The following is a 72,089-nucleotide window of genomic DNA, read 5'->3' on the forward strand; positions in this document are numbered from 1 at the left end:
CATTCGTTTCAGCAACATACGAGAGATCTAGTTACTTCTAGTTCCCCAGCTCTTGGTAGTGTCAGTTTTTTCTTAAGATGTTGGAGTAGGGGGGTGCCTGGGTGGCTCAGTCAGTTAAGCGTCTGCCTTCTGCTCAGGTCATGATCCCAGAGTTCTGGGACTGAGCCCCGCCTCAGGCTCTCCACTCAGCAGGGAGTCTGCTTCTCCCTCCCACTCTCCCTCTGTGTTCTCTCTCTCTCAAATAAATAAATAAAATCTTTAAAAAAAAAGATGTTGGAGTGGGTGTAATAGTATCTCATTTTTGAAATTTATATTTTCCTAATAACTAGTGACGTTGAGCATCTTTGGTATAGTGTCTGTTCAAATCTTCGGCCCACTTAAAAAACTGGATTATTTGTTTTTAACAAAACAAAAAATTATTGAGTTTTTAGAATTCCAAGTGCAAATCCTTTATCAGATGTGTGGTTTGCAAATATTTTCTCTCGGTCTGTAGCATGTCTTTTTGTTCTCTTACCAGGATCTTTAGAAAAGCAGAAGTTCATAATTTTGATGAAATTCAATTTCTTAATTTTTTCTTTTATGACTCATGCTTTTGTTTCAGATCTAAGAAATCTTTGTCCAACACAGGTTGTTTCTGAGTTGTTTTTTTTAAGATTTTATTATTTAAACTGTCTAGAATTTATTTTTGTGAGTAGTGTGAGATATCGCTCTAACTTTTTTTCCAAACATAGCTAGTTGTCCCACTATTTATTGACTTTCTCCAGTGATTTGAAATACCTTTATCACACACAAAATTCCCTTAAACACATGAGCCTGTTTCTGAACCATCTCTTTTGTTTCACTGATGTGTTTGTACCTACACCAATATCAATATTAATATCATATCAATATTAAAATTACTACTATGGGGGTGCCTGGGTGGCTCAGTCAGTTAAGCATTCGACTCTTGATTTTGGCTCAGGACATGATCTCAGGGTCGTGAGACTGAGTCCCGCATTGGGCTCTGTGCTGTGTGTGGAGCCTGCTTAAGATTCTCGGTCTCTCCTGCTCCCTCTGCCCCTCCCCACTCTCTCTCCGTCTCTAAAAAAATAAAACAAATAAAATTTCTGCTATGGCTTTATCATACATTTAGATGTGAGAGGGCAAGTTTTTCCTTGTTGTATTTAAAATATTTCTTGGCTAATCTAGCTCATTTTTCCTTCCACAAGAATTTCTAGAATCAGTCAATAAATTCCACAGAAGATCTTGTTGAGATTTTAGTTGAGATTACATTGAACTTTCAACTTAATTTGGAAAGAGTTGATGTCTTTACATTATTGAGTTTTCCCAACCAGGAACATGGTGTATCTCTCCATTTATGTAGGTCTTCATTAATGGTATGTGTCTTTTTATTTAGGCTTCTTTTATGTTTCATACTATTTTGTAATCCTTTGTTTACTTCTCTCTCTTCATGTCTGTAGTATAGTGCCTGGCATATATTAGACTGCTCAATAAATGACGAACAAGTTACATTACAGTAATTGTTTAAGAATTTGATTAAAAACTGTGGACTTTGAGGGGCACCTGGCTGGCTCAGTTGGTACAGCATGCAACTCTTGATCTTGGGGTAGTGAGTTCGAGTGCCACGTTGGGGGTAGAGATTACTTTTAAAAAAAAAGGAAAGAAAAAACTTAAAAAACCAAACAAACTGTGGACATCCCCCCACCCCCGCCAAATGCACAGAAATACACAGAATTTTACATAAAGTTCAAAGGGATATGTGGACACTCTTCCTGACGACTATCCATAAACTTCATGTTAAGTACCCCTAATCAGAAGTGATAAATCCTATAAGAATGGTTGTATAAGGGTGCCTGGGTGGCTCAGTCGGTTAAGTAGCTGCCTTCGGCTCAGGTCATGATCCCAGGGTCCTGGGATCGAGTCCTGCATCGGGTTCCCTGCTCCTTGGGGAGCCTGCTTCTCCCTCTGCCTCTCTCTCTCTCTGTCTGTCTCTCATGAATAAATAAATAAAATCTTAAAGGGGCGCCTGGGTGGCTCAGGTCATGATCCAGGGTCCTAGGATCGAGCCCCGCATCGGGCTCCCTGCTCAGCGGGAAGCCTGCTTCTCCCTCTCCCACTCCCCCTGCTTGTGTTCCCTCTCCCGATGTCTCTCTCTGTCAAATAAATAAATAAAATCTTTAAAAATAAATAAATAAAACAAGATCTTAAAAAAAAAAAAGGAATGGTTGTATAAATTGCCGTGGAACTTGAGGGAAGGATTTCATTAAATCTACCACAGGGTATCAAGGAAAGCCTCATTGAAAGATAATTTGTGGGGGCGCCTGGGTGACTCAGATGGTTAAGCATCTGCCTTCAGCTCATTTCCCAGGGTCGCCGGGATCAAGCCCTGCATGGGGCTCCCTGCTCAGAGGGGAGCCTGCTTCTCCCTCTCCCTCTGCTGTTCCCCCTGGTTGTGCTCTCTCACTCTCTCTGTCAAATAAATAAATAAAATCTTTAAAAAAAGAAAGATAATTTTTGGTCTGACACATAATGATTGAATAGGGGTTTCCTAGACTATCAAGGGTGGGGGAAGAGCATTTTAGGCTGAAGGGTCCAGTTAACCTGAAAGCCAGTTTATCCTGCAAAGTCCCTTTGATCATTTGCCTGTGTATTCACTCTTTCTTGAACCCCTTTGGGCTTCCTGCTACCCTTCTGTGCCTTCCTTTACACCCATTCATCCACCCACTGTTGTCTCTCGTGCCAGTTCTTTGCACTGTTTCCTGGAAAACTAATTCCATTGTAAACAAACTCTACTGTACCCTAGATTTCCTCCCCAAATTATCCCTCTACGTTTTTTTTTTAACTGAAGCCTTACTTTCCCCAAACGTAGGCCTCCCTTATTGCTATGGCTCTTGAGTGAGAGCTTCACATCATTTATTTAACCGACATTACTTACTAATGAAGGTTTAGGTTTCCAGTTTTTTTGCTATTACAAACAATGCCACAGTGAACATCCTTACATGTATGTTTGTGTATGTGTTAATGTATTTGTAGGACAGATTTATGGAATTGGACCTGCTGAATCAGATGGCATGAACCAATTGATAAGTACTGCCAAATTTTTATCCAGAAAGTTTGTTCTTACGTGCATTCTTACCAACCATAAATGAGAGTGCCCATAGTCTTATACCTCACCAATATTGCAGTTACTAATTTTTTTTGTAGTTCTTAGTCATTTTTATTTGTTTTACAGAAGACGTCATCATCATTTTTACCCTCAGATGAAAAGTTTCTCCTTTGAGGCTCATGCCTTCTGGCAGTATTACCTTTTATTTCTTCTTGATGTAGTCACTTATTAACTTCTTCTTTATTTCCTTATATTCTTTGAGGACTTGGGCATCTGGCTTGTTTTCTCCTTTCTGCCCAAACTCCTGCCCTTCACCTGCTAGCCAATCACAGTGCTCTGTGGTTGGATTGGCCAAGCAACGCTCTAGCTTCTCAGTTCCCTGAGCAGCTAGTGCTCTTCTCCTCCATGCTACTCTGGCAGCAAAATTGTTCCACCGGATACTGGATTTGGTCATTTCCCAGAATTACTCTACTGAAAATATAAAATTCTATTCTTTCACTCTCTGTCCTCAACTTTGGATTGTTCGAGTTTTCTCACTACCTTAGTCCTTTTGTAATCGCCCTTCAGATCCATAACCCCTCCATTTTTTCCCAAAACATGTGCTCTAATTATTTTAAAAGTAATATGTATTATAAAAGATTTGCTTCATAACATAAACCCACAACCTAGAGAGTATAAGGCTCTCGTAATCCTATCACTCTGAGATAACCACTGCCAAGAATTTAGTGTAAGTCTTCCAAAATTTTGCCTATGTATATATTTTTATATAATTTTTATAATACTAGGCACAAACTACATTTTATACACATTTGCAACTTCCTCTTTTCCATAATATTACTTTGGACATTTTTATCATTTTACTACATATAGCATCAATGCATTACTTTTTAAAATTTAATTTAATTTTTAAAATTGAGATGTAATTGACATGTAACATTATATTAGTTTCAGGTATACAGTATAATGATCCCATATTTGTGTATATTGCAAAATGATCACCACACTAGTTAACATCTGTCATCATACATAGTCACAGATTTTTTCTTGTGATGAGAATTTTTAAGATTTACTCTCAGCAGCTTTCAAATATGCAATACAGTATTATTATTAACTATAGTACCATGCTGTACATTATATCCCAATGATTTATTTGTTTTATAACTAGGTGTTTGTACCTTTTGACCCCCTTCACCCATTTTACCCACCCCCTATTCCCTACCTCTGGCAACCACCAATCTGTTCTATCAATGAACTTGGTTATTTTGCTTGTTTAAGATTCCACATGCAAGTGAGATCGTACAGTTTTTGTCTTTCTCTGTCTGACTTATTTCTTTTAGCATAATACCCTCAAAGTCCATCCATGTTGTCACAGATGGCAAAATTTCATTCATGTTATGGCTCAATACTATTCCATTGTATATATATCCAATGACTTCTTTATCCATTTTTCCATCAGTGGACACTTAAGTTGTTTCCATATCTTGGCTATTGTAAATAATGCTGCAATGAACATGGGCATGCATATATCTTTTCAAGTTAGTGTTTTCATTTTCCTCAGATAAAGACTCAGAAGTGGAATTGCTGGATCATGTGGTAGTTCTAGTTTTAATTTTTTGAGAACCTCCATATTATTTGCCATAGTGGCTGCACCAATTTACATTCCCATCAGTAGTGCACAAGGGCTGCCTTTTCTCCACATCCTCGCCAACACTTTATCTCTTGTCTTTTCCCCCCTCCCCCTCCCCTCTCTTGTCTTTTTGATACTAGCCATTCTAACAGACATGAGGTGGTATCTCATTGTAATTTTGATTTGCATTTCCCTCATGATTAGTGATGCTGAGCATCTTTTCATGTACCTACTGGCCGTCTGTCTGTATGAATTCTTTGGAAAAAATGTTTATTCAGAATCATCTGCCTATTTTTTTAATTAGATTTTTTTTACTATTGAGTTTTATGAGTTCTTTATATATTTTGAATATTAACCCCTATCAGATATATAATTTGCAAATATTTTTTCCCATTCAGTAGGTCACCTTTTCATTTTGTTGATGGCTTCCTTTGCTGTGCAGAAGCTTTTTAGTTTGTATGTTTATTTTAGCTTTTTGTTGCCTTTTCTTTTGGTGTCAAATCCAAAAAATTTTCCCCAAGACCGAGGTCATGGGACTTACTGCCTTTGTCTTTTTCTAGGAATTTTATGGTTTCAGGTCTTACACTCAAGTCTTTAATCCATTTTGAGTTGATTTTTGTGTATGGTGTAAGAAATTCGTCCAGTTTCATTCTTTTGCATGTGGCTGCCCAGTTTTCCCAGCACCATTTCTTAAACAGACTGTCCATTCCCCATTACATGTTCTTGGCTCCTACGTCATAAATTAATTGACCATATGTGTGTGAGTTCATTTCTGGGCTCTCCAATCTGTTCCATTGATCTGTGTGTTTGTTTTTATGCCAATGCCATACTGTTTTGATTGCCATAGCTTTATGACATAGTTTGAAATCAGGGAGTGTGATGCCTCTAGCTTTCCTCTCCTTTCTCAAGATTGTTTTGGCTATTTGGGTTCTTAAGCCATTCATTTAAAAATACTTTTATTTATCTATTTTGACAAATAAAAATTGTATATATTTAAGGTGTACGATGTGATGTTTTGACATGTGTATACATTATGAAATGATTACCACAATTAAGTTAATTAACAGACCTTCCATATTTACCTTTTTGTGTGTGGTGAGAACACTTGAGATCTACTCTCAGCAAATTTCAAGTATATAATACATTATTAACTACATTTGCCATGCTGTACATTAGGTTTCCAGAATTTATTCATCTTGTAACTGAAAGTTTATATCCTTTGATCAATATCTTCTCTTTTCCCTCATCTTCCAGCCTCTGGTAACCACCACTTTTTCTGATTCTATGCCAACTAATTCACTTTAACAGCTGCGTAGTGTTCCATTGTATACATGGCCCATCGTTTATTTAGCCAAACCTACCAATAGGCATTTGGTTTGTTCTAATGTTTATCACAAATACTACTATGTTCTTTGTAATCACATCTGTGTGCCTCTGTGAATATTTCTGTAGGATACATTTTTAGAAATGTATTGCTGTGATAGATGGTATGCATGTTTAGAATTTTAATAATACAGTCAGATAGCCTCCTAGATTCTATTAATTTATACTCTTACCAATAAGGTATGAAACTATGTTTTCCCCATATACTTGCCAATTTTGGGTATTATTAATCTTTTTTCATCCTTAGCAATGTGATAAGTGAGACATTTCTTATTCCTTATTTCATGCTGTTTTATAATCCTTTTTGTTTATATTCAGGAGTATGTTCTGGACACTTTTCTCTATCGATGAACATAGATTATACTGTCATTTTAAAGGGCTGGGTAGCATTCCAGTGTATGGATGGAACATTGTTTTTCTCTTAGTAGACATTTAGGTTGTTTTCAGTTTTTTGCTATTATAAGCACTTGTGATGAACACTCTTACCCATACATCTTTTTTGCATCGTCTGGTTCTCTCCTTAAAGTAAAATGTATTACTTGTTAATGGATTTATTAGGCAACGTATACTTCAAACTATAGCTTGTAAGGAGCACTATTTATGCAATGCTTCTTTTGCTCAGCGTAACGTTTTTGAGATTTATCCATGTTATTGTGCATATCAGGGTTTCTCCTTTTCATTACTGAATAGTATTCCACTGCATGAATATACCACAGTTTATCCTTTCTGTTATTGAACATTTGGATTGTTTATGTTTTTTGGCTATTATGACTAAAGCTGCAATGAGCATTCTAGTACAAGTCTTTTTGTAAACATATGCTCTCATTTTTCTTTTTGGTAAATACCTAGAAGTGGAATTTCTAGATATTCAGGGTCGATGTATGTTTAAATTTATAAGAAACTGCCAAACAATTCTCTAAAGCATTTCTACCATTTTATATTCAAATCAGCAATGTATAAGAATTCCATTTGCTCTTCATCTTCTCCAACATTTGGTTATGGTCAATCTTTAAAATTTTAGCCATTCTGGTGTGTAGTAGTATCTCATTGTAGTTTTATTATGCATTTTCCTAATGACTAATGATGTCAAGTACTTTTTCATGTGTTTATTGACCATTCATACAGTTTTCTTTGTGAAATATCTATTCAAATCTTTCCCCCATCTTCAAATTGAATTGTCTGTCTTTTTTGTTATTAAATTGTCAGAGTGCTGGGCGCCTGGGTGGCTCAGTTGGTTAAATTGTCAGAGTGCTTTATATATTCTGGTTATAAGTCCTTTGTCAGATACATGTTTTGCAAATATTTTCTCCCAGTCTGTCATTTTGCCTGTTCATTTTCTTAATGGTGATTTTTGACAAATAGCTTTTTTAACTTGGTGAAATTAACTTATTTTTTCTTTTGTGGTTACTACTTTCTTTCTGTGTTCTTTTACAAATCTTGGTCTAGTCTCAAGTCTCAAAGATCCTCTCTTGGATTTTATTCTAGAAGCTTTATAGTTTTAAAACAGTTATCTTTTTTGTTCTGTTCCATGATCCATCTTCTCATATATTGAAGTAAGCTCTACACCCAGCATGGGGCTTGAACTCATGACCCTGAGATCAGGAGCTGAATGCTCTACCAACTGAGCCAGCCAGGCACCCTATCTTCAAATATATTTTTAAAAACTTCAGCTTTGGGGCACCTGTGTGGCTCAGTTGGTTAAACATCTGTCTTCAGCTCAGGTCATGATCCCAGGGTCCTGGGATCGAGCCCCGTGTCAGACTCTCTGCTCAGTGGGGAGTCTGCTTCTCCCTCTCCCTCTGGCTCATGCTCTCTCACTTGTGCTCTCTCGCTCTCAAATAAATACATAAACTCCTTAAAAAATTAAAAAAATAAAAATTTCAGCTTTATTGAGGTGTAATTGACATTCAATTAAATTTTTTTGGTATGGTGTGGGATCAGGATTGACGTTTATTTTTTTCCATATTGATATCCAGTTAGTCCAGCCCCATTTGTTGAAAGATTTTCCTCTCTCCAATTGAATATTGCTTTGTCAAAATTTAAATGACTTTATATGTATAGGACTCTATTCTGTTCCATTGACCTATTTATCTACCAAATACTGTAGCTTTGTAGGAAATCTTAAAGTTAGGAATATAATACCTCCAACTTTGTTGTTCTTGTTCAAGAGTGCTTTGCATATTTTAGGTCCTTCGCATTTCTGCATACATTTTAAAGTCAGCTTGTCACTTTTGATTTTAAAACCTGGTGGGATTATGATTACAATGGTATTAAATCTATAGATGAATTTGGGGAGGATTAACATCTTAACAATATTGAGTCTTCCAATCTATGAACATAGTATATCCATTTATTTAGGCCTTTAAAATTTTCTCTTAGCAATGTTTTGTAGCATTCAGTGTAGAAGTTCCTGGATCAGTTTTGATGGATATTATCATATGCCTTCTAGAAAGGTTGTATCAGTTTGCATTATCTCATCAGTAGTACATTTTTTCATACTCTCATCAGCACAGGGTCTTATCAGTGTTTTTAATTCTTTGCCAGTCTCCTAGCTTAAAATTTATGTTTCTGTTTTATTGGCATTTCTTTGACTAGGGGTGAAGTTAAACATTTTCACAAACTATATTTATGATCTGTATAAAATTGTTCATGAGTTGTCTTTTCTTTTGTCTATTTTTCCATTGGGGTGTTCATTTTTTTCATGTTGATTTCTAATGATTTATAAAAGCTCTTTGTATGTTAGAGAGAGGAGTGTATGTGTGTGTAATTAGAGAAGTAGATAGTATTGTCTTTACAGCATGAAGAAATTGAGGCTGAGGAAAGCTAACTAACTTGCCCAAGGTCATACAAATAATAAGTAACAGAGCAAGGATTTGAATCCTGGTCTGTGTGACACAAGATACCATGTTCTTTCTGTTTTAGAAAGACTATTTTTAGCCTCTGAATAACTTTTCCAAGTCTTGTAAAAATTCTCTAATATTATTGTCTCCTTTGCTAAACTTTGCTTTCAGAATTTGACTCTTGCTGAAAGTCTTGGTTAGAACTTTAGAGAATATTTAGCAGATTTCTCTCCCTTTTTTAAATTATTCAGAGGTTTTAAGAACATTACTTTGAAATAATTTCAAACTTAGAAATTGTAAGAATAGTACACGGGGTGCCTGGGTGGCTCAGTCGGTTATGTGAATGACTTTGGCTCAGGTCATGATTTCAGAGTCCTGGGATTGAGCTCCACGTCGTTGGGCTCCCCACTCAAGGAGTCTGCTTGTCCCTCTCCCTCTGCCCCTCCCCCTGTTCATGCACTCTCTCTCTCTCTCAAATAAATAAATTAAATCTTTAAAAAATTAAAAGAAGAAGTTGTAAGAATAGTACAAAATACTTCTATGTACGTTTTTATGCAGATTCATAAATTTTAACATGGCCATATTTGCTTTCTTATCCTCTCTGTCTCTTTATCTATCTTTCTATCTGGATCATTTAGAGTAATTTGCAGGCGTAAATTCCCTATACTCTTAAATATTTCAGCATGTCTTTCCTAACAGGGACATTCTCTTATAAAACACAGTATAATGGGACACCTGGGTGGCTCAGTCGGTTAAGCGTCTGCCTTCGGCTCAGGACATGATCCCAGGGTCCTGGGATGGAGCCCCGCATCGGGCTCTCTGCTCAGTGGAGAGTCTGCTTCTCCCTCTCCCTCTGCTGCTCCTCCTGCTTGTGCGGGTGCTCTCTCTCTCTCTCTCTAATAAATAAATAAAATCTTTTTTAAAAAACACAATATAATGATCAAAATCAGGAAAATTAACATTGATACAATACTATTACTTTCCATATTCAGATTTTACCTCTTGTCCCAGTAATGTCCTTTATAGCAATTTTTTCCCCTGGTATAGAATAAAATCCAGGCTATACATTGAATTCATTTGTCACATCACATTAGTCTCCTTTAATCTGGAATAGTGCCTCAGTCTTTTTTTTTTCCTTTCATGACGTTGGCATTTTTGAACAGAAGAGGCAGTTATTTTGTAGAATGTTCCTTAATTTGGGTTTGTCTGATGTTTGCTTATAGTTAGCCTCAGGTTATGCATTTTTGTTGGAATACCACAGGAGCGATATGTTCTCAGTGCATTACAACAGGAGGTACATGGTATCAGTTTGCCCCATAATCAGTAAGGTTAACTTTGACTATTTGGTTAAAGTGAGTCTGCCAGTTTTCTCCATTGCAAATTTACTATTTTCCCCGTTGTAATTAATACACAATTTGTGGTGGAATCCATTGAGACTGTATAAATGACTTGTTTCTCATCAAACTTTCACCTAGGAGTTTTTAACATTCATTGATATTACTCAGTTGTTTACTATGATATGTGAACAATGGTGACTTTTAAAATACACCTCTAGTTATACATTTATTAGTTATTAGTTGGCATTCTACTGTAAAGAAGAGCTTTCCCTTTACCCTATGTATTGATTGATTGATTGATTATCAGTATGAACACGTGGATTCTTATTTAGTGTATGGGTTATGTTTTACTGTCATTGTTCAGTTTGATGCTTAAATGTGGTCAGTGGGATCCCCTTAAGCTGGTTTGTGTCCACTGGCTTGTCCCCATCATTCTTTAGCGCTTCCTTACTTTCTGGGACAGCAAGAATATCTCAGGCTTATCCTGTATTTTCCTGCCCCAGCCCTGGAATTGGCTATTTCTTTAAGGAGCTCTGGCTCCCTTAAGTGAGGAATGATATTTAGAAACCAAGATCTGGGTGCTAGGTTGTTAATGGAGTGTCTTAATTTGGGGGCTTTTGTTGTTGTTGTTTTTGTTAGCACAGAGACCTAGGAATTATCCTAGGCTTTTGAATCGCTTTCCATAACCCTACCAAGTGATTATCTAGGTCTATGCTTAAATACTTCATTATTTGAGGAAATTGCTCCAGAGACTGTCTCTGCCATTGTCCGTCAGCTCTAATATTTGACAACCTTTTATATTTGAAAACAGTAGTCATTGGTTTCCTCTGCTAAGTCTTGCTTTCTCTGTGCTGAATATCTGCAATTCCTTTCCTGCCATTATTCTCCTGGTAGAGTTTTAAGGTCTACTCATCATTCTGGTTATTCTGTTCTGTTGTGTTCATACTTCAGTTCATTAATATCTCTCTTTAAAGATTGGCATCTAGTATGAAATGTACTATTTCAGGTACATGTTCGGATCAGTATAGAGGAGTGGGTCAATGACTCTCTTTGTTCTAGACCCTATACTACTACTCATGCAGGCCAAGATTAAGTTATTATTTTCTTTTTTGACAGCTATACCAATCACTCTGTTGACTTACGGTGAGCCTATAGTTAGTTGAAATCTATAAGACTTTAACTCTGTGGCTGTGTTCATCCACTTGGTACTTGCACAGTTGTGTTTTAGGACCTAGGACAAGTCTTGATCTCTTTCTTTTTGACTTGTTAAATTTAGCCTATTATTCCTTTGTCAAGCTTATTTTGAATCTTGAATGCCATCCGGTATACTAGCTATCTTTTCCAGTTTGTCATTTGCAAATTTGATTAGTATGCCATTAGTGTCTTCATACAAGTAACTATATAAAAATATCAAGAAGGGCACCTGGGTGGCTCAGTCGGTTGGTCATCTGCCTTTGGCTCAGGTCATGATCCCAGGACCCTGGGGTCGAGCCCCATGTCAGGCTCCCTGCTCAGTGAGGAGCCTGCTTCTCCCTCTGCCACTCCCCCTGCTTGTGCTCTCTCGCTCTTTCTCTCAAATAAATAAATAAAATCTTAAAAAAATAGTTATCCTCATATTATATTTAAAAAAGGCAGGGTAGAGCTCAAATCTTCTCAGCCTGACCTGAGACTTTCTCTCATGTTTAAGTCAATCCACCAAATAAGGGTTGCTGCTATTCATCTACCTTCAGCTGCTGTTGTATATAGGATCTGAACAAACAGACCTGTCACAATACAAAAAATAGATCCAATTGCTAGTTTTTTCATAGGGTTAGTGCTTCAAGATCATAGACAGGCCTGTTTATTGGACGCCTGGGTGGCTCCATTGGTTAAGCGTCTGCCTTCAGCTCAGGTCATGGTCCCAGGATCCTGGGATCAAGTCCCGCATCGGGCTCCCTGCTCACCGGGGGCTCTGCTTCTCCCTCTGCCTGCCGCTCCCCCTGCGGCAATAAGCAAAGGCTTGTTTATTGTAAGATGGGGGTCTTTCACAAAGTCCAAACTTATTCTTGAGTGGAAATTGGCCAGTCTTGCTCAGTATATGTCCTCCTTGGTGCCAGAGGCAAAGAAAAATGTTTCAGAGACCCTAGGCTATTCTACCTTAATCATAGAACCTTCATTGAATCTAAGGAACTTTAGGGGTCAACTAGTTCAAGCTTCAAATTTCTGCCTGACAAAACCTCCTATTAATGCACCCTTCTTTTTAAATCTGCTATATCAGTCAGGAAATACTTATACACCTTATTAAAAAGGAGGAAAGGTGCCTTATAGAAAAGTGCTCTCAGAATTGCAAATAAGGATTGGAAAAGGTCATTGTCTTAAAATGAAGTAAAATTAAATGTATTGGATAAAAGTAGCTATTGGAAAACATACACATACAGAATTAACCTACCCTAAGAAGGAGCTTCTAAGTTTTCTTTTAATGAGACTAGGTTATTTTTCTTTTCTTTTTTTTTAAGATTTTATTTATTTATTTGAGAGAGAGAGAGTGAGAGAGAGAGCACAAGAGGGGGTAGGGTCAGAGGGAGAAGCAGGCTTCCCGCGGAGCAGGGAGCCCGATGCGGAACTCGATCCCGGGACTCCGGGATCATGACCTGAGCCGAAGGCAGTCGCTTAACCAACTGAGCCACCCGGGTGCCCTAACTAGGTTATTTTTCAAGTTTTCATCAAAGACCAGAGAGTGTAGTCTCAGGAAGAAGAGAATGAAATGTAATAATGCAAAGAAATCCTAAGTTATTCAATGGCCTTATAACTTCTCCATCTGAGATAGTGTTGTGTGAATAGAAGGGTAAAGGGTTGTTATCTGCAAGGAGCCTGGAAAGGGAAAGAATGCTATATTGTTTCTTTAGCCTTTTCTGGGGGTTCTTTTTGTTGTTTATTTTTAATTACATAGGTAATATGTGAATACTTCTTCTTTTTAAAAATATTAAAAACATTACAAGTAAGAATAAGTTTCCTTTCACCAATTCTCTTGCCCCCATTCTGGTTAGGTAGGCTTTTTATAGAAATATCTTGAGTAGAGAGAGTTTGTCAGGTTTGTATAATTTGGTGGGCATATATCCTTTACAGATATAAACTCCTCTTGTTTTAAAAATGTGCTCACAGGCGAATGGGTGGCTCAGTCAGTGAAGGGTCTGACTGGATTTCAGCTCGGGTTGTGATCTCAGGGTTGTGAGATTGAGCCCCAGGTGGGCCCACACTGGGTGTGGAGCCTGCTTAGGATTCTCTCTCTCTCCTTCTGTCCCTCCCTCACCTCTACCTGAGTGCGCTCTCTCTCTTTCAAAAAAAAAAAAAAAAATGTGTTCACAAATGAATCTTTTACTTTTTAAAAAATTTTTATTTATTTATTTGAGAAAGAGAGGGAGCGCACAAGCAGGGGGGAGGGGCAGAAGAAGAGGGAGAAGAGGGCTCCCTGCTGAGCAAGGAGCCTGACACCAGGCTGGATCCCAGGACCCCGGAATGATGACCTGAACTGAAGGCAGACACTCAACTGACTGAACCACCCAGGTGCCCCAAATCAACCTTTTAATATATAGTCTGGCCCACTGAATATGCCTTCTCCCCTAGAGAGACTGCCCTGTACAGATGATCATGTCCTGATCTTTGAGATAAACTTGTTTCCCTTTGTAAATCAATACATTGGCATATAATCCAGCCAATTGTCAGAATGGCTGGTTTGACTGAGCACCATACCATTGACCATTGTGATGCTTGACCACAAAGACACTGCCTACCTAAGAGGTTGTTCTTCTGTAGTCAACAACTAAGCCTCCTGATCTTAAACAGCTCCTTGACTTCTGTACGTATAGTGAGGTATAGAAAGAAAATTTTTTTTTTAAAGATTTTATTTATTTATTTGACAGAGAGATAGAGAGAGAGCACAAGTAGGCAGAGAGGCAGGCAGAGGGAGAGGGAGAAGCAGACTCTCCACCGAGCAGGGAGCCCGACGTGGGGCTCGATCCCAGGACTCTGGGATCATGACCTGAGCCGAAGGCAGCCGCTTAACCGACTGAGCCACCCAGGTGCCCCTAGAAAGGAATTTTTTTAAAAAGCTTCATGAGGAGTTTACGGTTTTACTGAGAAGATTAGACATACGTGTGAAGCATTTCTTGAATCAACATAAGACAATATAGTAAAGGGTTGATTGGACAGCATGGATGAATGCTATGTAATTTTTTTAAAGATTTATTTTATTTTAGAGAGAGAGCATGTGTGAGTGGGGGAAGGAGCAGAGGAAGAGAATCTTTAAGCAGATTCCCCACTTAGTGTGGAGCCCGATGCGGGGCTCAATCCCACAACCCATGAAATCATGACCTGAGCCGAAACCAAGAGTCGGGTGCTAAACTGACTGAGCCACCCAGGTACCCCAAGTGCTATCTCTACAAATTCATATTCTCCTTCAGTCCCTGTTATCTCATCTTCTTCCCCTTCATATAGTCTGACCCGCTGTGGGCCCATGCTGGGTGTGGGCCCTCACTGCCTACTCTTGAATTCACTGATCTGGCTTCTTTTCTGCTGTTGGCCTGAGATTGCTAGGGGTGAAGATAAGGGGCTCCAGGGACATGCGTTATGCTTTGCTATTTTTTTTATTAGGGTCATCTTACCCATTCCCATGGCTTCAACTGTTTCCTATACATTCCCCTCACACAAATGTATGTCCAACCCAGACCTCTCTCCTGAGCTTCAGACTCTGTGTATGTATCTGCCTATGTGCATAGGAATCCTCTTGTGTTTTTTTTATCTTACTGGATGGCACCACTGTCAACTCAGTTGCCCAAGCCTAAAACCTTCATATCACCCTCCCTCTAGTTATTCTACCATCAAATCCTTTTGGGAACATTTGCTAAATATGCATTGAATCCATATACTTCTCTCTATTCCTACTGCCACTACCCTAATCCAGGCCACCATCACCTCTCACCTGAAGTATTGCACTGTCTCTTAATTCATCTATCTGTCCACTCTCTCCTACCCCCAAATCATTCTCCATACTATAGCCAGGAAACACTTTCTTTTTTTTTTTAAGATTTTATTTATTCACTTGACAGAGAGAGAGAGAGAGAGAGCACAAGCAGGGGGAGAGGCAGGCAGAGGGAGAGGGAGAAGCAGGCTCCTTGCTGAGCAGGGAGCCCGACGTGGGGCTCGATCCCAGGGCCCCGGGATCCGGACCTGAGCCAAAGGCAGACGCTCACCAACTGAGCCACCCAGGTGCCCCTGGCAAGCACTTTGTAAAACACACCCTTCAGTGACTTCCTAGTCCCATTGAGAGAAAGTCCAAATTTCTTTGCATAGCTTACAAGGCCCTACGTCTTGCTCCTGCCTCAGCTCCATTTATCCAAACTCTATCTCAGTGATTCTAAACTCTGTTTTCCATTCTTGGAGAATGCTGCACTCTTTTCCTCTTGAATCCAAACCTTCACAGATGCTATTCCAATGTCTGGTTGTTCCACTTTTAGTGATGGTGTGATTGAGTGGTGAGTGCAGATTGGTGACCTCTTAGTTCTTCCATTGTAAAGTTCCTTCCTTATTTGTCTTTCTCCTGTTGGTTTTAGCGTCCATTGATGATCATCATTTGAATCAGCTCTTTCATAAGGGGTTTCAAACTGGTGATTTTTCTAGTCCTGTAATCTCTTCTGTAGCCATTAGCTGGAATTCTTTTTATTTTTTTAAAGATTTTATTTATTTTTGCGAGAGAGGGGTGGGGAGAGAGAGAGTATGGATGAATGGGGGGGGTAGGGGCAGAGGAAGAAGCAGACTCCCCGCTGAGCAGGGAGCCTGACGAGGGACTCAATCCCAGGACCCTGGGATCATGACCCGAGCCAAAGGCAGACGCTCAACCCACTGAGCCACCCAGGTGCCCCGCTGGAATTCTTTTGTAAAGAATTGTCCTTATTCCCCTGAAACAAATAATACATTATATGTTAATTAAAAAAATAAAATAAAAGAATTTTCCTTATTGACTAGATCTATTTGGTACCCTAAAATACAGTCTGTACATGATTGGAAAGGTAAATGTTTAATTCTTTTGTGGTTGTATGTTTTAAGTTTATTTAAATTAGCAATTTAGAGTTTTGGACAATTTTATCAGAGAAACCATTTATAAGTGGTAGTTATAGTTCCAGAATAGCAGATGAAAACCTACTTAACCCACAACAAAAATGAAACACTACACATAAGCAATGAAACATAGAAAATATTTTTGTAGTATTAGCTATTAAAGTACAGTTGAATAAGTTTTTAAAGTTTAACTTAAGTGCTAGTACTTGAGAGAAAGGCAGTCTTAATTAGAGGAAGTAAAGGTAGATGGATACTTAATGGTGGTTTGAAGGGATGTGCTGAGTGCTTTCAAGAGCTTTTAGGATTTGATGATACTTGTTCTTATGTCTAATTCCACTAAGGATTTAAGCTATTTCCATGTTTGTGACTGGTGTAATACCAGCACTGTTCTTACACTTAGCAACCAGGGACCACAACCAGAGCAAATTTTCTGCTTGCAGATGGAGAGAGGCACATTTTCCAGTATGCCAAGTATTAAAGGGGAGTTAGGTGGATGTGAGTGAATGAAACCAAGCTGAGAGTGGTAAATGATAAGAGAAAGGACTTTAATGCTAGGACTGTAAGGTCTGAGGAAGGACCAGGGCCAGGACTAGGGTGAGACAAATGAGGGGCCTGTAGTGCCCATCCTACACTTGCTTGAACCTGAGAATGAGTGCCTCCTTAAGTGTTGTGCCCAGTGGCAGTGACTCTGAGGTCTGTCAGTGGGAAAGGGGGCAGCGAGAGCCATGGAAGGACTAGGTATTAAGGCTCTAGGAATCCTAGTAACAGGAGTCCTGGGTACAGGAGTTCAAACCTAAGTAAAGACTCTAAAGGTTGCAGATCGGAACCCAGACAGTATGTACTAGGAGAATAAGGTTCAAACACCAAAGTAGACTAAATATTGGAGGTCAAGGAAGGCCTCACAGAGGAGACCTGTGTTGGAATCAGAAAGCTCTTCTCAGGCCAGAAAGGTGTGGGAAGAAGTGTGCTAATAAAGACAGAGGAAACAGTAGATGCAGAGGCTGGAGGTGTGAAATAGTTTAGTGGCTGGAATTGAGGGAGCGGTAAGTGATGAGGTTGGGGGCCATGTTATGGAGGGCTTTTTAGACCCTGTTGTAGATTTGAACTTTGTGACTGTGAACCCTGGGGAACCACTGAAGGGTTTTTATGCTTGGAAGTGACATGGTCAGATTTGTGAATTTAAAAAATTATTAAGTATTTTCAAATGTACTCACAAGTAAAGCAAATAGTGAAAATGAGCCCTCCTATACCCATTAACCACATTCAATTATTATCAAGATTTAGCTGAACGAGTTTCAGCTATCTCTTTTTTTCTCTTTTTCTGTCCTTTCTTTCTTTTTAAAAATTTGTTGGGGGTTCCTGGGTGGCTCAGTCGGTTAGGCGTCTGCCTTAGGCTCAGGTCATGATCTCCGGGTCCTGGGATCCAGCTCTGCGTCAGGCTCTCCACTCAGCGGCAAGTCTGCTTCTCCCTCTCCCTCTGTGATCTCTCTTGCTCTCTCTCTCAAATAAATAAATAGAATCTTAAAAAGAGAGAGAGAGAGTCATCTATGAACCAAGAAGTAGGCTTTCACCAGACACTTAATTTGCCAGTGCCCTGATCTTAGAATTCCCTGCCCCTAGAACTGTGAGACATAAATTTCTGTTGTTTATAAGCCACCTAATGTATGGTAATTTGTTATAGCAGCCCGGACAGACTAAAATAAAGTCTAACTGACAATTCAAACTTGTATGTATTTAAAGGTGTGTAACTTGGTGATTTGATATATTTGTGAAATATTCTCCACAATCAAAGAGGAGAGGGGGAATGGGGAAAAAGTTGGTCAAGGGGTATAAAGTTTCAGTTATGCAAGATAGTTATTATTTCTTAAGTCTTTCTTAGTCTAAAGCAGTCTTCACCTCACTTTTTCTTTTTCAAGCCATGGGCTTATTGCAGAAAGTGGGTCAGTTGTCCTATAGAAAATCCCACATTGTGGATTTGTCTGTTTGCTTTCTTATACTGTCATTTACTTTGTTCCTCTGTACTCCATATTTGTCTATAATGGACGTTAGCTTTAGAAGCTTGATGATACACAGATTCAACTTTTTTTTTTTTTTTTTGGTCAAGAATACTTCACAGAAGTTGCTGTGTAATTCACTTTGAATCACATCTGGAGGCACATATCTATTAATGAACAGGTGATACCTAATTCCTTCATTATGATGTTTTCCATCAATCTTTTAGCTAATGGTCTAATCCATTGATGATTATTGACAAAATTAATTATTTTACTGGGAGGTTCAAAATGGTGATTTCCTAATTTTATCTTCTACATTAGTTAGTTTCTGAAAGTAAACTTTCTGTCATCAACTATGGCTATTGGATTACCTTTAAAGGGAAAGCAAGAGAAATGCTTAATTCTTGATCTTGGATTTGACTGGCAATTTTCAGAATAAAGAGTTGGTGCCCTAGTTATTTTCAGTGATATCTAATGAATTGTGTTTGTTCTCTATCATTGTGAACTCATGTTTTTTTAATGTATTCAATGGGTTTCAATTGATTGCATTCATTATTCTTGTTAATGCTCGAATCATCCTATATTTTACCAGAGCTTTGCCTCCTATATCCCTCTGACACTACTCATTAGGGTTCCATACTTGCTTGATTTCTGGCACAAAGCTTACATGTATATTTCTTGCCCCAAACCTGCCATTTCTCTAAGAAGCTCTAGTTTATTTATATTTTCTTTTTTAGCAACAGCTTTATTGAGGTATAATTTATATAGCATAAAATTCATGTATTTAAAGTGATTTTTAGTAAATTTATATAATTGTGCAACCATGACCACAATCCAATTTTAGAATATTTCCATCAGGCTACAAGATCTCTTATACCCTGTTCAGTCATTCTCCTTTCCCACTCCTAGCTCCAAGCAACCGCTAATCTGCTTTATGTCTCTATTGACTTGCATTTCTAGAGATTTCGTATGAGTGGAATCATACACTATATAGCCTTTTGCATCTGGATGCTTTCATTTAGCATTAGTGTTTTTTTTATTGAGATGTAATTCACATACCATAAAACCCACCACTTTAAAGTATATAACTCAGTATTTTTTAGTATATTCACAAGGTTATGCAACTGTGACCATTATCTAATTCCAGAACATATGTTTCACACCAAAAAGGAACTCCGTACTGGTGAGCAGTCACTTTCCACTTCTCCTTCCACTAGGCCCCCAGTGACCAATAATCTACTTTCTGTCTCTGTGGATTTGCCCACTCTGGATAGTTCATATAAATGGAATCATACAATATGTGGCTTTTTGCCCTGGCTTCTTTCACTTAGCATAGTGTTTTCAAGGTTCATCCATGTTGTAGCATCTATCAGTACTTACTTCATGCCTTTTTATGTCTGAATAGTATTCCATTGTATGAATGCACTGTCAATCTTAAAAGTAAAATAGCCAGTTATTGTACCAGCAAAAGGGGTTTAGTTGGGAGTAGCAGAGGAATTGCAATTCGGGACAAGCCAGCTCTAGCAAAAGCCACAGGCAAGTTGGGAGAACAAAGGACCTCGAGGACTGCTCTATTATAAAGAAAAGGGGGGTGCTGGGAGGGGCTCTTATAAACAAAAAGTCCACTGGAGTAAACTGGGAGTTTGAAGTGTAGTGGCTTTTCGTTGGCTGAGTTGTAATAGTCTCTCATTGCCTGGGCTGTTGCTGGGCAAGGAAAAGATCTTCCTCCATCCTGCTGGGATAGTAAAGTAAGTTTCTTACCCTTGGGTCTGCAAAGGGGTACAAGGAGTGGTGTGGCATGAGAGCTCCCCCTTCTGGCCTCCTGACAGTTTTTAATTTAATTTAATTTTATTTTATTTCATTTCGTTTCATTTCATTTTTAAAAATAAAATATGGAACGCTTCACGAATTTGCGGGTCATCCTTGAGCAGGGGCCTGTGCTAATCTTCTCTATATCGTTCCAAGTTCTAGTATATGTGCTGCTGAAGCAAGCACACATGACTGCATTTTAAATGAGGTTTCCTTATTCAGTTTCACAGTAACTTATCTCGTTTATCAGTTGATGGACATTTTAGAGTTGTTTCCACTTTTTGGGTCATATATGGTTACTATATGATTAACCTTTTGAGGAACTGTTACACGGTTTTCTAAAGCAGTCACACCATTTTACATTCCCACCACAGTTTTCTCCCCATCCTTGCCAACACTTGTTTATTGTCCTTTTTTTTTTTATCATAGCCATCCTAGTGGGTGCAGCCACTTTGGAAAACAGTCAGCAGGTCCTCAAAAGGTTAAGCTCAGGTTCTGATACCACCACTCACAGAGGCCATTGTGATTTTCTTCCTTCCTTTCTTTCTTTCTTTCTTTCTTTCTTTCTTTCTTTCTTTCTTTCTTTCTTTCCTTCTTTCTTTCCTTCTTTCTTTCCTTCTTTCTTTCTTTCTTTCTTTCTTTCTTTCTTTCTTTCTTTCTTTCTTTCTTTCTTTCTTTCCTTCTTTCTTCTTTCTTTCTTTTTTCTTTCTTTCTCTTTCCTTTCTTTAATGGCCTGCCTGGACTAATTCTGTAGAGTCTGTCTTCACAGAATGCACAGTGTGTAGCGCACTGATATTTCTCTTCAGTTTTTAAAAAATTCTTTTTATTTTTAAGCCTGGCTTCCTAGGTGTCCTACCTGGGGTCAGGATAGCTTAGTGGTCAGCCAGTGCTTTTTTAGAGGTTGTCCTGAAGCACCTTGGGCCGGTATTGTCTTCCATGGTTTGTTGATGGAATTGTGTGTGGGTCAGGCAGCAAATTCAAAGTTCAGGGAGTTTATACAGGTCTTACCTGATTTTTACTTTCTGCTAGGCTTTCTCATGTGTCCTCTGTGTCCATGCAAGTTTTCACCTTCAGCCAGGCAAATGTAGATGACTAGGACCCTCTCCAGTACCCTGAGCTTGAGTGCAGCCTTGCACATATGCATGGCCTTCTAGATCACCAGGGAAATGAGGGAGCTTATCAAGTCCCATTACGGCTGTCTTGTTTTCTGGATCTCTCTGGCTAAACTTTTGGCAGGCCTGCTGTTCTGTTGCTTCTTGCCCCAACCAATACTGTGACCTCAGGTAACTGTGATGTGTTTTTCCCTGATCTAAGGAGTTTGCTTTTGTTTTCAATACCCCTGGGCATAGGACTTTTTTGTGCTCATTCCTGAACAAGTAATTCCCCTCTAGCAGCCAAGTTGTTAGTTTTTATGGCTTGTCTTGCCCTGCCCTTGTAAAATCAGCTCCAGTGGAGCTGGGAAGGGGGTGGGGGTGGGATGTGAACAGCCTCAGGCTGAAACACCATAGATTCCCACTGTTCTTACCCAAGGTTCAATAGGTTTTCTTGAACACTTCTCAATTTATTTAATTTTTGTCTATTTCCAGAGTCCTGAGATAGTTGTTTTTGACAATTTTCTACAGTTGTATTGTTGTTTGGTGGGGGGAAGGATTGGCTGAGCCCCTTACGCTGCCATTCCTGAAGTCCTGCCTAATTTATATTTTGAAAGATCATTCTAATAGCAGTGGAGGTGGTGGGTGGTGGGGAAACTGGTGGTCGGGAGTGTAGGATTTTACTCAGTAGTACTTTGTTATCTGTAAACAGGAATGGAAAATATAAATAGCTGGGTTGTTTTGTTGGGGGGGGGATTGGCAGAATAGGTATGGTGGAAAATCAAGGGGTTAGGAGAACTGAGAGTGCTGGTTACTGTCATTGAAGCTTCACTGTCCCTGGGATCTCTCCTAGGTAGAGAAGGAAGTGAAGTTCAAAGGGACATGGTAGCCTTGGAGAATAGGTGAAAGAGCTGATGAATTAAAGGCCTTGAAAGAGTCAAAGTGTAAATTCAAGGAGTGTAAGATATAGGAGAGGTAGGAAAACAAGTAGTTCTGAGAGAAGACTTGGCGTTTGGTTTTAGAGGTAGAACCATTCCAGGTGTCACTATAGAAAGAAATGACTGAAACAGTTGAGATGAAGAAATTAGAATAGACTATCTCAAGGAGCTGTGAAATTTGGACATTAGATCATCAAGGGGGCTGATGAAGGCTTTCAAGATGAAAAGGTGAAAAGAAAGCAGTATTAAAGTCCTCAGTAAACGTAGTGGGGGAGACCTGGAAGTTGACATTTAACATTGAAAGGGTGATATAATTGAGTAGTATGGACTTTGAGGAAAGAAGGGCTGTTGAGGGAAGAGAGTGAAATAATACTTTGGGGATCCAGTAAAGAAGACATGAGAAGATGCTAACCTGATCTTGACTTACGGGAAGGGGTGAGTGAAGGAAAATAAGCACCCTCCCATTAAGAGCTCTGCAAAGGAAACAGTAGAATTTGGGACACCCAGAGTTAAGAAGAGGAGATGGAAGCTCAGTGCATGAGCAAGAGCAAAAGTGAGAATGGTTTAGGAACTGGTGGATAGTTTGGGTTTTTTATTTGTTGGCTTGTTTGTTTTGCTTAAGCATAGGGTGCAATTAGGGGTATAATAGGAGATAATATTGGAATCTATGTGATTAGTTTGAATCTAAAATATAACTAGGGTCATTATTGTTTAAAATTTTATTAGTCAGATGGTATACTAAGGAAACTTTTTGAAGTTATTTTGCTTAGATCTTATAGAAATTTTGGAACTGGTATTGGTAGCTGGGAAGTAATTTGACAGCTTTGGAATATTTTGACTGCAACAAATGGGAAATTGGTGTATATTTGCTAAGTCATTAATGCCACCATTGGAATTGAAATTGACTAAGGATCACAATTTTGATAGGAATGTGTCTAGTAGATGGTGATGAATTTTGGCCTTTTTGTAATTAGAAACTTGTAGCTTTAAAAATGTGTTGTTTTTTTTTGGAATACTCTTTTTCCATTCTTTTCCAGAACCATCTAAAACCCACAATATTTAGAAGACTGTGTAGGATCTGCTTACTGTGAGGGTTTTGATCTCAGTTGCCCTGACTTTATTCAATATGATTGTGTCTATGTCTTGGTAAGATATTTAGCTAGAAGCATAGAAGAGAAAATGTAAAGCAAAAATGCGACTGAATTGGAGACCTAGAGTTCCAGTTACGAAAACCTTAAGAAGATTAACTGCTGTGATGGTAATCTGGCACATATTCAGTTCTAGCTATCATTTGTTGTGAATTGAAAGAACATTGAAATAATTGGATGCTGAGGTGCATAATTGCTGGCAATGGGTTGGAGGAGGGGAGTTGGTTAGCTGGCAAGGAGCCTTAGAGCTGTTTTTATATTAATGCTGTATATTTGGTATTGGTCGATAACAGGAGAAAAATTATTTATGATCATGCTGGGGACTTATTACATTGATTTCTACTCTGTAATAATATGGAAGAGTTTAATGGTTACTCTTACCGATGTAATATTTCTTTTTTTTTTTTTTTTTTTGTCATTCTAGCAGCCATCAGAAAAGCGATCACAAAAGAGCTATTGCCTTTTCATCTCTTCATCATTTGTGACCTGGGATATTGAGCTCTTGGGCTGGCAGAATTCCAGTTCATGAGGCAATCTGTGTCATTCTGGTCTAGCCAGGTGAGTAGTCCCTATGGGCTAGTTTCTTGTTTTCTAGAAAAGAACAAGAAAGAAAAAAAAAAAAGCAAAGAAATGTAATATGGAAAAATAGAGATATGAATCTTAGGCCCTAGAGGAGAAGCTAAGGCCTGGGCCGTAAGCAGCAAAACAGGCGGAGAGGACCCTGGGGGTTATGTACAAGTTCGGTAGTGTGGTATTCATGAAATAGAAACACCAAGAACGAAGTCTGTTTTGGGACCTGGCTTGGCTTCAAGAATGAGGAAACTTAGATTGAACTGCAATAAAAATATCTATGAAGGCAAGATTAAATAGGAAGGAAGTATGCTTTGAAGTTAAAATGGATCGAAATTGAATTGTAACAAAGTGTTTTTTCCGATGAAATATTGGCTATATAGAGATGAGAATGATATTGTGAAGATTTCACTAATATTTTAGAGTTAAGAGAATGAATCCTGGCTCTTTGACTTACTAGCTGTGTGTTCATGGGAAAATTACTTACCTTCTCCCAAGCTCAGTCTCTTTACCTATAAGATAGATGAAGGGTACTGACATGGTTGTTGTAAGAGTTAAATGAAAAAATATATAACATGTATCGCATGATGCCTGGCACATACTTAGAGCTCAGTACATAGTCACCATTATCAGGCACTGGAAGGGAGAGTTAACGAGATGGATGTTCAATAATGAGATGAATTATTTTTCACAGGTAGGTGTGCAATTAGTTATTTCTTGTCAGAGCAGCTTGCAGCAAGTTGTTTCAGGGTCAGAATCTCTTGGAGATCAGGCTACAATGAGTGCTAATTAGGCCAATTTGAAGGAGGGTGACTTCCTCTGTTTCCTGAGTTGGTAACAAATTAGGTCTCCTCTGCACTCTCTTTCCAGGATAGCACTTTTAACATTAGCATTTTTCATTAGATTTACCATTAGTGTTTTTAATACTTTTGTTTGTTTGACTGGGATCTTGAATTCGGAGGAAGATGGCATAATGGTGGACAGGTTAGGTAGCCAGGCCATGCTAGCTGGAAACAGAGAAGATGGTAAGAGTGTAAAAGGTAAAGATTTCTCCATAGTTAGTGCGGATCACCTTCTGGATTGAATTTTTTTTAAGGATTTTATTTATTCATTTGTCAGAGAGAGAGAGCACAAGCAGGGGGAGCAGCAGGGAGAGGGAGAAGCAGGCTCCTGCTGAGCCGAGAGCCCAACATGGGGCTCCATGCCAGGACCCTGGGATCATGACCTGAGCTGAAGGCAGATGCTTAACCGACTGAGCCACCCAGGCGTCCCCTGGATTAAATTTTATCAGCTCACTTGTCCAGGTAGAGCGAAGCAGAATGCCTGGAGTTGAAATGTCACAGGGAGCCTACAACAGAGGTCCTCATGAGGCTCTCTGGCCAGCTTACTCAAGTTAAGGAGGAAGAGGAGGTAGGCTTCTCAGTCTAGATAGTGAAGGAGGACATGAACTGTACTTTTTACAGACCTAGTTTTCTTAGGCCTAAAAAGGAGCCATGGAAGAGAAAGTTTAAAGGTACAGGATTTTTCTTGTTATTTCACATTCTGTTTGAACAGTCTCTGATTTACTTTTTTTTTCTCTTTTAAGTGGGCTTTATTTTTAGAGCAGTTTTAGGTTCACATCGAATCGACCTGAAAGTACAGAAAGTTCCCATATGCCCCCTGCCCCTCACCCCAGCCTCCCTCACGATCAACATATTTGTTACAATCAAGGAGCCTACACAGACACACTGGTATCATCCAAAGTCCATAGTTTACTTTAGGGTTCACTCTTGGTGTTGTACATTCTATGGATTGTGATGTATAATGACATATATCTACCATTACTGTATTAGAAAGAATAGTTTCAAAGCCCTAAAAATCCTCTGTGCTCTGACTATTCATCTCTCTCTCCTCCTTAACCCCTGGCAACCACTGATCTTTTTACTGTTTCCATAGTTTTTGTTTTGTTTTTTTTTTGTGGTTTTGGTGGAGGGTGTTTTGGTTTTGTTTTGTTTGTTTGTTTGCTTTTAGTAATCTCTTTGCCCAACATGAAGCTCGAGCTCACTACCCCCAGATCAAGAATCACATGCTCTGCTGACTGAGCCAGCCAGGTGCCCCTGTTTCCATAGTTTTGATCTGATTTTTAAAAGCAGCTTTATTGAGGTATAATTCACACACCACATAATGCACCCATTTAAAGTATACAATTCAATTGTATAATTCAATGTATTGATCTTTTCAAAGAACCAGCTTTTGGTTTCTTTGATTTTCTCTATTGATTTCCTATTTTCAGTTTTATTAATTTCTACTCTAATTCTTAGTATTTCTTTTCTTCTGCTTGGATCAAACATGCTCTTCTTTTTCTAGTTTTCTAAGGTGGAAACTTAGATTATCAATTTTATTTATTATAAATATTTTTAAGGATTTTATTTATTTGTTTGTTTGTTTATTTATCAGAGAGAGAGAGAGGGAGAGCGACCACAAGCAAGGGGGAGTGGCAGGCAGAGGGAGAGGGAGAAGTAGGCTCCCCGCTGAGCAAGGAACTCGATGTGGGACTGGATCCCAAGATCCTGGGATCGTGACCTGAGCCAAAGGCAGATGCTTAACTGACTGAGCCACCCAGATTATCAATTTTAGATCTTTCTTCTTTTCTTTCTTTTTTTTTTTAACAGTTTATTTATTTATTTAAGTAATCTGTACACTCAATGTGGGGCTCGAACTCACAACCCCGAGATCAAGAGTTGCATGCTCCTCTGGCTAAGCCAGTCAGGTGCCCCTCTTCTTTTCTTTCTTTCTTTCTTTTTCTTTTTTTTTTTAAAGATTTTATCTATTTGTCAGAGAGAGAGAGAGAGAGAGTGAGCACAAGCAGGGCGAGCGGCAGGCAGAGGGAGAAGCAGGCTCCCCGCTGAGCAAGGAGCCTGATGTAGGACTCCATCCCAGGACCCTGGGATTATGACCTGAGCCGAAGGCTGACACTTAACCGACGGAGCCACCCAGGCGTCCCAGTTCTTTTCTAATACATGCATTCAATGCTATAAATTCCCCTCTGAGCTCTGGTTTTGCTGTATTCCACACGTTTCAATAAGCTGTGTTTTCATTTTCATTTAGTGAAAATATTTTCCTGATGTCTGTTAGATTTCTTCTTTGACTTGTGTGTTATTTAGAAGTGTGTTGTTTAATCTTCACATATTTTGGGATTTTTCCGATTATCTTTCTGTTATTGATTTTCGGTTTAATTCCACTGCCGCCTGACAACAGAAATTGAATGAATCCTATTCCTTTAAATTCTGTTCTTTAAATTGTTAAGGTGTGTTTTATGGCCCAGAATGTGATCTGTCCCGGTGAATGTTCCCTGTAAGCTTGAGAAGGACATGTAATCTGCTGTTGTGGGATAAAGTAGTCTACAGATGTCAATTATATCCAGTTGATTGCTGGTTCTATTGAGTTCAACTATATCCTTATTGATGTTCTGATTGCTGCATCTGTCCATTTCTGATAGAGGGGTGTTAAAGTCTCCAGTGAAGATCCTAGACTCATCTATTTCTTTTGAAATGCTATTAGTTTTTGCCTCATATAATTCGATGCTCTCTTGTTAGGTGCCTACATGTTAAAGATTGTTATATCTTCTCGGAGAAGTGACCCTTTTATCATTATGCAATGCTCATCTTTATCCTTGATACCTTTCCTTGTTTTGAAGTCTGCTCTGTATGAAATTCATATAGCTGCTCCTGCTTTCTTTTGATTAATGTTAGCATGGCCTATTTTCCTCCATCCATTTACTTTTAATCTATATGTCTATATTTAAGGTGGATTTCTGGTAGACAACATATAGCTGGATCTTGTTTTCTGATCCACTCTGACAATCTCTTTTAATTGGTACATTTAGACCATTAACATTAACATGATAATATTTACCATATTTGTTGGTGTTTTCTGTTTGTTACCCTTGTTATTTTTTTCCTATTTTTTCTTCTACTCTTCTTCTGCCTTTTGTGGTTTTAACTGAACATTTTATATGATTCCATTTTGTATCCTTTCTTAGCATATCGATTATACTGCTTTTTTTTTTTTACCTTTTTTTAGTGGTTGCCCTAGAGTTTTCCGTATACATTTACAACTAACCCACATCACGTCCACTTTTCAAATAACGAAATAACAAATAACACTGTACCAACTCACAGGCAGTGTGCGTACCTTGTAATAACAAAATAATCTTAATTCTTCCCTCTCATCCTTTGTTTCAATGCTGTCTTTCATTTCACCTATGATGAGCATATACACACATGCACACAGGCAATACACACACACAAACATACATAATTGAATACATTTTTGCTCTTATAATTTTGAGCATACTGTTGTCTATTAGATTAATTAAGAATAAGAAAGATTTCTTCTGTTCCTTTTTTTCTTTCTTCTCCTGGTATTCCCATTATGAATATATTATACTTTTTTTGTTTACCCACAGTGCCTAGATTATCAGTCCCCTTTTCTTAAGAAAGTCTTTTTCACTTCGGTTTTCATTTCTGCAGGTTTCTATTGAGTTATTTTCAAGCTCAGAGATTCTTTCCTCAGCCATGTCCAGTCTACTAATGAGCCTGTTAAAGGCATTCTTCATTTCTGTTATAGTGTTTTTGATCTCCAGCAATTCTTTTTGATTCTTTTTTAGAATTTCCATCTCTCTGCTAAAATTTCTCATCTGTTCTTGCATGTTATCTTGCATGTTATGCCCCTAGCATATTAATCATAATTGTTTTAAATTTATGGTCTGAGGGGCACCTGGGTGGCTCAGTCCTTAGGGTCTGCCTTCGGCTTAGGTCATGATCCCAGGGTCCTGGGATCGAGCCCCGAATCGGGCTCTCTGCTCAGCGGGAAGCCTGCTTCTCCCTCTCCCACTCCCCCTGCTTGCGTTCCGTCCCTTGCTGTCTCTCTCTCTGTCAAATAAATAAATAAATAAATAAATAAATAAATAAATAAATTTATGGTCTGATAATTCCAACACCTGGGTCTAGTTCTGATGTTTGCTCTGTTTCTTCAAACTGTATTTTTTTGTCCTTTGGTATGCCTTGTAATTTTTTGGTGGAAACCAGACATGATGTGCTAGGTAAAAGGAACTTTGGTAAATAGGCCTGTAGTAATGTACTGGTAAAGTTTGGCGGGAGGGGAAGCATTTTATAGTCCTATGATTAGGCCTCAGTTTTTCAGTAGCCTCTGCCCCTGGGCTGTGAACTTATGTCTCTCAGTTTTTTTCTCCCACCCCTCAGGTGATACAGGGTGGATAGAGGGGTCAGGATTTGGGTATTTCCCTGCCCCCAGGTTGGTTATGCTCTGATAAAACCCCAATAGGTTAGGCGGCCATAAAGTAGTTTCTCTTGAGGGCAGGCCTTGTTAGGTAGAACAGAATGGTCTGGCATATTTTAGAATGATTATTTTCCTCTCCTCTTGCTGGAATCCTGAGGAGATTCTTCATTAGTCTTCCTTATAAGAATCTGGAGGTAAAACTCATAAACCTGTGGGGTCCCCATAACTGGGTCTCCCTGACTTTTTTTTAAGATTTTATTTATTTATTTGACAGAGGGAGAGACAGCGAGAGAGGGAACACAAGCAGGCAGGGAACACAAGCAGGCAGGGAACACAGCAGAGGGAACACAAGCAGGTAGAGAGAGAAGCAGACTCCCCGCTGTGCAAGGAGCCTGATGTGGGACTCGATCCCAGGACCCTGGGATCATGACCTGAGCTGAAGGCAGACGCTTAATGACTGAGCCACCCAGGCACCCTCCCTGAATTTTTTTTAAAGATTTATTTATTTATTCTAAAGAGAGAAAGAGAGAGAGAGCAAGCATAGTGGGGAGGGGCAGAGGAAGAGAGAATCCAAGCAGACTCTGTGCTGAGCGTGGAGCCCAACGTGGGGCTCAATCCCACAACCCTGAGATCACTACGTGAGCCAAAACCAAGAGTCCGCCGGTTAACTGACTGCACCACCCAGGTGCCCCATCTTCCTGGGTTTTTTATCTCTCAGGCTTGTCTACTCTGAGCCTCCAGCATTTCATCAATTATAGTTCAGATTTTTCTATGCCAGTACTGGTTCTTGCAGAGGTTTCTTCTCTGAAGAGTTATGATTCTGTGTATCTGCCTATCTCTGCAATTTTGGGAACAGTGGTTTGCCTTGTGACCTTACTTTTCTGACAGATCTAGGAAGAGTTGTTGATTTTTTTTTAAAGATTTTACTCATTTATTTTAGAGAGAGATACAGAGAGCACAAGAGAGAGCGAGCACAAGCAAGGGAGAAGGGCAGAGGGAAAGGGAGAAGCACAGCAGGGAGCCCAATGCGGGGCTCGATCCCAGGGCCCCTGCCCAGAGTTGTTGATTTTTCAGTTTGTTAAGCTTTTTACTTGTTAGGACAGAGTGGTGACTTCTAAACTCCTTACGTTCCAGACTGGAAATTGGAAGTCTCTTTTGTCAGTTTTTTTTTTTTTTTTTTTTTTGAGAGAGAGAAAGAGAGAGAAGAGAGCATGTGAGCGGTGGGGGAGGGGAGGGCCAGAGGGAGAGAGAGAATCTTAAGCAGGCTCCATGCCAGCGCAGAGCCTGACGCGGGGCTCAATCTCAGGACCCTGAGATCATGACCTGAGCTGAAATCAAGAGTTGGGGCTTAACCGACTGAGCCACCCAGACACCCCTCCTTTGTCAATATTTTAACTGGACTATTTGTCTTATTATCAAGTTGTAAGAATTTATATACTAGTGCTTTAACATATATATATATATATATATATATATATATAATTTGCAAATATTTTCTCTCATTCTGTGAGTTGTCTTTTCACTTTTTTTTTTCTGTTGCTCCCTGGAAGTTTAATACCTTCTTTCCTCATTGTCCTGGAGAAGCTCTACCTTTGCCTCCGAATTTGTTATTTTTTCCCCATATCCTTGAACCACTTTCTAATACCAACACCTTTTAATGAGCTGTCATCTCTCAAACAAGATCTGATGACAGGAACTGGGGAATTTTTGCCTTCCATGTGTTTGATAACTTCTTTTTTTATGTTCTGTGACATAACAGTCATTGAGGTCCTTGGGTTAGGGAGCCAACATTCAGGACACATGGTGTGGTCACAGATTTAGAATTGGGAGGATCTAATACCTCTCATTTTTGACTCTTTACAGCAGGGAGAGTAAAATACAACTCATTGTCTAAATAAATCATCCTCTGGGACGCCTGGGTGGCTCAGTTGGTTAAGTGACTGCCTTCGGCTCAGGTCATGATCCTAGGGTCCTCAGATCGGGTCCCATATCGGGGGTCCTTACTCAGCGGGGAGCCTGCTTCCCCCTCTGCTTGCCTCTCTCCTTGCTTGTGTTCTCTCTCTGTCTCTCTCTGACAAATAAATAAATAAAATCTTTTAAAAAATAAATCATCCTCTGATTCTCCCCAAGTAAATTTTTATGCTTGAAAACATTGTTTCCCTGCTGAACTGTGGGGCTCGAACTCATGACCCTGAGATCAAGAGTCATGTGCTCTTCTGACTGAGCCAGCCAGGCTCCCCTGAATTGCCTTTTTACAAGTGTGGCTGACGTACCTGTGCACTGCTTTCCCTAAGCAGTTATTCTCATAACTAAAGTAGTGTCTCAGATGTGTTTTATATTCTCCCCGAGCATTCTAAAATTTGGGCATGTGAGATTACCTTCAAGGATAAAGTTAGATAAGCTGATTGCATTTAGAGAGATCTTTTTCATAGTCCTGGGTGTCTTAGGCTTAAAAACTATAAGAAAATTAATTTAGGGGCGCCTGGGTGGCTCAGTCGTTAAGCGTCTGCCTTAGGCTCAGGTCATGATCCCAGCGTCCTGGGATTGAGTCCCACGTTGGGCTCCCTGCTCAGCGGGAAGCCTGCTTCTCCCTCTCCCACTCCCCCTGCTTGTGTTCCCTCTCTCGCTGTGTCTCTCTCTATCAAATAAATAAAATCTTAAAAAATAAGAAAATTAATTTAGTTGCAGTTTATACCTATGACTTCTTTATCCTCCTGTTCAAGCTCTTCAGTCCCTGTTTATATTGAGGATTTCATTTCCTATCTTCCTGGAATCTGGCTGGCATGTACTGTCTTGCCATGGATCCTTTAACTGATGAAGGGGGAGAATCTTTTTACTCTCTTGATATATCCTTGGAAGCACTGAAGTTTTGAATTTTGGTTAAGTACAGCATACCCATTTTTTCCTTTGGTTACTTGTGTTTTGGTGTCATGCCTACGAATTCATCACCCAATCCAAGGTAATGAAGATTTACACTTATGTTACATTGAGGTCTTTGATCCATTTTGAGTTAATTTTGTCTATGATGTGAGGTAAGGATCCAACTTCATCTTTTGCATGTGGCTATCCTTGTGTCCTTTGAATTTCCATATGAATTTTAGGTTCAGCTTATAAATTTCTGCAAAGAAACAACCTTAAGGAATTTCCTTAAATTCATTTTTGGGTTGTTTTTTGCAAGTGTGCAAGTATATAGAAATACCACCAATTTTTGTATATTTATCTTATATCCTGCACCCCTGCTGAATCCATTTCTTAGTACTAATAGTTTTTTAGTGGATTTCTTAGGATTTTCTACATACAAGACAATGTCATCTACAAACAGAGATACTTTTACTTTTTTTTTCCAGTCTGGATGCCTTGCATTTCTTTTTCTTGCCTAATTGCCCTGGCTAGATCCTTCAGTACGATGTTGAATACAAGTGGCAAGAGTAGACATATTTGTTTTGCTCCTGAGCTTAGGGAAAAGCTTTCAGTCTTTCACCATTAAATACTATGTTAGCTGTGGGTTTTTCATACATGCCCTTTACCAAGTTGAGGAAGTTCCCTTTGCTCCTACTTTATTGAGTGTTTTATCATAAAGAGGTTTTGAAGTTTGTCAGTTTTCTGTGTCTATTGAGATGATCATGTGGGTTTTGTTCTTTATTCTGTTGATTTGGTGTTTTACACTAATTGATTTTTGGATGTTAAACCAACATATTCTTGGGACAAACCTTACTTGGTCGTGGTTTATAATCCTTTTTAGTTTGTGTGTGTGTGTGTGTATGTGTGTGTCTATAGTCATGAGAGATTCTGGTCTGTAATTTTCTTGTCGAGCAATGTCTTTGGTTTTGATATCAGGGTAATACTAACCTCATAGAGCAAGTTAGGAAGTGTTCTCTCTTTATTTATTTATTTATTTTTTGGAAGAGTTTGTGAAGAATTGGTATTAACTCTTAAGTGTTTGGTAGAATTCACTAGTGAAGCCATCTGTGTCTGGGCTTTTCTTTGTGGGAAACATTTTGATCACTACTTCAATCTTTTTACTTATTTAGATGTATTCAGAATTTTTATTTCTTCTTAAGTCATTTTAGTTACTGTGTGTTTTCTAGGGACTTGTCCATTTCATCTAGGTTATCTAAACTGCCTACTAATCATTTTTGTATTTCTAATGTGAGTAGTGTGATTTCCCACTTTCATTCCTGATTTTAGTAATTTGAGACTTTTTTCCTCATCAGTCTAGCTAAAGGTTTGGCAGTTTTGTTGATCTTTTCAAAGAATCAACTTTTGATTCACTGATTTTTCTCTGTTGTTTTTCTAATCTCTATTTTATTATATTACAGTCTCATCCTTATTATTTTCTTTTTTCTATTTGCTTTGGGTTTAGTTTGCTCTTCTTTTTCCAGTATCTTCAAGTGGAAGGTTAGGTTGCTGATGTGAGATCTTTCTTTTTTTAATGTAGGCATTTATAGGGCGCCTGGGTGGCTCAGTCGTTAAGCGTCTGCCTTCGGCTCGGGTCATGATCCCAGGGTCCTGGGATCGAGTCCCACATCGGGCTCCCTCCTCGAGGGGAAGCCTGCTTCTCCCTCTCCCACTCCCACTGCTTGTGTTTCTGCTCTCGCTACCTCTGTCTCTGTCAAATAAATAAATAAAATCTTTAAAAAAAAATGTAGGCATTTATATCTATACAATTCCTTGTAAGCACTGCTTTAGTGGCAACCTGTAAGTTTTGGTATGTTGTGTTTACATTTTTACTCATCTTATAGTATTTTCTAATTTCCCTTGTGTTTTTTATTTGAACCCTTGCTTTTCCAGGAGTGCCTTGTTTAATTTCCACGTATTTGTTAATTCCCCAAACTTCTTTGTTATTAATCTCTAATTTCACTCCAGTGTGATCAAAGAATATAGTTCATACAATTTCCATCATTTTAAATTTACTGAGGCCTAGCATACAGTCAGTTCTGGAGAATGTTCCATGTGCATTTCAGAGGAATGGGTATTCTTTTGTTGTTGGATGTGGCATTCTGAAGAGGTAGGTTAGGTCTAATTGGTATATAGTGTTGTTTAAGTCTTCAGTTTCTTTTGTTGATCTTCTGTCCTGTTGTTCTATCCATTATTAAAAGTGGGATATTGAAGTCTCCAGCTATTATTGTTGAATTGTCTATTTATCCCTTCAATTCTGTCAATTTCTGCTTCACATATTTTGGGGTTCTTTTGTTAGGTGTATATATATTTTAATTGTTATATAGTCCTGCTAGTTTTATTATTATAAAATGTCCTTCTTTATCTCTAGTAACACTTTATTCTTTTTTTTAAGTTTTTTTAATTATTTTTAAGTAATCTCTACACCCAACGTGGGGCTCAAACTTACAACCCTGAGATCAAGAGTCACATGCTCTACTGACTGAGCCAGCCAGGTGCCCCAGTAACATTTTATTCTTAAAGCCCATTTTGTCCAATATTAGTCCAGCAGTTCCAGCTTTCTTATGGTTGCTGTTTGTGTGGTATATATTTTTCCATCCTTTTACTTTCAACCTATTTGTATCTTTAATCTAGTGTTTCTCCTGCAGATAGCATATAGCTGGATCTTGTTTTTTTAATCCATCTGACAATAACTGCCTTTTGATTGGATTGTTTAATCTATTCACATTTAATGATATTATTGATATAGTTGGATTATATCTGCCATTTTAGTTTTTATTTTCTCTATGGTTCATCTCTGTTTTTGTTTCTCCAGTCTTCCTTTTCTACTTTGTTTTGTATTGTGAATATTTTCTAGTGTAACACTTTCTTTTTTTAAAATGAATTTTTATTTTATTTATTATTAATAGAATTTCATCTGGGGTGCCTGGGTGGCTCAGTCGTTAAGCGTCTGCCTTCGGCTCAGGTCATGATCCCAGGGTCCTGGGATCGAGCCCCGCATCGGGCTCCCTGCACAGTGGGAAGCCTGCTTCTCCCTCTCCCACTCCCCCTGCTTGTGTTCCCTCTCTCACTGTGTCTCTCTCTGTCAAATAAATAAATAAAATCTTAAAAAAAATAGAATTTCATCTTAAAAAGATAATTGTGGTGGGTGGGAATGAAGAGCCTTGGCCAAGATCCAAGGCTGGGAGACTGGTGAGGATACAATTGTTATATCATGTACAAGATGATGAGGGCCTAAACTAGGGCAGTTGTAGGGTTGGAGAGGATGGATTCTAGAGATCTTCAGAAAAGTAGAATAAAACCTTAGTGAAAGGGGCACCTGGCTGGCTCAGTTGGGTGAGCATGTAACTCTTGATCTTGGGGTCATGAGTTCAAGCCCCACGTTGGGCATAGAGCTGACTTAAAAAAAACCAAAACCTTAGTGGGAAATAAGATGTGTATGTTTGTAGCAGCACTGTTGAGTAAGAGGATGACATGCAGGTTTCTGGCTTGACCTAGGAGGAAAATGGCACCACCAACTGAGATAAGGAATATAGGAGGAACAGGCTTGGTGGTGAGGGTGACAATAAGTTCAGTTTCAGGTATGTTTAGGAGCATTTAAGAAGAGGCATTAATCAGGTAATAGGATATGAGATTTTGAAGTTCAGGGGAGAGAAGACAGGAAGTAGACATTTAAAAACTATTCGCACTTAGGTAATTGTTAAAAGCATGGAATTTATGAGATTGCTTAGGGTGATTATAACAAGAGGAATAGGCTAAGGTTGGTTCCTAAGGGAATGTTTAGAGGTTGGGTTAAGGAATACCCCAGAAAGGAGATTTCTATCCTTGATTCTTTTTTTTTTTTTTTTTGGTCTTATTTACACATTTTCTATGAGAAATCTCATCTATACCAATGATTTAAAGTACCTTTTTTTTCAAGATCCATCTTAGTATTTCTTTCTTTTTTTAAAAAATTTTAATCACCCAGTGCTCATCATGACAAGTGCACTCCTTAATCCTCATCACCTATTTCACCCATGCCCCCCACCTCCCCTCTGGTAACCATCAGTTTATTTTCTATAGTTAAGAGTCTGTTTCTTGGTTTGCCTCTCTTTCCCTTTTTCCCCTATGCTCATTTGTTTTGTTCCTTAAATTCCACATATAAGTGAAATCATATAGTATTTGTCTTTCTTTGACTGACTTATTTCACTTAGCATAATACTCTCTAGCTCCATCCATGTCATTGCAAATGGCAAGGTTTCATTCTTTTTTATGGCTGAATAATATTCCAATGTGCATTTATACCATCTCTTCTTTATCCATTCATCAATCAGTGGACACTTGGGCTGGTTCCATAATTTGGCTATCGTAGATAATGCTGCTATAGGGGTGCCTGGGTGGCTCAGTCGGTTAAGCGTGGGCCTTCAGCTCAGGTCATGATCTTGCGGTCCTGGGATCAAGCCCTGTGTCAGGCTCCCTGCTCAGCGGGGAGTCTGCTTCTCCCTCTCCCTCTGCCCCTCTCCACTGCTCATGCTCTCTCTCACACTCTCTCTCTCAAATAAATAAAGAAAATCTTTTTTAAAAAAAGATAATGCTGCTGTAAACATCAGGGTGCATGTATCCCTTTGAATTTATGTTTTTGTACTCTGGGTAAATACCTAGTAGTGCAATTGCTGGGTTGTAGGGTAGTTCTATTTTTAACTTTTTGAGGGACTGCCATACTGTTTTCCAGAGTGGCTGTACCAGTTTTCATTCCCACCAACAGTGCAAGAGGGTTCCCCTTTCTCCGCATCCTCGCCAACATCTGTTGTTTTTTGTGTTGCTGATTTTAGCCATTCTGACAGGTGTGAGGTGATAGCTCAATTGTAGTTTTCTTTTTCTTTTAAGACTTTATCTTTTTAAGTAATCTCCACACCCAATATGGGGCTCGAACTCACAACCCTGTGATCAAGAGTTGCATGCTCCACTGACTGAGCCAGTCCTGATAGCTCATTGCAGTTTTGATTTGTATTTCCCTGATTATTAGTGAGGTTGAGCATCTTTTCATGTGTCTGTTGGCCATCTGTAGGTCTTCTTTGGAGAAATGTCTGTTCATGTCTTCTGCCCATTTTTTAATTGGATTATTTGTTTTTTGGTGTTGAGTTGTGTAAGTTCTTCATATATTTTGGATACTAACCCTGTATTAGATGTCATTTGCAAATATCTTCTCCCATTCCATAGGTTGCCTTTTAGTTTTGTTGATTGTTTCTTTCACCACTTTTTATTTTGGTGTAGTCCCAATGGTTTATTTTTGCTTTTGTTTTCCTTGCCTCAGGGGACCTATCTAGAAAAAAGTTGCTATAGCCAGTGTCAGAGAAATTATTGCCTGTGCTCTTTTCTAGGATCATTTTAGTATTTCTTACTGCCTAGTGGACTCTTCTCCCCTAAATGTTCCAGACATAACACCTCAGACTTAAACTTTTTACCTCAAATAACATTAGCATCATCAACAATAACAAACAATGGTAGATTATATTTATTGAGCACTTACTATATGCTCAGTACTATTCTAAGTGCTTTATATATTTTACTCATTTTATTTCTCACAACTTGGTGAAGTGGTATATTATATTCTCCATTTTCCAGATGAGGATATTGACACATGGAAAGGCAGGTATCTGCTCAAGTCATACAGATACTAAGGGGCTGTGCCTGAATTCGAACCTCTGGCTCCAGACCCAATACTCTTAACCACTGTGCTCTACTACTTTTCTTAAACTTCCTTTTTTAAAAAAAAAAGATTTTATTTATTTATTTGAGAGAGAGAGAAAGCACGAGACAGAGCACTAGTGGAAGGGGAGGGGGAGAAGCAGGCTCCCTGCTGAGCGGGGTGCCTGATGAGGGGGTTGATCCCAGGACCCCGGGACAATGACCTGAGTCGAAGGCAGACGCCCAACTGACTGAGCCACCCAGGCGCCCCCTACCTTTCTTAAACTTCTTATCCTTCATATGTTCTCAGCTTCAGTTAATGTCACCATCCCTCTGGTTTTTTAAGCTAGCAAATTCAGTGTCATCTCCTTGACTTATCCCTATTCCTTAACCTGAACACTACACATAACTGTTATTTTATCTGCTCTGTAGACTTTCTTTTTTTTTTTAAAGATTTTATTTATTTATTTGAGAGAGAGAGAATGAGAGAGAGCACATGAGAGGGGGGAGGGTCAGAGGGAGAAGCAGACTCCCTGCTGAGCAGGGAGCCCGATGCAGGACTCGATTCAGGGACTCCAGGATCATGACCTGAGCCGAAGGCAGTCGCTTAACCAACTGAGCCACCCAGGCGCCCTGCTCTGTAGACTTTCTAAGTTAAACTCTTGTCTACTTTTATTTAGACTATTACAGTAGCCACCTCTGTAGTCTTCCTGCCTCCTATCTCTTTCCTATTCTAGCTTTCTTCTACGTTGTGCTGTAGTGGCTATCTTACTGATCATTTCTTCGCTTAAAAGTCTCTGTTTGTGAGGCATCTGGATGGCTCAGTCGGTTAAGTGTCCAACTCTTGATTTGGGCTCAGAGCATGATCTCAGGGTCCTGGGATTGAGCCCTGCATCAGGCTCCTTGCTCAATGGGGAATCTGTTTGAAGATTCTCTCTCCCTCTCCCTCTGCCCCTCCCCTGCTCATGCTTGCGTGTGCATGCACGCTCGCTCTCTCTCTCTCTCAAAAAAAGGCCTTTTTTCATGTTCCTAAAAAAGTTAAACACAGAATTACCAAATGACTCAGAAGTTTCACTCCTAGGTATATATTCAAGAGAATTGAAAACAGGTTTTCAAATGAAAACTTGTATGTGAATGTTCATAACAGCATTATTAATCATAGTCAAGAAGTGGAAACAACACATATGTCCATCAACTACTGAACAGGTAGACAAAATGTGGTATATCCAGACAGTGGAACGGCATTCAGCCAAAACAGGGAATGAATGAAGAACTGATACATGCTACAACATGGATCAACTAAACCTAAACCTAAGTGAAAGGAGCCAAAGAGATAAAAGCTTCCTCCTGTGTGATTCCATCTGTATGAAATACTTACAGTAGACAAATCCTTAGAGACAGAAAGCAGATTAGTGGTTGCCCAGAGCTTAGGGGTAAGGGGGCAATGGGAAGTAACTGCTTAATGGGCACATGGTTTCTATTTGAGTGATGAAGTGTTCTGAAATTAGATAATGGTGATGGTTGCACAACAAAGTGAATGTACTGGAAGTTATTGAATTGTACACCTTAAAATGGTTAAAATGGTGAATTTTATGTTATGTGAATTTTACCTCAATTTAAAAAACCCTGTTGTTTCTCTGTTACATACAGAATAAAGTTTACATTCTTTAACTTGGCATGCAAGGTCTCTAATCTCGATACATATGCACTTCCTCTCACAAATATTCTAAACATAACAGAATGTAAAACTTCCCTTTTGTATCTCTGTTTCTTTACATATGCTGTTCCCTCGGCCTAGAATACTAGTAGTCTTCTGTTCCACTAGGTAAAGTTGTACTCATTTTCGAATATCCTTCTAAAGTGTTGCCCTTATGCAAACCAAGAAATAGACTTTTTAAAGATTATTTATTTATTTATTTAGAGAGTGTGTGCTCGAGCAGAGGGAGGGGTAAAGGGAGAGGAAGAGAGAATCTCAACCAGACTCCTCGCTGAGCGCAGAGCCCTACACAGGGCTCGATCTCACAACCCTGAGATCATGACCTGAGCCGAAATCAAGAGTTGGACGCTTAACCAACTGAGCCACCCAGGTGCCCCAAGAAACAGACTCTTATCTGTAGAGAACAAACTGATGGTTACTAGGGGGGAGGTGGGCAGAGGGATGGGTGAAATGGGTGATGGGGATTAAGGAGGGCACTTGCTGTGATGAGCACTGGGTGATGTACGGAATTGTTGAATCCCTATATTGCACACCTGAAACTAATATTACACTGTATATTAACTAACTAGGAATTTAAATAAAAACTTAAAAAGAAAAAGTATTGCCCTCATGTGAAACTTTCCCTAGCTACCCCAGGCACACTTAATTGTTCCCTGGTTTATGTTCCCGTAGCACTTTATTTGTATTTCTGTACTAGCTCTTAGCTTAATTGTTTTGTAACTTGTCAGTTAATATGTTTTCCATTTGATAAGTGAGTTTCAAACTTTGTTGGAGGTTATAGGTGAAGAATATAAACTGTGGACTCTTTCTAAAAAATGCACATATATGCATATATTTACACAGTTCTCATGTAATTTCAGGGTCCATGAGCCTCCCAAAGGACACGTACAGACCCACGTATCTTCATCAGAAACACCTAGAATGCTTGTTTAAAAAGTTGATTCCCAGGTCCCAGTTACTGAATCAGGATCTTTGGAGGTGGGCCCCAAAGATTTTGAACAATCCCCCTAGGTGATACTTTTATCCACTAAACTTTGAGAACCCCTGTCCTAGTTTATGGGCACCCAGTGTGACAGAATTTTTAAGGTGAAGAGTAGATTTCATTAATCTTTGCATCTTACTGATCCTAAAATCTCATGCTATAATAAAGAATGGAACATGAAAGGGATCATTTCCAGCCATGGTGGTCAGAAAAGGTAGCAATAGGAGATGAGAATGTTTTGGCCCTTGGCAAATAGGTAGGTTTTCAGTAGGTGATGGGAAACATTGTAGGCACAGAGACTGGCGGAGGCAAGGAAGAGTGGCTAGAAAGAGCGATGTGTATTCATAGAACTGGTCAGATAGTGGGAAATACAATTGGAGAAGAGGTTCATTTAGTCATTAAATAGTTATTGCCCTCTCACAATGTACAAGACACTATGCAGCATGTTGAGCATAAAAATATGAATAGGACATGGCTTTTGCTGTTAAGCAATAGAGAAAATCTTGTAGTAGGGGAAACATAAACATAGAAAATGTAATAAAGTATAACAATGGAGAGTGAGATTAGAGACAGCTTCACAGAGAAGGTAATTAAATGGAGACAGAACATGAGTAAGCATTTACAAAGTGTACAAGGTCAGGAAGACATTAAATTACCCAGGCATGCTGTGGTAAAACAGTATGGCCCATTCTTGTAAATGAAAATAGATTGTATAGCTGAACTAAAGGTATGGAATAAGGAATTGATAGAAGATGAAGTTGGATAGGTAGGCAGGGGTCAGAGCACAAGAAGGCCTCGCAGGCCAAACCATGAAGTATAATTGGTAGCCACTGAAGAGCTTTAAAGGGGAAAGTGAACTGTGTTTTAGATAGCTGGTTACATTGTGAAGAATAGACCGGGTAGGAGAAAGATCAAAGGAAGGGAGACAAGTTTAGAAGGCTGTTGGAATTGTCTCAAGGGAGAAATGAGGTCCTGAACAAAAGAGAGGAAGTGATAGATTCAGAGAGGTATTTCTGAGGAATTGATAGGCCTTTGCTGACTAAGTGAATAGGGCAGGTATGAGAGGAGTTAAGGGCTTAAAGCCATTTAAGAGTATTAGAATGGCTTAAAGCCTTAAAGGGCTCTGGTGTGGGAGCCTAGGTCAATGGTGAGACCATTAACTAAGAATGAGACTATTGGTAGTAAAACAAGTTTGGAGAGAGGTGACTGTGTAATTGCTGACATTTACTGAGACCTCACTGTGTGGCAGGCACTATACTACATGCTTTTTTAAAAGATTATTTATTTGAGAGAAGGAGAGAGAGAGAGAGAGAACATGAGCAGTGGGGGGAGGGGCAGAGGGAGAGGGAGAAGCAGACTCCCCACTGAGCAGGGAGCCCAGTGCAGGGCTCGATCACCCCTGGAATACATTTCTATTGTTTTAAGCCACCCAATTTGCAGTAATTTCTTATGGCAGCCCTAGGAAGCTAATGCATCTTCTAACTGATCTCCCTGCCTTGGCTTGCTTCCTTACAATCCGTCTTCTACACTGCCACCAGTACACATGTAATCATTTCACTCCTCTGCCTAAAACCCTGACATGAGGGGAGCCTAGGTGGCTCAGTCAGTTAAGTGTCTGCCTTCGGCTCAGGTCATGATCCCAGGACCCTGGGATCAAGTCCCACATCGGGTTCTCTGCTCAGTGGGGAGCCTGCTTCTCCCTCTGCCTGCCGCTCTCCCTACTTGTGCTCTCTCTCTCTCTCTGTCAAGTAAATAAATAAAATCTTAAAAAAAAAACCTTCCATGATTCCCCCCATGCTGATCTTTGTAGCCTCATCTCTTGCTACTGCCCTACATACTCCCTATACATTAACAACATGCTACTTGAAGTTCTCTCCAAATACTATGCTCACGCACACTGCTGTCCTTGTCTATACACCACTCCCTCTGGAACATAGCCCCTCTACCATCACATTTTTCTTCTCTATATTTCCACAACCTAGTATGCAAGGAGTGGTAGTAATGAAGGCATAATTTTTTTTTTTTAAAGGAATTTGTCTGTGAAGGCTGAGAATCTGTTGTCAGTAATAAATTTTGAAATCAGAGATTCTGGAGCCTACTCTCTAATATACACTGCTAGAAAGGGATCCCTACTTATACAAAGCCATTCCCCAGTGTTCTGTCATGGGTCCTCTGTTTTCCCTCTACTATTCCCCCCCTTTGGGATAGCATCCAGTCTTATGGCTTTAAAGACCACCTATTATAATTGAGACTGGGACATCTCTACTTCTATTATCTCTCTCAAGTTCAGACTTTGGGAAGTTGTCCCACAGCACACTGATGCTCTGTTTTTTGTCGTCTGGTCATTTTTTCTCTGTGTGTTTAATTTTGGATAATTTCTATCACTGTGTCTTCAAGTTCACTAATCTTTTCTTCAGTAGTATCTAATTTGATCAAGCATATTTTTTTCTCAGACATTGTATTTATCATTTCTAGAAGTTTATTTTTTTAAAAATATTTTATTTATTTATTTGAGAGAGAGAGAGCAGTCACAAGCAGTGGGGGGAGGGGCAGAGGCAGAGGGAGAAGCAGACTCCCCACTGAGCAGGGAGCCTGACGTGGGGCTCAATCCCAGAACCCTGGGATCATGACCTGAGCTGAAGGCTGACACTCAACGGACTGCGCCACCCAGGCATCCCTCATTTCTAGAAGTTTAATTTCAGTCTTTTATCTCCTCCATGTCCCTCCTCAACATGATCACATGATCAAATGATCACATTTCCTCTACATTTTTGAACAAATAGAATATATTCATAATAACTGTTTTAATGTCCTTATCTACTAATTCTATCATCTGTGTTATTTCTGGGTCTGTATTTATTGATGGATTTTGCTCATATTTTTCTGCTTTGTATACCTGATCATTTGTTATTAGATGCAAGGCATTGTGGATTTTATATTGTTGGGTGCTGGGTTCTTTTCTTTATTGCTCCTTCAGATACTTTTGAGATTTTCTAGGATACGCTTAAGTTACTCAGAAACAGCTTAATCCTTTCAAGCTTTCTCTTAAGTTTTGTTAGGCAGGACCAGAGCAACCTTTAGTTTAGAGCTAATTGGTCTCCACTACTGAGTCAATATTACCTCTTTCTCTTTCTCTCTCTTTCTCTTGCTCTCTTTTTTTCTCTCTCAATCTCTCCCTCTCCCTCTATCTCTCTCAATCTTTCTTTGAAGGTCTCTTTTTTTGGTACTGTGCCCTGCATATGTTAGCCACTTCAGCTTTCTTGAATTCTCAACTCTTGTCCCCTAAACTCAGAGAGACTACGAGACTCTAGCTAGGTTCCCTCTCTCTGAACTGTTGTCTCATAGATTTTGTACAGTTTTGCAGTTAAGGCCAAAGGATAAATTCAGTCCTTCTTACTCCACCATAACCAGAAGCTTAAGTCCTTACCCTTTTGAGATTAGTGTATCTACTCTGAGAAAACAGACTGTAGAAGGGCAAAAGTGGAAGCAGGGAGACTAGGCTACTACAATAATCCAAATAGAACTGATCAACTGAGACTAGGGTGGTAGCAGTAGAAATGGAGAGAAATAGATTCTGGGTGCATTTTTATTTGTTGTTTGAGAGTAGCACATGGTTTTGTTACTTACACTAAAATTTCTAAAACTTCAGCACAGTACCTGTCCCATAATAGATGTTTATTTATTTTTTATTTTTTAATTTTTCTTTTAAGATTTTATTTATTTATTTGACAGAGAGAGAGAGAGAGTGCGCACACAAGCGGGGGGAGCAGCAGGCAGAGGGAGAAGCAGGCTCCCCACTGAGCAAGGAGCCCGACTTGGGACTTGATCCCAGGACTCTGGGATCATGACCTGAACTGAAGGCAGATGCTTAACTGACTGAGCCATCCAGGTGTCCTTCATAATAGATGTTTAATAAACAAAAGGCAATATGTCACCCCCACTGACTCGCTCAAAGATAAATAATAATGGTCACTGTCCATGAAAAACTAAAAGTCTAGTGCTGAAGAAAAGATCTGATTATGTTTCCCTTTTGGCTCAAAATCCTTTTGATGGCTCCCCGTTATTTACAAAATAAAGTCAAAATTCCTCGGTACTTTATGCAACGTCCTCCTTGATGAACTTCTTTCTTTCTAGCCCATCTGCAACTGAACCCCTACTGTGCCAAACTCTCTCACTCTAATCTCACCAGGCTACAAGTAAATAGGTGTTGAGTGAACAAATAAATGACATTATACAAAAATATATAGAGTTGTAATATTTTCTAGTTCCTGGTTGTATCTTAGGAAGATAATAAATTCAGAGAAATTGCCATCTTACACCAAGCCACAGCTATTTTGAATTTTTAATAATTTAGAATAGATTATTTATCCTAAGACTTGGTTCCCCTTCTCAAATATCCCATTCCTGTCTGTGGTACCACAATTCTTCCAGTCTTTTAGGTAAAAGTCTTGACCTCATCTTTGGATACAGGGTTCAAAAACGGATCTCTCATTTATCCCATCATAATGTATCTCATTTACACATTCTTCTTCAATGCTATTGGGGCCACTACCGTCCAGGATCTCATTGCTTCATACCATGATCACCATGACAGATTTCTAGCTGGTCTCGCTTTACTGTTTCTAGTATATCTCATACACAGCTATTGAAAAAATCTTTTTTCATCATGCCACACTCTTGCTCAAGGAAATTCAACAGCTCTCTAGCTACATCAGGTGAAAACTCTTCAGCTTAATTTTGGGTTTTCTATTATCTGCTCTCCTTTTACCAACACAATACTACCTTATTTCCTGTTACTCTCACACTTGTAACTGCCAATACTGTTACACCAATTTCCTCCTCACTCTTCCTGGATCACACCAGGCACATTCCCGTCTCCATACCTTTCTTCATACTGTTTCCTCTTCTTAGAAGGTCCTCCCATCACCTCTTTCTGTATCTAAACCCTCTCTTGCTTAATAACCCACCCTAGAAGACTATACTTTCAGGGATCATTTCTATAGTTCATTACTAGAAAAGTTTCTCTGAACATGTAGAGTACCCGGAACCACAAGGAGGAGGTGCAGTATCCCTTCCTGAGCATGAAGCTGACTTTGGGTGCTGTCTTTGCAGCTGCCCTTTGTCATTGATGATCGTTCTTCTTCTCTTTTGGAGGAGTTAGAGGGAAGGGATACCGTCTGAGTGGAAATTTATTAAAAAAAATAAAGAAAAAAAAATAACCCACTCTAGTCCCACCTCTTCAGTGATGCTTTTTTCAATTACTGTAACCTTGAGCACACAAGTTATCTGACACTACAGAGAGCTCCCAAAGTACCTGGCATAGCACTGGGCATAAAGAACCTGAATAAGTATTTTCCCAAGCTGATGGGTATATAAATTCACAAGAACAAAATTCATAATATTTAATGAACATGAACTCAATGTCTTTCACTGTCTCCTCATTCTCTGGCTACTTCATAAATATTAGTATACTACTACCTACCTCATTTAAGGTTGTTGTGAGAATTAAATGAACAAGTCCATATAAAGCACTTAGGATAGGGGCACCTGGGTGGCTCAGTCGTTAGGCGTCTGCCTTCAGCTCAGGTCATGATCCTAGGGTCCTGGGATCAAGCCCCGCATCGGGCTCCCCGCTCGGTGGGAAGCGTGCTTCTCCCTTTCCCACTCCCTCTGCTTGTGTTCCCTCTCTCGCTGTGTCTCTCTCTGTCATATAAATAAATAAAATCTTAAAAAAAAAAAAGAAATGAGTCTGTGGAGAGTCAGAGACTAGACCAGGAAGAGTATTGTAGGTCATGTTATGCCAAGGTGCCAAGGTATTTGGATTTCATTCTGAAGCTGTGGGAAGCCACTGAAGGACTAAGCAGAGTAGTCATGGTCAAGTTTTCACTTTAGAAAATTTAATCTTGGGGCCCCTGGGTGGCTCTGTTGTTGGGCATCTGCCTTCAGCTTGGGTCATGATCCCAGGGTCCTGGGATCGAGCCCCGAATTGGGTTCACTGCTCGGCGGGAGGCCTGCTTCTCCCTCTCCCACTGCCTGCTTATATTCCCTCTCTTGCTGTGTCTCTGTCAAATAAATAAAATCTTTAAAAAAAAAGAAAATTTAATCTTGTGGCCATGTGAAAGCTGCATTGGTAGAGGAGACAAAACTGGAAGCATGAAGACCAGTTAAGTAGCTACTAGATTAATTCAAGTAAAAAATTTCAGAGCTTAAATCTACACAATGGCAGTGATGATAGGGAGATGGGAGCAGATTGAAAAAATTATTTTAAAAACACTTTTAAGCATTTAAAAAATTTTTATTATCGAAGTATAGAAGATGGAGGAAGATTTGAGAGACATTCAGGACCAAGTCAAGACAGATGGAAAGGGTGAATTCTCTCCTCCAGACTTGAGAACCATTCACTGAACAAGGAATTTGGGAGGACAAGATTTGAGATTTGTGGGGGATGGGGAAGATGATAAAATCACTTTTGTAGGGACGCCTGGGTGGCTCAGTCGGTTAAGCATCTGCCTCCGGCTCAGGTCATGATCCCAGGGTCCTTGCATTGGGCTCATTGCTCCACGGGAAGCTTGCTTCTCCCTCTGCCTGCGTGTCTCTCTCTCTCTGACAAATAAATAAATAAAATCTTTTTTAAAAAATCACTTTTGTATACGTTGAGTTTGAGAGCCTGTGGGATATCAAAATAGAGATGTATACTAGATACTTGGATATATGGGTTTAAAATTTATGAGAGTTGGAATTTGTCAGTTCATAGCTGTTAGTTGAAGCCATGGAAATTGATACAGTCATTTGATGAGAATTTGGATAATGAGGCCAGAAGAGGATTGAGGATAAGACCTAGAAGAACACAGACATTTAAGGGGGAGGTGAGGCAGAGGAAATGGAAAGATAAAAGAAGGATTGATCAGTAAAGTAGGAGAAAGGCTAGGGAAGCACAATATCCATCACCACCCAGTCTTTCAGGGCAGTGCTTCTCAGTATCTTATGTCCTACCAATCATCATAAAAGAACCTGGGTATAGGGGCGCCTGGGTGGCTCAGTCGGTTAAGCGTCTGCCTTCGGCTCAGGTCCTGATCTCAGGGTTCTGGGATCGAGCCCCGAGCCCCAGTCAGGCTCTCTGCTCAGTGGGGTGTCTGCTTCTCCCTCTCCCTCTGTGCTCTCCCTCCCTCCCCCCCCTCAAATAAAAAATAAAAGAACCTGGTATGTAAGAAGCAGAGACCTCTCTTTGAAAGATAAGTATATGTTTACAGCATTCTGTTACGTTTCATTTTTAGGTTAAGGATATTTATTCATTTCTTTTACTTTTCATATTGTGAAATATAACATACATAGAGAATATTCATACAGTGTTTATTTACAGTTTAACAAATAATTATAAGATGAACGCCCATAAAAAAATAATAAAATAAAATGAATGCCCGTATAACCACTACTCAGAGCCTGAATAAAATATTACTAACACTCCAGAAGCTCACTGTATGCTCTCCCCTCCCCCACAGAGGTAACTTACAGTAAGATTTTTTAAAGAAAACAAACTTTATTTATATTTGTTCTAGTTTTATTGAGATAGAATTGACATCCAGCACTGTATAAGTTTAAGGTGTGCAGCATAATGATTTGACTTACCTGTATTCTGAAATTATTACCACACTAATTTTAGTTAACATCCATCCTCTCCTATAAATACAAAAAAAAAAAAAGAAAAATATGGGTTATTTTCCCCTTGTGATAAGAACTCTTAGGATTTACTCTCTTAATTTCAAATATACCATACAGCAGTGTTAACAGTAGTCATCATGTTGTACATTATATCCCTACTACTTATTTATCTTATAACTGGAAGTTTATACCTTTTGACCACCTCCCTCCAGCTCCCCTGTCTGTGGTAACCACAAATCTGCTCTTTCTTTCTATGAGTTTGATTTTTTTGTTTTGTTTTGTTAGATTGCACATATAAGCACGATCATATAGTATTTGTCTTTCTCAGACTGACTTAATTCACTTAACATAATGCCCTCAAGGTCCATCCATGTTGTTACAAATGGCAGGATTTCCTTGTGTTTTTCTATGGCTGAATAGTATTCGTGTGTGTGTGGGTGTGTGTGTATCACATTTTCTTTATCCATTGTTTCCATGTCTTGGCTATTGTGAATAATGCTGCCATGAACATGAGGTTACAGATATCTCTTTGACGTAATGAAAAACTTTGTATTTTGAAATAATTAAGACTTATAGAAAAGTCATAAAAATAGTGTATATACCTTATATGTGGAACGCCTGGGTGGCTCAGTCGGTTAAGCCTCTGCCTTCAGCTTAGGTCATGATCCCGGGGTCCTGGGATCGAGTCCCACATCGGGCTCCCTGCTCAGCGGGAAGCCTACTTCTCCCTCTGCCTGCCGCTCCCCCTGCTTGTGTTCCCTCTCTCTGACAAATAGATAAATTAATTAAAAAATAATAATACCTTATATGTTTCACCGAGATTCCCCAGATGTAAATATTTAAGCACATTTGCTTTATCATTCCCCCCTCTCTCTCCTCTTCCTCCTCTTCTCTCTCTCTCCAATTATTTCTAATTCACACAAATTGCAGACATAATGCCCCTCTACCCCTAAATATTTCAGAGTATTTTTCCTAAAAAAATAAGACATTCTCTTATATAACTCCAGTACAATGATCAAAATCAGGAAATTAATATCAACACAATGCGACTATTTAACCTACAGACTTTATTCAAATTTTACCCATTGTCCCACTAAGGTCCTTTATAGAAAAAGAAAAAATCTAGCCCAGGATCTAATCCAGGATAACAAGTTGCATTGAGTTGTCATGTCTCTTTTAGTTTATTTTTTCAAAATTAAGGTAAAGTTCAGGGCACCTGGCTGGCTCAATCGTAAATGCATGCAACTCTTGATCTCGGGGTCGTGAGTTCGAGCCCCACATTGGGTGTAGAGATTACTAAAAAAACCAAAAAACAAATAAACTTTAAAAAACAAAAAAACCCCACAAAAACAAAAAACCCCAAATTCAGGTAAAATTCACATAACACTGTTTTAAAGGGAATGACCAATTGGCATTTAGTACATTTATAATGCTATACAACTGCCACCTCTATCAAATTCCAAAACATTTTCATTACCCCAAAATAAAATTCCATATACATTAAGCAGTGTCTCCCCATCTGCCTCTCTCCTCCCCACCCCACCCCCAACACCCAGCCTCTGGTAACAACCAGTCTGTTTTCTGTCTGTGTGGATTTGTCTATTTTGGACTTTCATACAAACAGAATCATACAGTATGTGACCTTTTGTGTCTGGCTTCTTTCACTGAGCATGATGTTTTCAAGGTTCATCCACATTGTAGCATGTATTAGTACTTCATTTCTTTGTATGGTTGAATAATAATCCATTGTTTGGACACACCACATTTTGTTTATCCATTTATTCATTGATGGACATTTGGACTGTTTCCACCTTTTAGCTCCTGTGAATAGTGCTGCTATGAACATATCTGTTAAAGGTTTTCTTTGAGCACCTGTTATCAGTTCTTTTGGGTATATACCTAGGAGGGAAATTGCTGGGTCATATGGTCATTTTATGTTTACCTTTCTGAGGAACCATCACACTGAGTTTCTTTTAATCTGGAGCAGTTTCTCAGTCTTTGTTATTCATGACATTGGTATTGTTTTTAGTACAGACTAGTTATTTTGTAGAATTCCCCTCATTTTGGATTTATCTGATATTTCCACATTGTGAGATTCAAGCTATGCATCTTGGACAGGAATACCACAGAAGTAATTTGTGGCCTTCTCAGTGTATAATATCAGGAGGCACGTGATACCTGTTTGTGCCATTCCTGGTGATGTTAGCTTTGATCAGATGGTTAAAATCTACCAGGTTTCTCCACTGTAAAGTTACTATTCTTCCCTTTGCAATAAACAAGTAATTTATAGGGATGCCTGGGTGGCTCAGTCAGTTAAGCTTCTGCCTTCAGCTCGGATCATGATCCCAGGGTCCTGGGATTGAGTCCCGCATTGAGCTCCTTGCTCAGCAGTAGTCTGCTTCTCCCTCTGCCTGCTGCTCCCCCTGCTTGTGCTCTCTTTCTCTCTGACAAATAAATAAATAAAAGCTTCATTTAAAAAACAAGTAATTTATAGAGGGATATTTTTGAAAATATCTTGTTTTTCATCAAATTTTCACCCACTAGTTTTAACATTCATTGGTGACCTTTGCCTAGAACAATTATTATTGTGGGAGATGCAAAACATTGCACAACAATATTGAACTTGGGGCGCCTGGGTGGCTCAGTCGGTTAGGTGTCTGCCTTCGGCTTGGGTCATGATCCCAGGGTCCTAGGATCGAGCCCCACATCAGTCTCCCTGCTCAACAGAGAGCCTGCTTCTCCCTCTCCCTCTGCCTGCCGCTCCCCGCTGCTTGTGCTCCCTCTTTCTCTCAAATAAATAAATAAAATCTTTAAAAACAAACAAACAATACTATTGAACTTTATTTCATGCTGGTATTGTGAATGCTCTGACTAAATTTACCTTCTTGAGAAGATACCCCTTAATCAGCATCTAACTACATGCTAGTCTAAGGAACAAATAGGGACTTGGAGAAAAAAAACATAACAGTATGGGGGAAGCAGATACATGATTTAATCTTCTAAATTCACTGGCATGAATGTCACATCATTCTTGTATAGAATCCATTTGCAAATTACTCATTAACATTTTTGCACAGTAAGTTTTTAATGATATATCTTACCTACTATACATATCACGATTACACAGATGGATGTAAGGGAGCATGGGTTCTTGGTAATTTTTATTAAAACTCCGAATCCCACTGCACACTGCCATATCCCACTAATGGTGTACAGACTGCTGGTTGAGAGAGAGATTCAGAGAGACCAGAAGATAGTAGTGCCAAAGAAACTAAGGGAGGTAAAATTTCTAAGGTAGGGGAGTGAATAATATCAAATGCTGCAGAGGTCAACTAGTTGTTCACCCGTACTAGAACATGTCCATGAGATTTGGCTTTTAAGAGATAGTTGGTGACCTTATTGAGCAGTTTTATTGGAGTGCTATGGTTCAGAAGCCAGTTTATAGTGGGTTGAGTAGTAAGGTAAAGTACAGCCATAAAGAAAGTGATTAATAGCTTTGACTACATTAAAATGAAAAACTTTTAAATAATGGGATGTCTCAGTTGGTTAAGCGTCTGCCTTCGGCTCATGTCAGGATCCCAGAGTCCTGGGATCGAGCCCTGCTTCGGGCTCCCCACTCAGTGGAGAGCCTGCTCCTCCCTCTCCCTCTGCTGCTCCCCCTGCTTGTGCTCTCTCATGTGCTCTTTCTCTCTCAAATAAATAAATTCTTTGAAAAAGAAAACTTTTAAATAACAGAAAATGCCAAAACACCATAAACAAAGTGAAAAGGCCAAACTTACGAAAAATTCTTCCAGTTTTCAGAGATGTTTGGATTTCAAAGTTATAGATAAGGGATTGAGGACCTGTACAACCTCCCTGGAAAGCAACATGACACTATATAGTAAAGTTAAAGATGTCCTCACTTTTCAACCATGTAATTCCACTCCTAGTACAAAAGGACTCATACAAAAATGTTCAGTACGATGTTGCTCATAGTAGTAAAAAACTAGAAGCACAAATGTTCATTAGTAAAATCGTGGTATAGTCATATGAAGGAATTCTTTATGAAAGTTCGTTTAAAATGATTGAACTACAACTATACATGTAAACAAGGAAAAATCACATTATGAAGAAGCAAAAAAGCAAACTGTGACATGTGCTTGTGATATGCCATATATTCATATGATACCATTGACATAGAGCTAAACCACTCCAAAATGAGTTACTTAAAACACCATTCATTGTATTTGTTCAAAATTCTGTAGACAGGGGCACCTGGGTGGCTCAGTCATTAAGTGTCTGCCTTCAGCTCAGGTCATGATGCCAGGGTCCTGGGATCGAGCCCCACATTGGGCTCCCTGGTCAGTGGGAAACCTGCTTCTCCCTCTCCCACTCCCCCTGCTTGTGTTCCCTCTCTCGCTGTGTCTCTCTCTGTCAAATAAATAAATAAAATCTTAAAAAAACCCACAAAATTCTGTAGACAGTTTGGGCTAAACTTAGCTGGGCATTTCTTCTGTTGGTCTTGCCTAAGCTCACTCATGCTGTGGCAGTCAGGTTGGTGGGGGCCAGATGATTTAAGATGACCTCACTCACACCTGGCATTTGGCAGGCTTCCAGCCAGGGTGCCTAGATTTTCTTCCATGTGGCCTCTCTAGAAAGTTTGTACCTCTTCATATGATGGCAAGCTTCAATGTACAAATGCTTTTCAAGCTTCTGCGTGTATCACATTTGTAGTTATCCCATTGGCCAAAGTAAATCACATGGCCAAATCCAGAGTCAGTGTGGGAGGAGACTACCCAAGGGTATGGATTTAGGGAGGCAGGATTCATTGGTGGTTATTGATTACACATCTCCCATGACTACATATTTTTTAGGGATATATACATATGTGGTATCAATAACAAAACATGTGTGGAAATAAGAAATACCAAAGTCTGAATAGTGGTTACCTCTGGAGAGGTAGGAAGAGAAATAGGGAAGTGATAGCTACACGTGATACTTAAACTATAACAGTAATGTTTTACTTCTTTAAAAAATAGGAAAGAAATTATTTTAGAGAGAGAGAGAGTGGGGCGGAGGGGCAAAGGGAGAGGGAGAGAGAGAATCTCAAGCAGACTCCCCCCCCCCCGACCCTGAAATCATGACCTGAGCCAAAATAAGAGTTAGACACTTAACCGACTAAGCCACACAGGTGCCCCATTATATTATTATTTTTAGTTTGCTTAAAATATTTCCCAATTTAAAAAAAGCGACTGTGAGGTGCAGAAGTACAAACTAGTCTTTGAAGACATTGGCAAAGGGAAAGGGCAATAGGAAAAGCAAGCAATAGCTAGACAAGAAAACATCATTGGCGGAATACTTTTTTTAAGATGAGCAAAGGCTTGAGAACATTAATAGTTTGAAGAGAAGGTGTCAGTAGATTGGGCTGCTGAAAGAGAAAGTTAATTTGAGAAGTACTCTCGGGGTGCATGGCTGGCTCAATCAGAAGAACATGTGACTCTTGATCTTGGGGTCATGAGTTTGAGCCCCATGCTGGGTGTAGAGATTACTTAAATAAGTAAACTTAAAAAAAAAAGTAGTACTCCTGACTTGTATCAAAAGGACAAGAGATAGCAAGCGTAGAGAGGATGTGAAGTAAAGGGAAGTCTTGTACACTGTTGGTGGGAATGTAAGCTATTATGGAAAACAGTATGAAGGTTCTTCAAAAAATTAAAAATAGAACTATGATATGATCCAGCAATCCCACTCCTGGGTATATAGCCAAAGGAAATGAAATCAGGATCTCAAAGAGATATGTGCACTTCCATGTTCATTGTAGCATTATTCACAGCCGCCAGGATATAGAAATAATCTAAGTATCCATCAACAGATCTGATGGATAAAGGATATGTGGCATAGATATACAATGAATTATTCAGCCACGAGAAGGAAGGAAATCCTGCTATTTGCAACATTATGGTAAGTATAAGTATACTAAGTATAGAGAAAGACAAATACTGTATCTCACTTATATGCAGAATCAAAAAAAAAAAAAAAATTGAACCTCTAGAAACAGAGAGTAGAATGGTGGTTACCAGGGTCTGAGAGGTGGGAGAGATGGGGAGATGTTCGTCAAAGGGTACCAGCGTTCAGTTATAAAATGAATAAGTTCTGGGGATCTAACATATAGCATCATGACTATAGTTAATAATACTGTATTGTATACTAGAAATTTGCTAAGAGAGGGGCGCCTGGGTGGCTCAGTCATTAGGCGTCTGCCTTTGGCTCAGGTCATGATCCCAGGGTCCTGGGATCGAGCCCCGCATTGGGCTCCCTGCTCCGGGGGAAGCCTGCTTGTCCCTCTCCCACTCCCCCTGCTTGTGTTCCCTCTCTCGCTGTGTGTCTCTGTCAAATAAATAAATAAAATCTTAAAAAAAAAAAAGAAATTTGCTAAGAGAGTAGATTTTAAGCCTTTTCACCACACCAAAAAAGAAAAGGTAGCTATATGAAGTGATAGATGCATTAAATAACCTCATTGTGCTAATCATTTCACAAAGTATACATATATCAAATCATCATGTTGTACACTTTAAATATATACAATTTTATTTGTCATGCTTCAATAAAGCTGGATTAAAAAAAGAATAATTTAGGGGCACCTGGCTGGCTCAGTCAGAAGAGCATGTGACTCTTGATCTCGAGGTGGTGAGTTTGAGCCCCGCGTTGGGTGTAGGGATTACTAAAAATAAATAAATAAACTTAAAAAAAAACATTTTAGTAAGAATTCACCTTAAAATAAAAAATTTAAATTGCTCAAACATTTCAAATTGATTACAAAGGTAACATTTTACCAGAACAAATTTACCAACAAATATAGAAAACATCAAATATGCCTCTAAGTAATATATAGAATTGTTGAATCACTATATTGTACACCTGAAACTAATATAACACTGTATGTTAATTATACTGGAATTAAAAAGTAAAAATAAAAAAATAAAACATCATATATGCAAAGCCAACTTTTTAACACAAACATTTCATATTATAATATGTCTGTTAAATATTTCTTTTTTTTTAAAGATTTTATTTATTTGTCAGAGAGAGAGAGCACAAGCAGGGGGAACGGCAGGCAGAGGGAGAGGCAGGCTCCCTGCTGAGCAAGGAGCCTGATGCAGGACTCGATCCTGGGACCCTGGGACCGAAGGCACACACTTAACTGACTGACCCAGGCGTCCTGTGAGGTTTTTTTTTTTTTTTTTTTAAAGATTTTATTTATTTATTTGACAGAGAGAGACACAGCGAGAGAGGGAACACAAGCAGGGGGAGTGGGAGAGGGAGAAGCAGGCTTCCCGCCGAGCAGAGAGCCCGATGCGGGGCTCGATCCCAGGACGCTGGGATCATGACCTGAGCTGAAGGCAGACGCTTAACGACTGAGCCACCCAGGTGCCCCCCGTGAGGTTTGTGATTATTGATTCAATCTCCTTACTTGTTACTGGTCTGTTCATATTCAGTCTTGGTAAGTTGTATGTTTTTAGGAATTTACCCATTTCTTCTAGCTTGTCCAGTTTGTTGGCATATAATTGTTCATTGTAGTCTGTCATAGTCTTTTTGTATTTATGTAGTATTTCTTTTTTTAAAAAGATTTTTATTTATTTATTTATTTGAGAAAGAAAGAGAGAGAGAGCATGAAAGGGGGGAGGGTCAGAGGGAGAAGCAGACTCCCTGCTGAGCAGGGAGCCCAATGTGGGACTCAATCCTGGGACTCCAGGATCATGACCTGAGCCAAAGGCAGACACTTAACCTACTGAGCCACTCAGGCACCCCTTATGTAGTATCTCTTAAAATTTCTCCTCTTTCATTTCTGATTTTATTTAAGTCCTCTTTCCTTTTTTTTTTTTTTTTTTTGAGTTGGTATAGCTAAAGTCTGTCAATTTTCTTTTAAAAAAACCAGCTCTTGATTTTATTTATCTTTTCTACTGTTTTCTAGTCTCTCTTTCATTTATTTCTGCTCTTTGTTATTTTCTTCCTTCTGCTAACTTTGGGCTTATTCTTTTTTCCCCCTAGGTCCTTGAGGTGTAAAGTTAGGTGGTTTATTTGAGATCTCACTTTGTTCTTAGTGTAGGCATTTATTTCTATAAATGTCTCTCCTAGAAGTCCTTTTGTGGTATTCCATAGGTTTTGATATGTTGTGCTTCCATTTTTTTTTCAAGATATTTCTTGATCACTTTTTCTTTTTTCTTTGAGCCATCGATTATTCCACAGTGTGCTGTTTGATTTCCACATATTTGTGAATTTTCCAGCTTTCTTCCTGTTGCTGGTTTCTTGTTTCATACCATTGTGGTCAGAAAAGATACTTGGTATGATTTCAGTCTTCTTAAATTTGCTAAGACTTGCTTTGTGACCTATCATATGATCTGTCTTAGAGAATGTTCCATGTGCGCATGAGAAGAATGTGTGTTCTGCTGCTTTTGGATGGAATGTTTTGTATGTGTCTGTTAGGTCCACTTGGTCTAAAGTAGCTGTAAGCCCAGCATTTTCTTGTTGATTTTCTGTCTTTATGATCTATCCATTGTTGATGATGGGATACTGAAGTCTCCTACTACTATTTTTGTCTATTTCTCTCTTTAGATCTGTTAGTATTTGCTTAATATATTTAGGTGCTTTGAGGTTTGGTGCATATACATTTACTATTGTTTTATCTTGCTGATATATTGACCCCCTTATCATAAAATAACCATATTTGTCTCTTGTTACTGTTTTTGGCTTTAAGTCTATTTTCTTTCTTTTTTTTAGAGAGGGAGAGAGCAGGGGGAGGGGCAGAGAGAGAGAATCCCAAGCAGGCTCCACACCCAGCGCAGAGCCTGACATGGGGCTTGATCTCACGACCCTGAGATCATGACCCAAGTGGAAATCAAGAGTCAGATACTCAACTGACTGAGCCACCCAGGCACCCCATTAAGTCTGTTTTCTGATATAAGTATAGTTTCCCTTGCTCTCTTTTGGTTTCTCTTTGCATTGTATATCTTTTTCTATCCCTTCACTATGAGCCTATGTGTGTCCTTCAAGCTGAAGTGAGTGACTTTTAGGTAGCTGTAGTTGGGTCTTGTTTTTTTAATCTATCTAGCCACTCTATGTCTTTTGATTGGATATTTAATCCATTTACATTTAGTGTAATTAGTAATAGGTAAGGACTTACTAATGCCACCTTATTGTTTTCTAGTTCCCTTTTTCCTTTCTTCTTCTCTTTCTGTCTTCCTTTGTGAATTGATGATTTTCCATAGTAATATGCTTTGATCCCCTTCTCTTTATCTTTGTGAATGTATTGTAAGTTTTGCTTCATGTTTACCATGTAACTTACATACACACACACACACACACACACACAGTCTATTTTATGCTGATAGCAATGTACCACATATGAAAACTTTGCATAAAAAAACTCTATCCATTTACTTCCCTCCTTTTATGTTTATGATGTCACCATTTACATATTTTTATGCTGTACATCCATTAACAAATTGTTGAAACTATAGTGTTTTTTAATACTTTTTGTCCTTTAACCTTTAGACTAGAGTTAAGTAGTTAACACATCACCATATTATAAGAGTATTCTGAATCTGTCTATATGCTTACTTTTACTAGTGTGTTATATTTTTTATGTTTTCGTATTACTAATTAGCATCCTTTTGTTTCAGCTTGAAGAACTCCTTTCAGGATTTTTTAAAAATTATTTAAAGATTTTATTTATTTATTTGAGAGAGAGATAGCAAGAGAGAGCACGAGTGGGGGTGGAGCAGGGAGAGGGAGAAGCAGACTCCTCGCTGAGCAGGGAGCCCAATGCGGGGCTCAATCCCTGGACCCCGGGACCATGATCTTAGCTGAAGGTAGATGCTTAACCGACTGAGCCACCCAGGGACCCCTCAGCGTTGTTTTTTTAAAACAAGTTTTTTATATTCATTTTTTAGACTTTTTTTTAAAGATTTGTATTTATTTATTTGATAGAGAGATAGAGAGAGCCAGAGAGCACAAGCAGGGGGAATGGCAGAGGGAGAGCGAAAAGCAGGCTCCTGCTGAGCAGGGAGCCCGGCGTGGGGCTCGAGCCCAGGACTCTGGGATCATGATCTGAGCCAAAGGCAGATGCTTAACCAACTGAGCCACCTAAGCATCCCTCTTTTCAGCATTTTTTAAAAGATTTTTATTTATTTATTTGACAGAGAGAGACACAGCGAGAGAAGGAACACAAGCAGGGGGAGTGGGAGAGGGAGAAGCAGGCTTCCTGCTGAGCAAGGAGCCTGATGCGGGGCTGGATCCCAGGACCCTGGGATCATGACCCAAGTCGAAGGCAGACGCTTAATGACTGAGCCAGCCAGGCGCCCCACAGCATTTTTTGTAAGGCACATTTAGTGGTGATGAATTCCCTCAACTTTTATTTATTAGAGAAAGTCTTTATCTTGCCTTCATTTCTAAAGGATAACTTTGCTCAGTAAGTATTCTTGGTGTGCAGTTTCTTTCTTTCAGCACTTCCAAAATATTCCATTCTCTCCTGGCCTGTAAGGTCTCTGTTAAGAAACCCACTGATAGCCTTATGGGGTTTCCTTTGTATGAGAAGTTTTTTTTCTCTTGCTGCTTTTAAAATTCTCTCTTTTTCTTGATTTTAGACAGTTTTGTTATTATGTTTCTTGGAGAAGATCATTTTGAATTGAAATTTGGTATGACCAATTAACTTCATGAACTTGGATGTCCAAAAGTCTCCCCAGGTTTGGGAAGTTATCAGCCATTATTTCTTTTTCTTTTTTTATAATTATTTTATTTTAAGATTTTATTTATTTATTTGACACAGAGAGAGACAGTGAGAGAGGGAACACAAGCAGGGGGAGTGGGAAAAGGAGAAGCAGGCCTCCTGCCAAGCAGAGAGCCTGATGCTGGGCTCGATCCCAGGACCCTGGGACCATGACCCGAGCTGAAGGTAGATGCTTAACAACTGAGCCACCCAGGCGCCCCAGCCATTATTTCTTTAAATAAGTTTTCCACCCCTTTCTCCCTCTCTTTTCTTCCTGGGACTCCAATGATGCATGCATTATTTCCCTTGATTGTGTCCCATAACTCCTGTAGGCTTTCTTTATTCATTTTGAAACTTTTCTTTTTTACGCCTCTGATTGGATACTTTGACTTGATCTGTCATCTATCTCATTGATTCTTTCTTCTGTTTGTTCAAGTCTGATATTGAAGCTCTCTATTAAGTTCTTCAGTTCAGTTATTCTTTAGCTCCAAAATTTCTGTTTTGTTTTGTTTTTACTTTTTTTTTTATTTAGGGCACCTGGGTGGCTCAGTCATTTAAGCATCCAACTCTTGATTTTGGCTGAGGTCAAGATCTCAGGGACCTGGGATTGAGCCCCATGTCAGGCTCCACACTCAGTGGGGAATGTGCTTGAGGATTCTCTCCCTCTTCTTCTGCCCCTCTTCCTGCTTGCATGCTCTCTTTCTCTAAAATAAATAAATACATCTTTTTTTAAGTTTTTTTTTTAAAGTAATCTCTACACCCAACATGGAGCTCGAACTCACAACCTTGAGATTCAGAGTCACATGCTCTGCTGACTGAGCCAGCCAGGCACCCCAAAATTTCTGGGTTTTTAAATATTTTCTTTATTTTTGTTGAATTTCTCACTTTGTTCTTTTTTTTTTAATTTTTTTTTAGACTTTATTTATTTATCAGAGAGACAGAGGCAGGCAGAGGGAGAAGCAGGCCCCTTGCTGAGCAAGGAGCCCGATGTGGGACTCGATCCCAGGACTCTGGGATCATGACCTGAGCCGAAGGCAGAAACTTAACTGACTGAGCCACCCAGGTGTCCTCTCACTTTGTTCTTGTAATGTTTTCTGATATTGCTTTTTTAAAAGATTTTATTTATTTATTTGAGAGAGAGAGAGCATGCGAGTGTGGGGAGGGGCAGAGGCAGAGAATCTCAGGCAGGCTCCACGCTGAGCACAGAGCCCAATGATGGCCTAACCCCATAACCCTGAGATCATGACCTGAGCTGAAACCATGAGTCAGAAGCCAACCGACTGCGCCATCCAGGTGCCCCTGGTTTCTGATATTGTTAAATTGTTTATCTGTGTTCTCTTGTAACTCTCTGAGCATCTTGAGAACAATTCTTGGAATTCTTTGTTGGATAATTCCTGTATCTGCATTTCTTTGGGGCCAGTCACTGGAGATTTACTGTATTCCCTTGGTGAAATCATGCTTTCCTGTTTTCTTTGTGATCCCTGTAGCCTTGTGTAGGTACCTGCACATTTAAGGAAGCAGTCACCCCTTATAGACATTATGGACTGTCTTTAGTAAAGGAATCCTTTCACCTGGGGATGGGTCCTCACTTGAGCATGCTGTGACTCCAGGTCTAGTGGTGTAGGGCACCAAGTGCAGGGGCATGTGATGGCCCTGGATCCGGGCGGGGGGGGGGAGTGTGATGTCTCTTTGGCTCAGGCCAATGGGTTCCACAGCATGGACAATTCTGTGATCCTTGGTGATCACTGTGGGGGGTCCACAGTGGCTCCAAGGGGTATCAGGTCCTCAGCAGCATCTTCTGTTACCATGGCTAGGGAGCAGGATATGTATCAGCACTGGTGGTGGTTGGAGCCAGTGGTTGTGTACATTTAGTTATGGAAGTCAGCTGCAGATGCCTTTGTAGTGGCAGGGGCCAGATGCAGACACACATGTAGTGGTGGAGGCCAGGGCATTCAACAAAGGCTGGGGCCAATTATGGGCTCACTGGCAGCTTCAGGGGCCCTGGCTTTCTCATGGCTGCACAGTCTTTCCCAGGTCAGTGATAGACGTCCGGCTGGCAGCGTGCAAATGCACAGCTGGAGGGACTAGACCCGAGTGTGCACATGGCAGTGAGGGTCAGCTGTGGGGGGTCTTGGCTGGTGTCTTGCACTTATATAGGTGCAGAGACCTGGGCTGGCTGCCCACGTGGTTCCTGGGCTTTGGTGGGAAAGGGAAGTAGGGGAGGACTTAGGCAGCTCGTGTCAGTGAGTATGAATACCCGTGGGACGAAAGATGGTGAAATTTGTAGGCAGTCTACAGCAGCTGTGTTGGCTGTTAGTTTCTTCAGTGGTGAAATCTCTTGTGTTTTTCTGCAAAGCAGGTCATTGTGAACCATGATTATTTCCACTGTGTGACTGCTTAGGTAGCCCCAGCTTTTCTTCCTTGTTCCTAGCCATCTCTTTATGTCTCAGCTTTGCTGGTATGGGTGGAGTGAAGCTGAAGTAGAACCTTGGTGCAGTGCCCAAAAGGCTGGGCAAACTCATCACTCACCCCACTCTTCCTTACCTGGTGAGGGGGACTCTTTCTAGCCTGGAAGTCTTTCTTGGTGCTGAGCAATGCTGGCTTGAGGGATGGGCTGATACCGGCAAAATGAAGCAGTCTTTTTTCCCTTCTTGGATGATTATTCTCAAGTTCTTTGTTCCACTGTGTTGCTAAAGTTTAAGTGGATTCCAGAGCTCTCCTAGAGCTTTTTTTGTTAACAGATAGCTGTTTAATTGTTTATCTTTGTTGGGGGACAGAGGCCAGGATCTCCTACATTGCCATTTTGGTGACATCCTTGATAAATTTTATTGCTTGGATTTTTTTCTATTATAGCAGTTGTCATGTTTATTTTAAATTTTTTAGTAAATAGAGGTAAACAAACAAAAAAGAAAAGAAATGAAAACTGGTAACCCAACTCCCCAGAGATAATCAATATTAATATTTTAGTATATGTTCTTCTAGTCTTTTCTCCTATGCGCAATGGCTGTGCATATAGCCAACCCCCAACACCACTTCTGCAAGGCTTCCTTTTGTCAGATTCCAAATGGTCCAAACTCAGGTTTCTATATTACTTATTTGACAAGCCACACAGTGCACTGATTATGGTACTGTTATTTCCTCTGGGAATCACCAGGGAGTCTCACATTTTCATTTTCTATACATTCTAGATTTAAAAGCATATCACTAACATCTGTTTCAGGGATTCTAATTTTTTTCTTGCTATTGCACATGAATATCTTATAATTCTCACTGGGAATTGATTAGCGAATAGATATTGTCAGGTGAAATGATTAGTGCTATAATGAGTATGTTGGAAGCTAAAAGCTTGGAAAAAGAATTAATCATTGAAATTTTAATAACACTTGTCACCTAAGAGATAAGATTAGCCATCTGTAGAAGTGGTTTACAAGTATGTTGCTAACACAAACATGGGAAACAATCAGATTAATCAAGGTACAACTTTAGAAGTGGGAGATAACGAAAGAAAACATTTTTGTAAACATTTTTATAGGCTTTCAAGATTACCACAGTATTTTCTGCATGCCTTTTAGTTTTTTTACAACAAAGTATGTAGAGGGGTGCCTAGGTGGCTCAGTTGTTAAGCATCTGCCTTCAGCTCAGGTCATAATCTCAGGGTCTGGGGGTCGAGCCCCACATCAGGCTCTGTACTCAATGAGGAGTCTGCTTCTCCTCCCCCAGCTTGTGCTCTTTCTTTCTCTCTCTCTCAAATAAATAAAAGTCTTTAAAAAGAACAAAGCATGTAGGGGCGCCTGGGTGGCTCAGTCGTTAAGCGTCTGCCTTCGGCTCGGGTCATGATCCCAGGGTCCTGGGATCGAGCTCCACATCGGGCTCCCTGCATCGCGGGGAAGCCTGCTTCTCCCTCTCCTACTCCCCCTGCTTGTGTTCCCTCTCTCGCTATGTCTCTCTCTGTCAAATAAATAAATAAAATCTTTAAAAAATAAAAATAAAAAAAATAAAAAGAACAAAGCATGTAGAAATAGTTCCTTGTGTGTGTGTGTGTGTGTGTGTGTGTGTGTATATATATGCCTTGTCTCATTTTTTTTATTGTTGTAAGATATACATGCTGAATTTACCATTTTAACTATTTATCAGTGTACAGTTCAGTGACATTAATTACATCCACATTGTGGTACAACCATTACCACTATCCATCTCCAGAAGTTTCTCGTCATCCCAAACTGACACTCTGTACCCATTAAACAGTAATTCCCCATTCCTCCCCCAGCCCCTGGAAACCACTATTCTACTTTTTGTCTCTATGAATTTGACAACTCTAGGTATCTCATATAAGTGGAATCATACAATATTTGTCCTCATGTCTTCATATCTCATCCATGTTGTAGCATATATCAGAATTTGCTCACTTTTAAGGCTGACTGATATTCCATTGTATGTATATGCCACATTTTGTTTATCCATTCATCTGTCGATGGACATTGGAGTGGTTTCCACCTTTTGGCTATTGTGAAGAGGGCTGCTGTGAACATAAATGTACAAATATCTGTTCAAGTTCCTGTTTTCAGTTCTTTTGGGTATATACCTGGAAGTGGAATTGCTGGATCATATGGTAAATCTATGTTTAATTTTTTATGGAACTGCCATACTGTACCATTTTATATTCCTACCAGCAATGCGTAAGTGTTCCAATTTCTCCACATCCTCAGTAACACTGGTTATTATCTTTTATTTTTTTTTCAAACAATAACCCTCCTAATATCCTAATGGGTGTGAAGTGGTGTCTCATTGTGATTCTGATTTGCATTTCCCTAATGATTAGCAATATTCAGCTTATTTTCACATGATGCTTGGCCATTTGTGTATCTCCCTGGAGAAATGGCTGTTCAATGCCTTTTTTAAAAAATAGGTTTTTTAAAAATTTTATTTTATTATGTTATGTTAATCACCATACATTACATCATTAGTTTTTGATGTAGTGTTCCATGATTCATTGTTTGTGTATAACACCCAGTGCTCCATTCAATACGTGCCCTCTTTAATATCCATCACCAGGTTAACCCATCCCCCCACCCCCCTCTCCTCTAGAATCCTCAGTTTGTTTTTCAGAGTCCATAGTCTCTCATGGTTCATCTCCCCCTTTTTATTGTTGATCTTCTTCACTTTTGAAGGATAAATTTGCTAGATACAGAATTCTAAGTTGGTGATTTTTTGTTCTTTCAACACTTAAAATGTTTCAGTGCACTCTCTTCTTGCTTGCATGGTGTCTGAAGAGCCTGATGTAATTCTTATCCTCATTCCTCTATACATAAGGTGTTTTTAACCCTGACTTCTATAAATCTTTTGTCTTTGATTTTCTGTAATTTGAATATGATTTTCCTGGGTGTAGATTTTTTTGGTATTTATCCTGATTGGTGTTTTCTGAGCTTCCTAGATCTGTGGTTTGTTATCTGTCATTAATTTTGGAAAATTCTCAGCCATTATTGGTTCAACGATTTCCTCTGTTCCCTTGTCATCTCTTTCTGGTATTCCCATTTTGAATATATTACAACAACAACAACGACAACAACAACAACAAAATAATATATTACAACTTTTGTAATTGTCCCACAATTATTAGATATTATGTTATACCTCTTTTTCATTCTTTTTTTCTCTTTGCATTCCAGTTTTAGATGTTTCTATTTACATATCTTTGCACTTACTGGTTCTTTCCTCTTGTATGTCCTGCCTACTGATGAGCCCATAAAAGGCATTCTTCATTTCTTTTTTTTTTTTACACATTTATTTATTTATTTGAGGCAGGAGGGGCAGAAGGAAAGAGAGAGAGAGAACCTCAAGTAGACTCCCCGCTGAGCAAGGAGCCCAATGTGGGGCTCGGATCTCCCAACCCTGAGATCGTGACCTAAGCTGAAATCAAAAGTCAGACACTTAACCAACTGAGCCACCCAGACGCCCCGTGGGCATTCTTCATGTCTTTTATAGTGTTTTGATTTCTAGCATTTCCTTTTGATTTTGTCTTGGAGTTTCCATGTCCCTGCTTACATTACCTCTCAGTTCTTGTATGTTGTCCAGTTTTTCTAATAGAGCTCTTACCATATAGTTATTTTAAACTCCTGTTCCAGTAATTCCACAATCTCAGCCATATCTTAGTCTGGTTCTGATGTTTTTTCTGTCTGTTTATACTTTTGTTTTTGCCATTTAGTATGCCTCCTAATCTCTGGTTGGAAGCTAGACATGATGTACTGGGTAAAAGGAACTCAGGTAAATTGGCATTTAGTGTGAGAATTTATTTTTATCTGGCTAGGAGTTAGGCTGGGTTTACTGTTTACTGTAGCTGTGTCAGATGTGAAATTCCTGCTGGTGCCCTTGTTTTTGCCACCCCTGTTGTCTTTGGATTTTCCTAGAGAGTTCTTTTTCTTTTTTTTTTTTTAAAGATTTTATTTATTTATTTATTTGAAAGAGAGAGACACAGTGAGAGAGGGAACACGAGCAGGGGAAGTGGGAGAGGGAGAAGCAGGCTTCCCCCCGAGCAGGGAGCCCGATGCGGGGCTCGATCCCAGGACCCTGGGATCATGACCTGAGCCGAAGGCAGACGCTTAGCGACTGAGCCACCCAGGCGCCCCTAGAGAGTACTTTTAAAATAAGGTCTGAGATGTATAGTTCTTTCCATTGTCATCTTGTTATTATATACAGGAATCTTACTAATGTGGTGGCATGGTGTTGGAGGAGGATTCTCTATTCCTGTGGTTAGGTCTCAGTCTTTTATTTATTTATTTTTTTAAAGATTTTATTTATTTACTTGAGAGAGAGAATGAGAGAGAGCACATGAGAGGGGGGAGGGTCAGAGGGAGAAGCAGACTCCCTGCTGAGCAGGGAGCCCGATGCGGGACTCGATCCTGGGATTCCAGGATCATGTCCTGAGCCGAAGGCATTCGCTTAACCAACTGAGCCACCCAGGCTCCCAGGTCTCAGTCTTTTAGTGAACCTGTAACCTGTGTTCCTGAGCTGTGACCTTTAACAAGTGCTTTCCATTCTACCACATCTCCATCTGCGTTGGTGGTATAGTGGTGAGCATAGCTGCCTTCCATTCTACCATATCTCCCAACTTACGTGAGACAGGAAAACTAGAAGGGGCTGGAATTGGGTATTTCCATTCCTCCAGACTGGCTAGGCTGGTAAAACCCAAGGTGGTTAGGCTCTGATAAAATAGATCACCTTTAGTGCAGGCTTTTTTTTTTTTTTAAGGAGAACAGAATATTCTGGGCATATTTCAAAATGGTTCCCCTCCACTACCATCACAATTCTGAGGTACTTTTTCTCCAGTCTTTACACTGAGAACTTAGTGGGGCTCATGTAGGTAAAACTCATGAAAGTGTCCAGGCCTCCCTAAGATTGGGCCCTCCCTCTGGATTTTTTAACTCTTATGCTTATCCACACAGAGTTTTGAGCAATTGGTCAATTACAGTCTAAATTTCTAATTCTAATACTAGCTCCAGTGGTGGGTTTCTATTCTCAAAAGCTGTGATTCTCTGTATTCACCTGTCTCTCTATTTTTGGAGGCAGTTGTTTGCCCTGTGACCTCAATTCTCTGATGAACCTAAAAATAGTTGTTGATTTTCAGTTTGTCAGCACTTTTTTGTGTGTATGAAGGTAAGAGTGATGACCTTCTGAGCTCTTTATATTTTGGACCTGATGTTTTTCAAAGTAAGTTTGTTCATGTTTTTTCCTGTGTTCATCATTTTCTTTTACTGTAGAGAAGATTAGGATGGCATCTAAGATTCTTTCCAATACTAAGATTTTTACGTGATAAAAGATTTCAATCAGTAGTTAGTCTTACAGGGTTACACTTTTGCTAAATACATTCCTGTATCTCAACTGGTTAGATCTACTACACTTTTATTTTCCAATCTGTGTTGTAATGAAGCTTAAATCTCATTTATAGTTAGTTATTCCTAATGCTTTTCTGCAACGTCTTATAGGTCTGAATTTTTCTTTTCTTTTTATGGTTGCAAAATACACATACCATAAAATTTACTGTTTTTACTGTTTTAAAATGTGCAACTCATTGATATTAAGTATATTCATGATGTTGTGCAACCATCACCTCTATCTAACTTTGTCATCACTCCAAATGGAAAATCTGTACCCATCAGGCAGTTACCCCCCCCAATTCCCCCTGCCCTCAGCCCTTGGTAACCCCTAATCTGCTTTCTATCTCTGGATTTACCTATTCTAGATATTTCATAAAAATGGAACCATACAATACGTGATCTTTTGTCTTTGACTTCTTTCACTTAGATGTTTTCTCTTTTTTCCTCCAGCTTTATAGAGCTTTGGTTGGCAAATATTGTATATATTTAAGGGGTACAATGTGATGTTTTGATATATGCATACATTGTGAAATGATTAGCATGTTTTTAAGGTCATCCACACTGTGGCATGTATCAGTACTTGATTACTTTTTATGACTGAATGATACTCCTTTGTATGGTTACTCCACAATTTGTTTATCCATTCAGTCATTGATGGGCATTTGGGTTGTTTCTACCATTTGGCTCTCGTAAATAGTACTGCTATAAACATATATGTTTAAGGTTTTGTTTGAACAAACGTTTGTAATTCTTTTGAGTATATATCTAGGAATGAAATTGCTTGGTCGTGTAGTAATTCTATGTTTAATTTGTTGAGGAATTGCCAAACTGTTTTCTGCTGTTTCCCACACCAGCTGTACCATTTTGCATTTCTACCAGCAATACGTGGGGATTCAGATTTCTCCATATCCTCACTAACACTTATTATCTGTTGTTTTAATCATAACCATACCTGTGGTTTTGATTTGCATTTCCCTAATGATTGGTGGTGGTTAACATCTTTTCACATGGGGCGCCTGGGTGGCTCAGTTGGTTAGGTGACTGCCTTCGGCTCAGGTCATGATCCTGGAGTCCCGGGATTGAGTCCTGCATTGGGACTCCCTGCTCGGCAGGGAGTCTGCTTCTCCCTCTGACCCTCCCCCTTCTCGTGCTCTCTCTCTCAAATAAATAAATAAATAAAATATTAAAAAAAACATCTTTTCACATGCTTGTTGGCCATTTGTATATCTTCTTTGGAGAAATGTCTATTGAAATCTTTGCCCTTTTAAAAATTGGTTTATCATTTTATTGTTAAGTTGTAGGAGTTCTCTATATGTTGTATATATATGCATATATATATATATGCATATATATATATGCACAACCATATATCAGATATACGATTTGCAAATTTTTTTCTTCTATTCTGAGGGTTGTGTTTTCATTATCTTGATATCTTTTTTATTTTTTTAAAGATTTTATTTATTTATTTGACAGAGAGAGACACAGTGAGAGCAGGAACACAAGCAGGAGGAGTGGGAGAGGGAGAAGCAGCCTTCCCGCTGAGCAGGGATCCCGTCGCGGGGCTCAATCCCAGGACCCTGGGGTCATGACCTGAGCCGAAGGCAGATGCTTAACGACTGAGCCACCCAGGCGCCCCTTGATATCTTTTTAAAAATAACAATTTTGGGGCGCCTGGGTGGCTCAGTTGGTTAAGCGACTGCCTTCGGCTCAGGTCATGATCCCGGAGTCCTGGGATCGAGTCCCGCATCGGGCTCCCGGCTCGGCGGGGAGCCTGCTTCTCCCTCTGACCCTATCCCCTTTCATGCTGTTTCTCTCTCTCTCTCTCTCTCTCAAATAAATAAATAAATAAAATCTTTAAAAAATAAAATAACAATAACAATTTTATTGATACATAATTCACATACTATACAACTTACCCATTTAAGGTATACAATTAATTGTTTTTTTAAAAAAAGATTTTATTTATTTATTGGAGAGAGAGAGTGAGCAAGAGAGAGAGAGTGAGCAAGCAGAGGGAGAGGGAGAAGACCCTGGAATCATGACCTGAACTGAAGGCAGATGCTTAACCGACTGAGCCACCGAGACACCCCATACAATTAATTGGTTTCTAGTGTATTTACAGAGTTGTACAACTATCACCACAATTAATTTTCAAACATTTTTATCATTCCAAAAGTAAAACCCATACCCATTTGCAATTGCTCCCCACTGTTCTTTTCTTCAGGGAAGATTTTACTTGATGTATTTGTTGTTGACCTTAAGAGCTGCTGAGCTGTGTAGTCAGCCTGAGAACTTACGGTAAAGTATCCTACTCTGTAATATCGAGAAAATAGCTTTCCTGGTATAAATGGGTTTAGAATGTTTGGAAATTATCCCCTGAAATATTACTTTATAAAAACAATCGCCAACTTGAAATTATATTTCTTAAGAGATCCATACCCTGATTAATGCCATCAGAGACCAAATACCTACACCCTAGAGTCACTTTCAGAAGGCCCATTCATTTCAAGTGGATTGTTTTATAAAAGGATTATACTAATTGACTTCTCATGCTTCTTCCAACTCTGAAATCCATTCAAGAAAGTACTGAAAGGAAATGAGGTAGGAAACTCCTTATTTCTAAATTTAGTATCCACTGTTCCTAAGTTGGAGTTACCCACATCTCAGCTTAGAGAGAGACCAGAAAGGAGTCAGTAGGCTGCTTTAGACTGAGTCTTAAAGATGCCATTATCCTTGTGGCATTTCTAAGACTAGGGTCAATCTGTTGTTTTATAGGTCCAGAAACCTGGTTTTGTCAGTTCATCCAAAGATGATCAGATTCAGAACTAACTTGAATTGTGTGGCCAATAGATCAGAAATACCACTGTATTAATTTTTTTCTTAAATGTATATAGCATTTTTAGGGGCACCTGGGTGGCTCAGTTGGTTAAGTGTCAGCCTTCAGCTCAGGTCATGACCCCAGGGTCCTGGGATCGAGCCCTGCGACGGGAATCCCTGCTCAGCAGGGAGTCTGCTTCTCCCTCTCCCACTGCCTGCTGCTCCCCCTGCTTGTGTTCTGTCTGTCAAATAAATAAATAAAATCTTTTAAAAAATGTATATAGCATTTTTAAAGGAGTATTCATTTTTATTTTTTATTTTTTTTTTTTTATTTTAGATTTTTTTTTTTTAAAGATTTTATTTATTTATTTGACAGAGAGATAGAGAGAGAACACAAGTAGGCAGAGGGAGAGGGAGAAGCAGGCTCCCCGCAGAGCAGGGAGCCCGATGCGGGACTCGATCCCAGGACCCTGGGATCATGACCTGAGCTGAAGGCAGCCGCTTAACCGACTGAGCCACCCAGGCGCCCCTAAAGGAGTATTCATTTTTAGAGAGAGAGCCTCAGCAACCATGCAGGAGGGGCAGAGAGAGAGAGTCTTAAGCAGACTCCGCACTGAGCACAGAGCCCAACGTGAGGATTTTTTTTTTTTAATTTTTTTTTTTTTTTTAAGATTTTATTTATTTGCGAGAGAGAGAACGAGAGACAGACAGCATGAGAGGGAGTGAGAGGGAGGAGGGTCAGAGGGAGAAGCAGACTCCCTGCCGAGCAGGGAGCCCGATGTGGGACTCGATCCCAGGACTCCAGGATCATGACCTGAGCCGAAGGCAGTTGCTTAACCAACTGAGCCACCCAGGCGCCCAGGATTTTTTTTTTTTAAAGATTTTTTTTTTATTTATTTGACAGAGAGAGACACAGTGAGAGAGGGAACACAAGAAGGGGGAGTGGGAGAGGGAGAAGCAGGCCTCCTGCTGAGCAGGGAGCCTGATGTGGGACTCGATCCCAGGACTCTGGAATCATGACCTGAGCCGAAGGCATAGGCTTAACGACTGAGCCACCCAGGCGCCCCTCAACGTGAGGCTTGATCTCACAACCCTGAGATCATGACCTGAGCCAAAACCAAGAGTTGGACGCTTAACCAACTGAACCACCCAGGTGCCCCTAGCATTTTTTTTTAAGATTTTATTTATTTATTTGAGAGAGAGAGAGCACCAGCGGGGTGAAGGGCACCTGGGTGTCAGTTGAGTGTCCAACTCTTGAGCCACCCAGGCATCCCTAAACTACATTTTCTTTATCCATTCATTCACTGATGGATACTTGAGTTGCTTCCACCTTCTGGCTACTGTGGATAATGCTGCTATGAAGATGAGTGTACAAATATCTGTTCAAGTCCCTGCTTTCAGTTCGATTGGGTATATACCCAGGAGTAGAATTGCTATTTTGTATTTTTAATCATATTTTACATTTTGTTTTTCAACTCACTTTTTTCTTCAAATGTGTTACTTTTAATTAGAGAAAAGTTATTAAAAAGTTATTAAGTTATTTAATAACTTAATTAGAGAAAAGTTATTTAAAAAGGAAAGATAAAAATGCTATATACATTTAGAGCATGGGCCTCTTGATCTTGGGGTCATGAGTTCAAACCCCATGTTAGGGGTAGAGATTACTTTTAAAAAATGCTAGGAATGGGGCGCCTGGGAGACTCAGTCCATTAAGCATCTGCCTTTGGCTCAGGAGTCCTGGGATGGAGCCCCGCGTCAGGCTCCTTGCTCAGCGGGGAGCCTGCTTCTCCCTCTGCCCCTGCTGCTCCCCCTGCTTGTGTCCTCTCTCTCTCTCTCTGACAAATAAATACATAAATAAAATCTTAAAAGAAAAAAAGAAAATGTAGTTTATACATACACTGAATATTGTTCAGCCTTAAAATGAAGGAAATTCTGGGGCACCTGGGTGGCTCAGTCAATTAAATGTTCAACTCTTGAGCCACCCAGGCACCAAGCATGAATGTACTTAATGCCACTGAAGTGTATTCCTAAAAATAGTTAAGGGGCACCTGGGTGGCTCAGTTGGTTAAGCGTCTGCCTTCGGCTCAGGTCATGATCCCAGGGTCCGATCAAGCCCAGCATCGGGCACCCTGCTCACCCTGCTTCTCCCTCTCCCTCTGCCCCTCCCACCCCCACTCATGTTCTCTCTCTCCCTCAAATAAATAAAATATTTTTAAAAAATAAATAAAAATAAAAAATAAAAATAGTTAAAATGGTAAACTATATTATATTTTCTATTATGTATATTTTACTACAATAAAAATGCATTCACCTGTATAAATAAGATTAAGTTCTGGTATCATACCACTGAAATAAATAGCAGCGGTTTAGAAACAAAACAAAAACATGATGTGCCTAGCTTCACTAAAGGGATATGTATGTCATTTTGTCCACCATACATGTGTTTAGTAATAGTACCTACATCTTAGAGTTGTGTGAATTACAGTAAATCATCCATATCAAATATATAGTTTAATCT

General features: G+C 39.4%; 1 non-coding gene and 1 pseudogene across 1 annotated transcript; one reads left to right on the forward strand and one right to left on the reverse strand.

Moving 5' to 3' along the window:
* Positions 1 to 20,266: 20,266 nt before the first annotated feature.
* Positions 20,267 to 20,375, reverse strand: LOC118553530 (U6 spliceosomal RNA; annotated as a pseudogene).
* A 25,077-nt stretch (positions 20,376 to 45,452) lies between these two features.
* Positions 45,453 to 45,666, forward strand: LOC144380665 (small nucleolar RNA U3). The gene has a single exon (XR_013444884.1). It is a non-coding gene; the product is annotated as a small nucleolar RNA U3 (small nucleolar RNA).
* Positions 45,667 to 72,089: the final 26,423 nt, after the last annotated feature.

The sequence above is a fragment of the Halichoerus grypus genome, chromosome X (assembly GCF_964656455.1).
Source record: "Halichoerus grypus chromosome X, mHalGry1.hap1.1, whole genome shotgun sequence".
NCBI classification, from domain to species: domain Eukaryota; kingdom Metazoa; phylum Chordata; class Mammalia; order Carnivora; family Phocidae; genus Halichoerus; species Halichoerus grypus.